At 36.3% G+C, this 72,089-nt stretch overlaps 1 protein-coding gene across 1 annotated transcript; it reads right to left on the bottom strand.

Annotated features, from left to right (window-relative positions):
• Positions 1 to 32,145: 32,145 nt before the first annotated feature.
• LOC149529622 (actin-depolymerizing factor-like) lies at positions 32,146 to 52,854 on the bottom strand. The gene is made up of 3 exons (XM_089811293.1): positions 52,745 to 52,854; positions 52,406 to 52,671; positions 32,146 to 32,672 (listed from the first exon to the last, which is right to left on the bottom strand). Exons 1-3 carry the CDS (start codon positions 52,757 to 52,759, stop codon positions 32,522 to 32,524), a joined length of 432 nt encoding a protein of 143 aa, XP_089667419.1. The 5' UTR covers positions 52,760 to 52,854; the 3' UTR covers positions 32,146 to 32,521.
• Between the last annotated feature and the right edge of the window lie 19,235 nt (positions 52,855 to 72,089).

Consider the following 72,089-nt stretch of genomic DNA (forward strand, 5'->3'; position numbering starts at 1 on the left):
GCACAAATCGACGTCTCTGCTTGTCACCTGTGTTCTGTGCTACAAATCTGTTTTGTCCTCTTCATATTTTGGCATCTCTGTATTTCAGCGTCTTCGTATTTTGACAGACTGTCTTCTCTGCTTGCTTATGTTCCATTTCTGCTTTATTATTTCTGCACTTTGTAGCTATAAAAAAAAAAAAAAAAAAAAAAAGAGTATAAATCAAAATTTGACTTTTAGTGGTTCCATAGGATTTAGACCATTTTAAGCATTTTTACGCATAGAAAAAACAACAAAAAAAGTTTTAAAAAAATTTCCCATAGTTAAGCTCTCATTTTTGAAGATTTTGGCTAACTAACTAAATTGCTTTTTTTTTGTCTCATTGCAGGTTGGAGCACATATGGAACCACTAACCATGTTTCTTGCAGGTTTTCATGTTGCTAAAAAATGAACTTGAATGTATAACCATTTGTCTTTGAATGCATGTTGCTAAAAAAAATGAACTTGAATGGTTAAACACATTTTCCATTGAATGAATGTTGCTCAAAACACACTCTTGAATGTCATGGATTAAAATCAACTTTCTTTGGAATGCATGCTTAAAATAAAAAAAAATCCAATCTTGAATGCCAAGGATCAATTAACCATTACAATATCAAACACTTCATTTGGAGCTTCTAAAATTGAACAAAACAAATCTCTTTTTCACATGCAATCTAGGTAAAGTTTGATTTTTGGACATTTAAGAAACTTTGTTAAGTTAAAATACATACTTACAAAAATCAATTTGAGTAGTTCCTTGGACTCACCTCTTTTCTAATCACCCATCAAATATTAACCATTGGTTGCAATCTCAGCGCCATTTATGGGGATTGGTCTACTTGAAAAAGGTGTTAAATGTTCCACAATCTAACTCACTCACTTGGTCTTTGAACGTTTGCTTTAACTTTATCAAAATTCTTAAATGGCCAAAACTCTAGATTAAATCGATCACACTTCAAGTTTGGGCACTAAAATTGAACAACAACTGACGTGGAGAGCCTCCGGGCACGCGCTTGAAATTGAATCTCACACACTTTTGTTTTGGGCTTAAAACAAACTCACACTCAATCTTGAATGCCTTAAAGAAAATTAATTGATACTTGACGTGGAGGGCCTCCAGATGCGCGAGTTTGCTTTTGTTGACCCTAACTCTTCTTATTGTTTGCATTCTTTGATCGATTTACTTTTTTTGGTGCTTCAAGTTGGAATTGAACATTTTCTCTTAAACATGAGTGCTTGCAAAGTCTAGATTAGCACACATAAGAGTCAGTTGGTAAAAGAACAAGCGTGTTTTTTAGCCCAAGGTCATCCGAGTCTTCTCTCCCCTTGTCGTATTTCGAGGCCATCTTGGGTGCATAAGATTAGGATCCAAAACCTTGTTTCTTTTTAGAAGGCCTGCTTGGGGATTTCATCACCCCTTGGACGACCTCAACTCCAGCACTCCGGCGGAGTATAAGAATCGGGAGGTGAATCGAAAGACACCTCTCTTGGCATCAAGATTTTTTCATTCGGGCTAAGCCTCAAGGAACTTTATACCCTTGAGAAGTGAAAGAGGAGAAGTGGGTTACCACTCCTCTCGGCTATGTGACATCCTTTTGGTCTCATCTACGGATTTGGGCCTCACGTACCTTGCGTATATCGAGGACTCCCTAGCTAAACCAATTGTCAGCCTTGAAGAAAACCATCTAGGATGTTAATGTGTTTGGAGTGACTGATTGAAACATTTGTAGAACATACACACTCTTTGGCACAAGTATCACATTCTGAGAACCACAAACTTCTATCTGGGTGTTCCTATCTATTGCTTGTTTTTATTTTACTTGTTGAATGAATGTTTGCCAAACTTGGTCAATCCTAGCTTAGGGCACACTTAGCGTAGTCACTACCTATTTTGGAAGTTGAACAAGTTGAATCAAAACAACTGAGATTTTTCCCAAAACCAAGCAAATTCAGGAATTTATGTCGGAACAACCCAAACCCAAACAGAAGTTTCACAAGGTCAAACTCAAGCCATCTCTAGCATACCAAGAACTTTCAGCCAAGAGAAAAGAAATAACACCAAGCCCACGAATTTCCAAACTCCACAAAGTAGAGGACAAAGCTACCGACGAAGCACTTCAAGAGGCCTGCTTAGAGTGCACCATCAAATTTAGCCAACATCCAGGAGTTAATCCTGCTTATGCCTTACCAACTAGGCATGATTTCTATGATTAGACACCCTTGTTTCTCCACATCTTCTTGGATAAGCTTCACTCTAGAGTCATCTTTGTAGAAAATCCAGCCATCTTAGCTTATCCCCTTAAGTATTATTAGCTCATCCATCTCATTTAGAATCATACCATCTAGCTAGTAATCAAAAATCTGCACATCTAAGCTTTCAAAATTGTTGTCACCTTGCTAAAAGTTTGCCATTCCTAAAATCTTCCAAATCCACCAATCTCACCAAGGTTATCCCTTTGACAGAGCTTTGTCTAGGGTAATCTAGCTTTGTCACTTGTTATCCCTCATCACCTTGAGCTAAAGGTTGTGATTCGCAAGTGGTCAATCTCGTGTTCTTCCTAAAGGATCATCAGTCTATCCTTAAGTTGACACAATCACCACCAAGCTTGCACATAGGAAAGCAAACCTTTTGTGCTTTGACAACATATCTTTGAAGTTAGAATCCCCAACCTGATCCTCCTTAGGTTTTGTCATATAGCTTTGCCTCAACCTAGGAAATCATTTGCATAGAAAAGCCTTCCCCCTTTTGCATCCATCAGCATTATTGCATCTCATCCCTAGGAGCATTTTTCATGCCACCCGTCACTCGCTTAGCCAAGAAGAAAGAAACAATAGAGCCCTATCATTTGGATCGAACAACCTCACCCCCCTTGAGCACTCAGCCATCCTTCAGCCCAGAGCAAGCTATGCCATCACCTACTGACATTGAAGCTTTCATGAACCAACCAGGAAATGCAGTATTGGTAAATGCCATTATAGACAAAAACAAAGAGACAATCATGGCTAATTTTCGAAGGCACAATGTAGGAACCTTTGACTTTGGAAGACCCCCTCCATTATCAGATCCATCTCACCCATTGTTTGGGTAGCTACCACCACCCATAGGCTCTTATGATCCAAATTATCCTCAATATATTCCAAAAGAAGAGCCTCCAGCCAATCCATATGACCCAACAGACCCAAACATACCATCATCCACCCAAGTTGAAATCTCCATGCCGCAAGCCAACCCAGCCACCACCACTCCATCCTTGGTTCATACCTCTCCGCTCCAAACCCCCTTTACTCAAAACACCTCACTGTTCACCCCCTTCACTATTGCTGCTGCTCCCCAACCCAGCCTTCCAAATCCACCCATCTCTCAAATCAGTGCTAGCATCTTTGGCCAACCTCAACAATATACAACAGGGTTGCCACCCATGGGGCCAAGTAATCAACCTTTCATCGCCCCTAGCTTGTTCACCATAGCCCAAAGTACAATCCCATCATTTCCATTAAGTAAAGGGAGCTCAATACCACCAGCCACAAATCCACAAGCTACTACCTTCACTCCACAAAGCTATCAAAACCCACAAGCTACTGCCAATCTTCTACCAAGCTCCCAAGTGACTCCAACTCCCACCACCACTCTACCAAGCTTCCAAATCCAGCCACAAAGCTATCAAACTCCATCAGTTCCATTCCCAAGCTTTCAATTCCCACCACCTCCACCACCAACTAATCCATTACCTCCAATTACCAACTACTTTTCAATGCCACTTCTAGGAGGTAATCCACCACCCCAGCCAACCACCAATTATTTGCAGATACCATCCCAAATGGGGTCACAACCCACATATATTGGTCAAACCCCACAAACCCTCCGATCCTTTCCCCAAGCCTCACAACCATCTTATACCTTACCTCCACAAAGCAATCCATTTATCCCACAGCCAGCTTATGTTCCTCAATCCCAACCTCAAATCCCATATCAACAGCAAGCCTCGCAGCACATGCAGCAATATCTGCCGCCTCCCCCTCAACAACCCATCATCCACCATGCAGCTGCCCAAACAATGTACAATCCCTATCAGAAAATCCCTCACAGCCATCCATATTCAGTGGCCCCATCCAGCACATACCTACCTCAAGGCACTCCTACATTGGGGGCACCCCAACCATCACCTATCAATTCAGAGTGGGAGCAAATGAAGACAGCTCTGAAAGCCATCCAAGAAGGGAATGATCCAAAGACATTCAAGTTTGAGAATGTGTGTCCTTACCCATTTGACAGAGCCATTACCACGACACCATTTCCCAAACACTTTGAGGTACCTAAATTTGACAAATTCAGAGGAAAAGGAGACCCTGTCACACATATCAAAGAATTTTACATGCATTGCCAGGACGTGGCATACAATGATGTCTTCCTCTTGCACCTTTTTCCCAAGAGGTTGGCTGGACCAGCTCTTGAATGGTTTTATAGAATCCCCTATGGCACAATTAAAAACTTTGCTGAATTATCTGAGGCATTTGTAGCCCAATATGCCCATCTTGTTGAAACAGAGCTATCAATAGTTGATCTTGTCCACACCAAGCAAAAAGGTGGAGAAAGCCTTACCGAATACCTACAAAGATGGCAAACCCTTACCACCCGCATATCCTGCACCTTGCCAGAACGCCATGTGGTGAAAATGTTTATTGATAATGCACATCCCAGCTTGGCTCACCACATGACCATGAACTGTTTACAGACCTATAAGGATATCAAAGAGAAAGGAATGATCCTTGAGCAAGGACTCATCAAAGATGGTGTGGTAAAGATTTACAAAGAGGCCAACCAAAATCAATCACATTCCAATGACAAGTCTAGGTATTGGAACAAAAACAAGCATGTTGTAACAGATGGGGTTACTGACACCAGACATGTGAATATCGTTGGTCCTTCTCAAAACCAGTCTAACCCACCATATCAAACAAACAACCAACAAGCTATCAATTACCAACAACAAAATAACCAAAGCTATCAAAACCACAATACAAGACCCAACTTTCAAGGGTCTAACAATCAAGCTAATGCCATCAATGTAGTTGCAGGGCAAAAGCCCAGATTCCAACCTGCACCTAGAAACTATACACCCCTTGGTGAGCCATTGGATGTTATTTTTGAGAAATTGGCTAAAGAAAACCTCATCAAATTTCCTCCTACCTAGCAAATTGATCCAAGCCAATCCAAAGCTGCATGGTACAAGGACAATGAGTATTGCAAGTTTCATAGGGTAAGCGGTCACACCACCCTCAGATGCATGAAATTGAAAGACTATGTGCAAGACCTCATTGATCGGAAGGAAATCACTGTTGGTGCCCAAACCTCTCCCAATGCAGGCTTACAGATTTATCAAAATGTTTTTCCTCCACACAACAACCAAAATCCTAGAAAAGCACCTATCCAAAACAACACCAACAACCGCCAGCCAAACCAACAGCATGGGAAGAACAATGACCACACTTCATCCTATATAGACTATGGTAGCCTTATAGGTTGTATATCTGAGAAAGAGCCTTCTGTCAATGTTATCAATATCCGAGGACCAGACAATGAGTGTGCAGTCACCACTCGAAGAGCACGATTTAACATCGCAGGCCCACCAGTTTCATCAACACCATCAGCTCCATCAAAAAGTTGGTACAATATCTTGGAACACCTTGGGAACATGCCAGCCCAAATATCCATTTTAGACCTTCTCCGCACTAGTCCTATGTACAAAGACATCCTTGACAGTGCTCTCATAGAATCACGTGTCCCTTCTGATATCAATGCTACTGATTTTTGTAATCTTGTTGGACACCTTTCATCCTCATGTGCCCTATCTTTCAAACCCACCGACATACCCGCGGTTGAGCCAGATCACACCCTTCCACTTTGCATAGCCATCATGGTATCCAATTTTGCCGTGAAAAGAGTAATGATAGATAATGGATCAGCCTTGAACATTTGCACCCTCAAATTCATAAAACAAGCTGGGTATACTGAGGCAGATATGATCAGTGAGGTTATCACCATCAAAGCTTATGACAACTTGGAAAGGACCACAGAAGGGACTATTTTGCTACCAATCAAGGTTGGGCCAGTCATTCAAGAGACAGTTTTACATGTTGTTAATCTAAACCTACCATTTAACATCCTCCTCGGTCGCCCATGGATTCATGATATGAAGGTCGTTCCATCCACCTACCATCAGTGCATCAAATTTCTGCATCAGGGCACTGAGGTAACCATCCATGCCGATCCAGAACCCTTTGCTTACTGCAATGCGGTTGAAGCTTCATATACAAACCATTGCCCTAGAATAGACATCGGCACAGCCATCGCCAGCTCATCCCACACTTGTAATGACGCAGAAACCATCCTTGCCTCCACCCTATCTACTATAAAGATCAACAACAAAGGTTGTGGAGAATATAGTCTATCAGATGCATTTGTTGTCGGAACAATCCCACTTGATCCACATACCCATGGACGGCCAACATATCACAAAGCTAAGGAGATTCCACCTCCTCGATACAAACAGTTTGGCCCAACCACCTTTGTGTCCTCAAAAACCCCTCTTCATGAGGAGCTCACTCCAGATATCAACAATTGGCTACATAAGGATGCACCTCCAAGAAATCAAGCATGCCTTGATCACTTCAGCCAGAAGTATCCCCAACAACATAAGCTCATCACTGAAAAATGGAACTATCAAGGAGGTGGACTAGGACCAGAAGAAAGGGGCATGCAATGTCCCATCGAAGCACATAATTGGGAAATAAAGTCAGGTCTTGGCTTTGGCATACCCACAACTAGGGGCACCAATGAGAACGGTCACGCTTTTTCGAACATCCACCGCGACCTTGTCGAAATTGAAGACATTCCTGAGGCAGTTGAAAAGAGAGCCTACGACGATATCCCAGACCAAATCTTCCTAGGAGACTCTGTTCTTCGAGAACTATCCATCCATCTTATTGACCTACCACTTGCTCATCCACAACTCATAGATTGGGACCAACCAAGTGTCATACATATTGATGAGTTTGCATCAGAGGAAGCACTTCTAAGATTCATGGGAGCCGAAACTCCTCATAAGAAGACAAAGCCAGATTCTGCCTACATCTACAAGCTAGATCCCAAGGGGTATTTTGGAGAAAATCCCCAACCTAGTTTCGATACACCCAAAACTGGAACTAAGGTAAATCTGGGACTAGCTAAGGCAGCGAAGAGAACCCCTCAGCAAGAAAATCCAGAGCCACAAGCAAAACATGAGGACTTAGTATTGCCTCCTCAAGATAATCGACAAAAGGTGTCTTCTATTCTAATAGAGGATACTAGAGAAGTCAACATTGGTTCTTCAGAGATCCCTAGAATTGTTCACATTGTTGCATCCCTATCACAAGACCAAGCTGACCTCCTCTTTGAGGTTTTACGAGAGAACATTGGCCGATTTGCATGGTCATATCAAGACATGCCAGGACTTGATCCAAAGCTTATAGTTCATCATCTTGCAGTCGATCCAAAGATCAAGCCCATCAGACAAAAGCTTAGAAAAATGCACCCCAAGGTGGCATTACTAGTCAAAGCTGAACTAGAAAGAATGTTAGCTGCTAAGGTTATCCGACCTATCGACTACTCAGAATGGATCTCCAACATGGTCCCTGTCACTAAGCCTTCCGGTGACATCAGAATCTACACTAATTTTAGAGATCTTAACAAAGCTTGTCCAAAGGATGATTTTCCCTTGCCCAACATAGATATGATTGTAGATCTTACAGCTGGACATGAAATTCTGTCCCTTATGGATGGATTTTCTGGGTATAATCAGATCAAGATTGCAGAAGAGGACCAGCATAAGATAGCATTCACTACCCCTTGGGGAACCTTTTGCTACACCATGATGCCTTTTGGCCTAAAGAATGTTGGGGCTACCTATCAAAGAGCTATGACAGCCATTTTCCATGATCTTATCCATAGCATTTTAGAGGATTATGTGGACGATATCCTAGTCAAATCTCACACCTTCATGGATCATCTTGCTTACCTAGAGAAAGTCTTTGATAGGTTGGCCCAATATCATCTCATGCTAAATCCCAAGAAGTGTGTCTTTGGGGTCACATCTGGCAAGCTTCTAGGCTTCATAGTTTCTAAACGAGGTATAGAGATCGACCCCAAAAAGGTCAAGGCTATCTTAAACATGCCTCCTCCCCAGACACTGCGAAAGCTTCGCTCTCTTTAGGGAAAACTTCAATCTGTCTGGCGCTTCATCTCCCAACTTGCAGATAAGTGTACACCGTTTTCACACTTGCTAAAGAAGAATGAAAACTTCAAGTGGGATCTTTTATGTCAACGTAGCTTCGATCAGCTCAAGCAGTATCTCACCAATCCCCCTATCTTGGTTCCACGAGTTCCTGTTCGTCCCTTGATCTTGTATATATCAGCAACACCTACTGCTCTAGGGGCACTTCTAGCACAACATGATGATTATAGCAGAGAGAGAGAGCCATCTACTATATCAGTAGAACCCTAGTTGGTTATGAACTCAATTACACTCCTATGGAAAAAGCTTGTTTGGCAGTTGTTTTCTCAACTCAAAAGCTTCGCCACTACATGCTAAGTCATACCATCCAACTAGTCTCCAAGATTGACCCTCTCAAGTATATGCTCTCCAGAACAGCACTTACAGGCCGTTTGGCCAAATGGGTTATGCTACTAAGTGAGTTTGACATCCAGTATGTGGACAGAAAGGCAATCAAAGGGCAAGCTATAGCAGATCACCTAGCTGATGCACCTCTAGTAGATGCATATCCTTTGCTCACAGAATTTCCAGATGAGCATATCTGCCTAATTGAAGAACAGCCCCCATGGAAGCTTTATTTTGATGGCTCATACACCTCTCATGGATCAGGGGCAGGAATATTATTAGTTACACCTCAAGGAGATTACATTCCAAAAGCCTTCAAGCTACAATTCCCTAGCACCAACAATATAGCAGAATATGAAGCTCTTGTAGCAGGATTAAAGATAGCTGCAGAATGGAATATCACTGAGTTACAAGTCTTTGGTGATTCCTAACTCATCATCAAACAAGTCTTAAATGAATATCAAACCAAAGATGAAAAGCTATTACCCTACAAAGAGCTAGTTGATCAGCTGACCCAACATTTTACAAAGCTTCAGTTTACACAAGTGCCTCGAATGCAGAACAAGGCAGCAGATGCCATGGCCACTATCAGCTCACTCTTGGAAATTCCCCAAGATGCTACGCAGTATAAATTTTTAGTTGAGCAGCTCCTCACACCCGCTTATGCGAATGAGGATTCAAACCGTGTTTGTATCTTGGTTGGTCCCCAATCCCCTTGGTACCATGAAATTCATGCTTACCTTAACGATGGTATCATATCCCCTCACCTCACACGCACCCAACGCCAGAACCTCATCCAAAAATCATCCTGCTATGTTATCATAGCCAATACCCTATATCGTCGGGGTTATCACGATACTCTCTCTCGATGTTTAGATGAAAATGAGGTTGTGATGGCATTAAAAGAAGTACATTCTGGACTTTGTGGTGCCCACACGAGTGGTATTGTCCTAGCATGACAAATCCTTAGAGAAGGCTACTATTGGCCTACCATTGAAGAAGACTCTTGTGACTTTGTCAGAAAGTGTCTCCCATGTCAGCTACATGCAAATCTTGTGCACGCTCCAGCACAGGATCTACAGCCTATTGCACAACCTTGGCCTTTTGTTTGTTGGGGCCTTGATCTAGTTGGAACTATCACACCTCTCTCATCTGATGGACATAAATGGATAATAACAGCTACAGACTATTTCACTAAGTGGGTGGAAGCAGTCCCCCTAGTCTCAGCTACAGGAGTTCAAGTCTCCAAGTTCATCTTGTACCACATTGTTTGCCGCTTCGGCATCCCATCCACCATCTTCACTGACCAAGGAGGTAACTTTGAAAATCTCAACATGGAAGAATTATGCACTTCCCTCCACATCCATCACCGCTTTTCTAGCCCATATTTCCCACAAGGTAACGGCCAGGCAGAGGCAACTAATAAAACCCTCCTTAAAATCCTAAAGAAAGTTGTCAATGATTCCGGCCGTGATTGGCACCTTCAAATAAATCCAGCTCTATGGGCCTATCGAACTTCCTTCCTTACATCCACAGGCACAACTCCATACTCCCTAGTCTATGGTGCCGAAGCGGTATTACCTATAGAAGTTGAACTTCCCTCACTACGCATATCTTTGCGAGCGAAAATCTCAGATGAAGAATACAGAGTAGCTCGACTCACCCAGCTAGATCTCTTAGACGAGAAGAGACAACAAGCCTATGACCATCTCACAGTCTATCAAACTTGTCTCAAAAAGAATTTCAACAAGAAGGTGCTCCCACGACACTTTCAGCCAGGTGACATGGTCCTCAAAGAAAATATGAAAGTCCAAGCAGATCGAGAAAAGAAAGGCAAGTTTGAACCTACATGGCTTGGTCCCTATGTGGTTACTACCTCCTTTGGCTCCGGAGCCTATCAATTATCTACACCAGAAGGAGAACTCTTGAATGATCCCACTAACATCATTCATCTCAAGAAGTTCTATGCTTGAAGATCCTTGGTATACCCAGCTTTTGAAAAATAAAAATAAAAAATAGTAAAGAGAAATAAGCGTCTAATGGTGAAAACTTGGCAATTCAAGTGCCTTGGATAGGTACCTTGGTGAAAACCTGGTAATTCAGGCACCTTGTGTGCTAAAGACTAATCCATTATCTATCACTATCCTATCCCTCATCCATCCACCCACCATCCCATAAAACACCTGCTTGTTCCCTTGGTGTTCCAATCAAATATCCAAAATCTGATGGAGCTTGTCAATACCTCCTGTACAGCTTGTAAATCTTGTACCAAAGCTTGTATTATACCTTGTAAATCTTGTACCATACCTTGTATATATCCAAATCTTGTCCAAAGCTTGTACCATATTCCAGCTTGTAAATAATCTTGTATCCTAGCCTGTATCCTATCACATGCACACACAAAATCCCATTTTCCTTAAGCTTTTCACAAACCATCTACCTATCCACCTATCAACTATTATAGACATCCCATCCTTCACAAACATTTCCATCTCACAAAAAAAACAAAACATGAACAAACTTGTACATTTGTAACATATCTTGGTCTGTCAGCTTGTATATCCTCTTTAGCTTAGTATCATTGTATCTATCCAGCGTTCGTGTCAGTTTGTCCTTGATCAACATCTTGCACACATCGCACACCTTGGTTAGCTATTCCAATGCATCCTTTAGCTATATCTCATGTCACCAAAGTGTTATCCTTCTTAGTTCAGCTTGCCAAATGCATTACTCATCCCGATCCATCAGCTTAGGTGCTCTCCGATAGGTCCTTGTAGGATATAGCTTTCCTCATGTCTAATCTTGGTCCGTTAGTACCTCGTCCTACCCATCTCGTTGGAAAACAATTCTCTTTTGGATTTTCGCTTTCTTTTGGTTTGGGATCTTCCCTTTTGGGTCTTGAAATATCTTTTCCAAGCAATCTCCTTGTTCCCTCCTCAAGGTTGCCACAATCTTCCATATCATGGTATGCTGCGAATGGGGCAATTAGAGCGTAAGGTCTTGATCAGGTCTTTTGCTTGTTTTCTTTTTCTTCTTTTGGGTTACCTAGTGTTGTTTCTATGCTGCTTCCTCTGGGATTCATGTGTGATACTGGGGCAATCCTTGCGTGTTTGTTTCGAGTCAGTTCGTCAGTCCTTTGGACGGTTGGTGAAAAGGCCTTGATGTTCTTGGTAACCTTGGCAATTAACCAATAGTCCTATAGCAAATCTAGTGCTCAACTACATGGTGGTACTTCTCTTTGAAGTATCCCCCCGCTCAAAAAGCTTCAATGGATTCCCTTCATCTCCATTATCCCCCATCCATATCCTACATCTGTCGCTCCTACCCCAGCTTATGCATCAATATCTCTTTGAATCACTCCTCACGCTTAGCTTTAGGGATCCACAATCCTAGTCTTAGGGATCCACCAATCAAATCAATCCACCAAGCCTCATCTTTCGAGATCCACAATCCTAGTCCTAGGGATCTACGAAACCCATCTTCCGCCAATCTGACTCTTTGAAATCTTGTTGCATCAGCTTTATCATTCTATCATCCATCTCCCTACCATGGATTCCTTTTATAGCACTCCGCTCCTCCTCCCCCCCCCCCCCCCCCCCCCAATCCTGGAAAGTCTTAAGCTTGCTTTACTGTTGTGCCCTTGATTTCCCTTCATCATTCTCCCATAGTGAGAGTTTGAGCTCATTCAGCCCCTTCTCTTCGCCAACCTGCATCTCAGCTCATCTCAATTTCTTGTACTTTTCAAGAAGTCATCGAGCCTCATTTCTCTCCCCGCCGCCTTCTTGAGGGGGCATCATCTAAGTCTAGTCTCTCCTCTTCTTATCCGAGACTGGGGCAACCTTGTTGCTAAAACATCTTCCTCGTGTCATCCTCATTCAAACTTCTTTGAAATAGTGTTGTCTTAACACTATGTCAAAGAGGGGCAAAATGTAGACACCTAAATTTGATTACACTATTTTAGTAATCCTATTTAGTTATCTAAAAAGGGCATTATTAATTAAATTTCTATTTAATTAATCCTTTGTCATCCCCTAGTTGATTAATTTAATTAATCATCTATAGTCCTAATTGATAAATCAAATAATCTATTATTTATCAATTAAATCCTTTTCTCCTATCTAATTCCAAAAATCCCCATTTATTAAATAAATCTATTTGATAAATGAAATCGTCAAATTCAAAAACCCCTAACCTATCTCTAATCCTCCATTTAGCTTAATCCACCCCATCCACCCATACTAACCAAGCTTAGCCACTAACTCACCCACCCTCATTAATGTCATCCACTTGCACATCTCTAACACTCCTAATCTAATCCTAAACCCAAGCCTAATCCACCCCCTAATGTTGTCACATTCCTTAAACAAGTTTAAGACTTTCCTAATCCAAACCAAAGTCTCCCCTCAAAAAACCCAACCACTAAGTCATGAGTGCTCTTACAAAACATAAAAGACTCTTACAAGCCCACTCATGACTCTTACACCCATCTTCCACACTCTTCCCTCTTCCACACTCATTCCTCTTACATCCCTCTTACATACTCAACCCCACTCATCATGCCTTTAACCAACCCTTTACCCTACCCTCTCACACTCATCCTCCTTGTGACAAGTGTCACCTTCCCATTGGTGCTAAACAAGAACAATCCATGTGCTCTCCTTTGAGTGCATCCTAGCCCTCCTTAAGCCTTCATCCATCCTTGCATCTAAGCCCTCCATCCCTCTACCCCTTAGCCTATAAATTGAATCCCATCCCAAGCCATTTCATCAACAATCTTTGAGCTAAAGTTACCATGCTATTTTGAGAACCAAAGCCATCAACCATACCCTTATAATGCCAAATTGAGAGCTCACAAAGCTACCAATTTGCCATTACCCATCTCCATTGAAGCAGCTTTTGAGCATCTTGAGCATACATCCACACCAAAAGGACACATCTACAGAATCAAGAAAGCATGGAGTGCTTTTTCTTGTGAGGTTTGCACTTCTTGTTTTCTTCCTTTGTCTAAGCATATATGTGAATTTAGTTTTTGGTTTGTGAATGTTTACTTTATTTGTTAATGTTCTTTGCATACTGATTCTGGTTCTACAGATAGAACATTGATGGGATGTAGAGCTAGAAAGATAGACATGACTAGGGGATATATGAAGGATGACATCGGATATGCCATTGTACTTTTGAGAATAATCATGGGTCTATCGGCTGCCAGTCATCTTCATATTTGGATGGTCCATTTCATAGAGACCATTAGAATAGCCAAAATATCAATTGATTGGGCCACGATGTTGAGTGAAAACCTAGATGAATAGCTGGTAGGAGTTAAAGCCATCCTTGAGTTTTATATGACATCATATTTGGTGTATTTACTGGCAGCCAGAATGACAGATTACCCAAGTCTTTATAAGAAGGAGAGCATGGAAGATGCTAATGAATGGAAAAGTATAACCCCAATTGGTGAAGAAAAATATCTTAGATTAGAAAAAGAAATATCAGATAGTGAATAATGCTTTCATATTTGCAATCATCTAATTCATGGAGGGTGATTATTCTAAGAGGATGTCAATAGAGGTAGCAGCAAGTATCACAGAGATCGGTGCCTATTACATCTACTTTAAAAAATTCACTTATCTAAGGGTAGTCAGCACACAAGCCAACCCAAAGAATCTCCTGAGATATCTTTCAGATAGACTCATTATGTTGGAGATTGCTAGACAACTCACATCTGCATATGATAAAGTGAGGAAACAACATAAGAAGATAGGTATGGAAAATCACAATAAGTGCATTATATTTCAAACAAAAATAGGATACCATGACCTTTAATTCATAATGGGATGAACATCCCTTAGAGGATTACAACTCCCCTTGTCCTTATTTTGACAACATTGGCAGAGTTCAGCATTTGGTAGGGAAGTAGTTTGTGCACAAAGATTCTATAGAAGACCATTGGATGAATGCAATCGATGACCATGATATTTGAATAAAGGATTATTGTAGAATGACTCTATATTTGGAAAGAAGCACCTTAAAAATAAGGGTCTCACTCAAGCTTGTTTAGAAAGACACTCGAGATTTCTTGGATCCCTTGTATAACTATGATAAGATATATGATAGCCCAATTATGAATGCAGAGATTGATAGGGATGATAATGTGGATATAACTCATAGGGAAAGGCACATAATTCAGTTAACAAGAGAATTGATCAAGAAGGCTTTTAACCTTGACCCAATTCCACAGGTTGTTACCTTTCAAGCCATAGGACATCCAGTTAAGGGTAAAGGTGCAAAATTTATAGTACCAACTTTCCCTGCTCAATCCTCAATCAAGCTAGAAATGGTATATCAACATGAGATGGATGTTGGGCACTTTCGTGAAGATAAAGGGAAGAATAAGAGGAAAAGGATTTCCTAAAATAAGCTGAGCCTAAAACTGAAGAGCCTCAAGATGAAGAGGTGGCTCAAGCCCAAGATACTGCACAAGTGCCCCTGCCTGAATAGGAACAGGAACTGGAGCAAGAAGCACAAGAAGTGTCACCACCTAGTCAAGAGGAAGAAGACACTCCTTTAGCTACTAAGAAGGATAAGGTTGGGCCTACTATGAAAAGGACATGAAGGGGGAGATTACAGAAGAAATTTATTCTCGTTCCTTTAATTACAGACACAATCCTTGAAGCTAACAATGAAGATGATGAAGAAGAAGAGGATAATCTTCCCTTAACTTAGACGACTTGCTTGGTTAGGGCTTCTCAAGAAATAAGAAGAAGGAGCTCCACTATAACACCACCATTTATTTCTAAGCGGCCTATTTAGGTTACCATTTCTAAAGATGAGCAGCAGTAGTGGATTGATGATCAAGAAGGGCAAGAAATAGATGTCTTCAACATTTTTGAATTCAATTTTATGCCTGTAGGCACTGAAATGGTGGGTGATAAGGTACGAGATACACCTACGAACCAACCTTTGGGAGAGGATTGGAACCAAATGCCACCTCTACCACAAGGGTCTCTAGGTACACCACCACCACCATTTTAGGACTTTTCTTTCGTAGATAAAGGCTTGGTCACTCCTCTCCCTCCTATCACTAAAGAACAAGAGAAAGAAGTGCATGATGAAGAGCCCAAACAGATGCTAGCTAATGAAGTGTCAAAGGAGGGATAGGTACCTGAAGAACCTTAGCAAAATTCTTAGGATACAAAGGCAAGGACTTTAGCTACAACAGATACAAGGACTCCCAATGTAGATCTCTCTAAGAAGGAGAAGACTCCAGAAAAGAATGATAAGGGAAAAGGGCCAGCAATGCAATTCAGCCAAATACATGTCTCCCATGGCCACTACACTAGCATGGCTAAAGAGGGAGGTTATGGTTCGGTAAAAGAGGTAGTTGGACATGACTATCAATGAGAGTATGGATGAGCTAGTAAAAATGATCAAGAAGCCTAAGCCACCTATGGGTGATGCACAAAAATTGGCCTTCATAATGAAGAATAAAGGTTGGGACTTACTTTCCCATATAGCCATCCCTCCACATGCTGATACTGAAGATTTGACTCCTAAGGACTATCAAATTAAAGAATTCCTATTAGGAAATCCCACGGTAGACACAACTAAAGTAATGATGACTATGGTGTCAAGGAGGTGTTTTGGCATTTGGATGAAAATGAGTCTCAATTGGTGATGTTATGCAAATAGAATGAGCTTCTAAGAGGCTATCTACATGAAATTGTATGCACTTTGGACCAAGATCACCCAAAATGAACTTACTCTCTCTATGGCATTGGAGAAGAAAGATAAAGGGAATGTACAAGTTGATTCATTTTTGGGACCATGTCAGCAATGGTGTGACAATTTTGAGTAGAACGGTGTATAGATAATACAAAGTAATCTGAACTTGTTACATTACATTCAGTCTAGTGTGGAGAAACTGGTATCTATAGCAAACCAGGATTTTGGTTTGATGGATGAAGTGCAGACCTGGGCTTAAGACCTTAAAGTTTTGACAACAATAAAGGGTCAAAGATATCGCACTCTCATGGATGTATATATAGCAGAAGATCTAGATAAATTGGAAGATTGGATTGAGAAGATAGATGCAGGGAATAAGGTCATGGAAGGACTTCATGAAAATATTTAGAAGTTAAAAGACCAAACTCAAGAGAAAATTTTGGAAGTAGAGAGGTATTATGATGCTATTTCCCTTGAGATTCTTGAAGATGAGTCAAAAATAAAGCTCAAGTCAGTGGAATCAGTAGTTGAACAATCCTGAAGATCTTTCAAGGATGCTTCATCTGATGAAGATATTAGGCAAGCATTTAAGACTAAAGAGGTATTGTTGAAACTAGACACTAGACTTGACAATTTTGCAGAGACTCAAATGGATGTCAATAATTATTTGCAAATAGTCAAGCATAAATATGAGGCTTTAGATTTTCTAGAAGCTTCCCAAGTATTTGAGATTATATAGAAATTCAAAAGCAAGCATCCAAACATAGCTCTAGCATAAAGGGGAAGAAAACCCAAAAGTTAGAATTTCAATTTTGACACTTGGAAAAAATTTGGGATTTTTGAACCTACAACCAAGGTGCACACCTTATTTTTGTTATTCCAAAGGTACACTAACAATTTTGAAGAAGTGACAGTGTGCCAACAGTTAACTGCCAGTTGCTAATTTAGAGCTTCCCATGCACCAGAAACACATTCTAATGGCAGTTTTAGTCCTACAAATGCTTAGAGAAGTTTGAGCTTCCATTTTTAGAGTTCTAGTGACTCTCAAATCCTCTTACATATTCCTTCTTCTTATTTACTTTTTTTCAAATTTTTTTAAGTCATGTAAAGGCTCATGTACCCATTAATTGATATAAACAAGGGTGGAGTCCTTCTTAGCACCATTTAGAGAGTCAATATGTATATAATTAGATTTTTTTATTAGTTTAGAAGAATATGTTGCATTAACAAATCTCTCACTCTCAACAAAAATTAAGGAGATGATTTCTTATAAATTCAAGAATGTAACATGTATTCTAGCCCATTATTTTGATGCAATAATATATGTTATTGGTGGTCTCATTCTAAGTGTAGTTATTCTTGTCGGAGTGTGTTATTTTTGTGAATTCTTGTTCATGAATAATAATGGAGCCAGTGGTTGTGTTGTGTTAATTTGATTATGCGATCTATTAGTTCTAGTTTTTTTTGCATGTTGATGAATTCTACTGACATATCCAACTGGAGAAGAGATCACCTTATTGTTCCTACATAGCTTCTTGTCTTGCATGAACACACTTTCCATGGCCTTGCAATTCGATGAGAAGTGAAATATCTTTCAGTTTTTACTAAGTTTCCATAGACAATTGCATTAGTGGATTTAACTCGCAGACATGTTATTACCATAGTTTATGTTCGTTAGGAATTTCCCTTTCAAGTTATTTTCTTTCATCTCTCATTACCTTATCTTTGTTATTTTCTTTGCTAACACTTGGTTAAATTAGGAATTCATATAGTTGCATTGTTAGATTGCATTCATCATAAACCAAGAAATACCAAAAACATATCTCTTTTGTGGTTACTTTTTGAAACAACAAGCAAATTGAACATCTTATTTGAAATCGGTCAGAACCAGCAAACACCTCCCTATGAACAAACACATTTATCCTCAACTGAGAAGATTTTAGCAGGTCACAAGATCACTTAGAACCTTGGAGTTGATCCTAGATTATCTTTTCAAGAGAGGAGTTTGAAAGGATTCCTGTAGTAAGCATCTTGCAAAATGATAGCTCAACAGTAACCAAAACCTTTCTAAGTTTTATAATTCTTGTCAACATCTGCCAATTGTCTACATATCTCGATCAACACAAAATGATCTAGGCAATGATGGGGTAACCTTAGAGGCTTTCCTTCATATTTGTCAATCCTAAGGTAGGTAATCTTAGGGAATTGAGTAAAGAAACTACCATAAATATCAATCAATTGAGTAGCTTCCTCTGTCATCCTCACACTCTCTTTCCCTTGCAATTTAAACACCAATTTAGCCAGGAAAGTATCTTGAACTATTTTGAAACCCTCAAGATTTTTATTCTTCTCCAAGAAAGGATAGTACTTGTAAATAGGCATGGTTGGATTCCAGTCTGAGTGTGGTAAGCCCTTCCACTCTCTATCACAAGCCAAGATATAAAACAAGTAGGAAATCATATAAAATCTAGAAATTTTAGAAGCCTGGGAGAGCTCTTCTTGCAATCTAGTAGCTATGATATCTACCCAATCGATGAATTTATCTTCTTCCAAGATTGTTGGGATAAAAAAGTACATCTAGTTCTCCCAATGAAAATCATGTGGGTTACCCTTCACTCTATTCAGCAGAGTAATGGCATCCTTAATCTTGGGGATCATGTGTTCTCTGGTCAATAGACACGGAAGGAGAGAACCCCCTCTCTCGGACTTGAAAAGCTAGCCTTTTGCAATGGTATTGTTGAATTCAATGACATCCATGGAGAATTGGTTGTAGGAAGAACTAATAGTCTAGTCCTCATAGATTTTGCATAGAGGAATTCTTAGTGTACCCATGACAACAACTCGGCTAACATACACCAAGGCTTTGCCATTAAAGGCGCGAATAACTTCTCAGCTACATCATACCTATCCCTGCATGCTAGGACTAATTCATGATAGGGGAAAGTTTTGAAGAAAGCAAACACTTGCAACATACCACTATCTAAGACTCTCTAGGATATGGAACTAGGTTTTGGGTTTAAAAATCTAGCCAACAATTTACACATATCTTCTTTCTCTAGGAAAGTACCTTCGATGTTAGGAAGGACACTACTTATAATAGACTCCTTGATCTTATCAAGTAACTTAGGATGGAAACCAGTAGCCATGGTAGGAAAGTTAACTAGAATGAAACAAAATAAAAAGAATACACATCCCTTAAGATAATCCAGAAAGAAATGATACCTAAAATATGAAGGGCTAGAGACTCACTGTATTGAGTGCATTTAAGCTTGCAGAAATAGAAAGCTTAAGCTACCACCGCATACATCCAGATGAGACAAAACAATCTTTTCCAAAAGCAAAAATGGCAAGGGAATGAAAACAAGGTCACTTCCTTTTAAAACATAAAACCCAGACTTAAAGTGTGTGGATGGCTAACAAGACTAATGATGGGACAAGTATTTTCAATCATTAAAATCGCACCCAAGTTTCGCATATGTTGCGGCATACCTTACCATCATTACCTTTAACTCCCAATTAATACATATCTTTTCCATAGATTTGGTAAAAAATTGTGCTTCCACTGAGCTATTAGCCTGGACACGTGGCATTGAAGGCATAAGTCTTTATGACCAAGTGAACATGAACAATTGAACTACAAAATAGTTCAATGTTCAAGTTCAGTAGTCACAATATATCGAAAACTATGCTCTTTGACAAAAAACTAGACCTAAAGGTGAACTCATGAACCTTGAACCTTGAACAAAATGTTCAACTTCAACTTCAATGATGAGAAAAAGCATCCTTGGGATGATTGACCTTCCTAACTCGACCAAGAAAACCAATGAACTTATGAACCTTGAAAATTGAACAAAGTGTTCAATATTCAAGTTCAGAGACTTGTTTGACCAAGAGACTTAAAAATAAAGAACATCAAACTAGCTAATATTCACAATGGGACTTTCAAAGGAGACCACCTTTATAGTGACTTAGAAATATTATGATCATGCACAAGAAACAAATGTGGACCAGTCATGCGTAAAAAGTCGATAAAAATGATAAATATAAGCTTTTGTGTCATTCTAAACAAATATGTTAAATTGTGTTACTCAGTACTTGCATCACTCTAATGCTTGGCAAAATATTTTTCTTCACGTTGTCCCTCAGCCTTAACTATGCTTGGCATGAATTGAAAAAATTGGCTTCTATACCACTCGGAAACCACTAATATCTCTGATAGACTTGGCATATACTATTATCTCTTATAAACTTGGTGATCACTTGAGTATTCAATGACCATTAGCTTACTCGACAGTAACTACTACTCGGCACATGAATTTGTATATTTACAAGTATTCACTCCTTAGCTTGGCCTATATAGGATGACTCGGTCATAGTGATAATTGAATAATCCTACCTTGTGAAATCCTACCTTGTGAATGACTAATGTTTGACACTAATAGACAATGTGGCATAGGGATCAACAACTAGCCTATCATAGTATTTTTTTCATCTGCATGATAGACTCTCCATTGGCATTCTAGGTTGATGCATTATGAATTCAGACCTTATTGAATAGGGATTCACTATTACTGATTCATGATGCACTCTAAGTCATGTTGATTTTAGCACTTATAATGATAATGATGTGCTACACTATTTCATATATTAGAATTGTTCTTTTTTATACATGTGATGGAGTATTAGGTTTATAATGAATTTAGTTTTTCTAGTTGCTATAGAATGGATTTTTCCTATGCTCATATCTATATGTGTTTCATATTGAATTTTTTTGTAAGTATTGTTTAGAGTTGTGCAATGGTGAGTTGTGAATTGTTTTAAGTATAATTTAAAGGTTATATATAGGTGGTTTCATTAAAATTGTGATAATTGGCTCTATGAGGTGATATATAAGTTGATTGTGCAAAATCATTCATCAAATGTTACATGACTAAATGATGAATACTTGCATATACTTATATCTAATTAGTATACTATTTTGATACATTAGGTCCTTATGGGTAGTGATATTTTGATCATTCAGACTATGCGGTGATTCCACGTGATGTTATTAATCATGTTAGGACATGCCTACATAATTTGGCTTATGATTTATATGTTATGATTATTAATGAAAAGAAAATAGAATTTTGTGTTTTTTTTTTAACTCTGATATCAGTGTATGTCAGTTGACTCTATGAATTGGGATAAGTAAAATTGATCATGACATGTTATGTTTTCCATTATAGATTATAGTATATTAAGGAATGTGAGATAAGTAGATGTTAAGTTATATGATTTGATTATATGATGTTGCAAATATAGGTTTACATGTTGATTTCTTATCATGGATATTGGGATTTATGAGTAGGATGTTTATGTTATTATTGATATTTTGCATGTGTGCAGATAGTATAACCATGGACACTATGGAGAACCTTTGCTATTTTGTGATATCCTCGTAAAGTCAAGGTCAACCCTAAGGAGGGACATAACCTAATTGTAATTGTATTTTTATTAGTGAGATCTTGTTGAAGTGAATTATGTAATTTGTTAAATGTATTTTTGATTATCCATGTTGGCATGCCTAGTGTTTGTAAAGTGGTGTGTTTAGTGTGGTGTCAATTAACACATTTATTGTGATGTGGCATGACAAGTGAGTTGGATAGGTAGTAGAGTGACCCTAGGAGCCCTAGGTAATATTTTTTGGTTAGAGAGCTAATAAGAATTGTCCCATGACCCAATTTCGCAGGTTATCGCATGGTGCACTTTTAGAGGGTAAAATGTGACTCTAGGGGTAGTTTAGGCTTAAAATGACTTGTCCCATAGGTGTAGTATGGTTTAGGGGATATTTCTAGTCCATTTGAGCTTCCCAAAGTCCAATTATGACCTGTCAAAACTGCGTTAGAAGAGAGTGACAAATCTTGGGGGAGAAAAGGGGTTTTTACCAAAAGCCAAAAAAATATACTTTGATGATGAGTGGTAGGTGAGAGTGGTTGGGAGACTTCTTAGAGGGCTTTTGGAGAAAATGGTAGGCTAGTGCCCACTCTCCAATTTTTCAGAGACAACTAGTGGAGTCAATAGATTTTAGGAAATTCTTGAGGATTTAACTATGGAAGGAGGAAGCTTGAGGAAGGAAAGGGAGCTTGGGTAGGAGAAAGGGAGCTCAAACTAGTTTTGTGTAAGCTTAGAGATAAGGTTGGTACCCAAACCTTGTGGATTCATGTCATGTAAAATGGTGTTCATGGTGTTTCATTCTTTGAATAGTGCCAAAAACATTATGCCTTGTGAATGTGCTTTGAAAGGTGTTTGGGTGTGTGTAAGTGTCTTGGTGTTCATTTGAGATATTTGTGGTTTTCTTTATTTTTCTTTTGTTTATGGGTGTTTCAAGGTGAGCCTTTCCCTTGGGAAGGAAGAGAACCTTGTTGGGTGAAGGGTTTATGGGGAATACAATTGGGTGGAGAATCTCTCATTGTGAAGGAGAGAGATGTCGTATAGGTGTTATGGGGCCCATATGCCACATTTTCTTGGGGGTCACAAGGGTTTTTGCTTGGGGGCCATAAGAGTTGTAGAGGAGAGCTTTCTGAAGGCATGTCGAAGTGTATGTGTAGCCTTGTGAAGGCATGTGTTATATTTGCAATGTGGATTCTCCCCGTAAGTTCATTTCCACCTTCACCCTTTGAAGGGATCAATAGTGATCCTAAGTGTAAGTCTTGGTTGGGAGTATTGTATTGAAATGTGGCCTTGTAAATATATTGTAAAAATTTGTTGTATAAATGTAGTGTGTGAATAACTACAACATATGTGTTTCCCCATCTAGTAAAGGTTCTCCTAGCTCAAGGATGGCCTTGAAAAGGCTTATGGCTAGGAGGTGAGCTTCCATGGGTATATGTTGGTATTTTATATTGCAAGTTCCTATGGGATTCTTGAAGTTGGAAGTGAAGGCTATTGTTGTTACTTTTGGTTTTATGCAAAAAGGTCAGTCATTGGTGTGTAATGTAAATGGGAGAGGCACAGCATTAAGTGTACCCTCTTGGTGATTTGTTGACTAGAATTAAAAGGAGTCTAGTTGCATATTTATGTTAAAAGAAAAGAGATGAAATGATGTATTTTCTATTCTATTTTATTGAAGTGCATAGCTGCAAATTTATCCTTAGGAATGTTGCTAGTTTTATTGTAACAATTATTTGCAAGATAAGTTATTTTGAAATATATAGTGCAATGTCAAAAAAACAAATGCTAGTGTACTCTTGTTGAAATAAAAGTGTTTGTATTGTAATTTTTTATGGAAAGGAAATGATTGAGATAAAGTGAATGCAGGTTATAATTATATTGTGTGCTAAATAATAGTTAGGAAGGGAAGAGAAAGATATATTTATCAATATTGCATTCTTTTCAAATAAGATAATTTGGAAATTTCTAAATGCATAGAAAATTAATTAGTTGTTTGTGTCTTTGTTTTTTACATTGAATTGTATAGATGGAAAAAAAAAATAGTATTTTTTAGAGAATACAATAATGAATTTAAGTTATAGATTTAGGGCACAACATTAAATATAAACTTAAATTTGTAACCAAAAAACAATCTGGGTGTGTTTCAGTCCTGGAAACCTAGGCATGATATATTGAAACTATTCAAAGGTGATCAACATCATTTTTATCTTGAACAATATTTCTAAGTGATCAGTTGTTTTGAAGATGTTGATATAGGTGCTTGGTCATGGGCCCAACTTTTTCTTTTGTATTACTTTTTACACAAGAATTAAATCTTATCAAAAGTCTTTAGAATTTTGATGTTGGGTTATATGTTCATTAGGGTTTTCAATGAATCATTTTCTTGTTTTGTAAAATTGGTTGTTTGGATCTTCAACCCGAGATGAGCTCAAAATAGTGATAATGACATTGGTGTTTGCTTTCTTTTGTGTTAGAAATACAAATACTGTTGAGACCGTGGTAGTTATTTGGAAACATGTTTTTGGTTCTTCTCTTTGAACAATTGCCAAGAATTATTGTAATGTTTGTTCTTTTTGAAAATATAACTAATGCAATTTGTGTAAAAACTCGGTCTTGGAATTGGCTATAGATGATAATTTTTCTTCAATTGAACTAGTAGTTTGTAAAATAGTTATTTTATTTAGTTTTGCATTGAGTTTCATTGAAAAAAAAATTGTTTCAAATGAGTTAACTTAATTTATTTTATGGATATATAGATACGGGCTTCTATTTTTAGAGTCTATAAAGTACAAAGAGTGAAAACAAATAAAACTTATTTGTACATATAGAAAAGTGTTTGTGTCTAATTCTCTTATGTAAAGACTGAAGGGGTTGTTTAGGGTTTCTTGGAGAATATTTTTTATGGGTATTTATATATGATACTACAACTTGGTTATATTGTTTTGTAACTATAAAAAATACACATAATATGATCATTTTTTATGAGTAGAATTGTGAACAGGTTTGGAGATACACCTTTGTTTTTGGATCTCAAGGGATGAGATATTTAGCACATGCTAAGATGCAAACAAAGATGAAACTCTATATCTGTATAAATTCAACTATATGATGATTTGTGACAAGTTGTAGTTAGTGATGTGTTACATGTAGTCAATGAGACATTGCTAGTGATATGTCTTTTGTATTAATCTAGTGAGACACTTTACGAGTGGTTTTTCATCATAGTAAGTGAAAATCCATGTGTCATGATTTTACTATGAGCATTGTGATTTTCATTTGGTGTGCTATTTGATTTCATCATTCTTGATTGAAGTTAAAATTTTATAATCGATTATTTCATGAAAAATTAAAGTAAAACTTTTAAATCTTCTTTGAATCATTGATTCACCCCCTTCTACTTGATTCTTATACTTAACCATAAATTTCCTTTGAGAAACTAATAAATCAACATAATAAAGGTGATGAATTACAAGAGGTTGAAATGCACAAAGTATCCAACTACAAATGGGAAAGAAGACATGAGGTTAGATTATTTAAAAGAACTACTTATTGAAATATTTATGAAAGAAATGCAACACGATAGAACCTTATATACATTTATGTATTTTTTAATAAGTGGCACGGATAAAAGCTTAAGTTACTAGGAGATACTTTCCCTACAAAAATTGTTATCAATAATTGACCTAACAAATAAATAACAAATATTCAAATGTAATATTATTACTCAAAGTAGGCGACTATTGTGTTGATTGTGTGTTCTTGATATGCATTGGATGGTGATGAGAGTACCTATCCACCAGTAGTCAAAAAATAGCATCACTCCTATATTATCAATAATAAAGTAAATGTTATAGATCTTATGACTATTTTATTTTGTAACTTTTAGAGATATTGTTTAGAAGAGTAAAATTTGAGCAATATTTTGTATGATATATGGGTGCATCTTGCAATTCATATCATAAATTCTCTGTATACCTCTCATTTGGAAACTTTTTAAGAGTGTCATAGAAATAATAAACATCATGATGCAAAAACTCACATCAAATGTGCTCCAAGAAAACTTCAAATAAATTATGATAGAGATTCTATAAAAGATGCAAGCATCATTGTTTAATATTGTGAGACTCATTTCATATGTGAGGTGAACATATTTTAAAAGATGAACTTGTTTTCATTATAAAAATTTTGGTTGGTCCAATGGATGAATAGGGTTTGATATTTATGATGGAGGGTTGAGATTGATTATTGTATTGGGAAATATAAGAAGGCGCAAGTGCATCATGTGACCAAAAAAAGGACGAGGGCGTTGAATTTAGACTTCATTATTACAATCAAGATTTGGTGATTCAAAAAACTTTATATACTTATTCAGCTAATGGTTAGAGTGATTTCACACAAATCAAATAAATATTGTGTATTTAGTTTACTTTTGGAAATGTTGAAGACAATTATTTAATTTTATCAATTATGATTTATTCAATTAAACAAAGAACATTAGGAGAAATGGATGAATTAGTTAAGTTTACCTGATTAAATAAAATTAATCCATCAATAAAGAGTTAGAGGAATGATTAGATACATAAGAAAAATTAATAATAGAACAACTAGACAAGTGTGTAGGATGAATTCAATGTTGAAAATAGTAATGCTATATATTTATTAGGGTATGGCTCAAGTGGTCTCTCAAAAGGAGAACAAAATTTGATAGAACTCAAGTGGTCTCTCAAAAGAAGTACAAAATATAAAGGAATGATGAATCAATAAGAGATTTTTGTTACATGTACAAATATCGAAATGGGATGAAATGAAATAAAGAAAAAGGAATATAATTAGGATGAGAAGAATGATACAAGAGACAATAAGGATGATAGATTTTTAGGATGAATGGGTGTAATGAAAATTTGGATATGAGTATGTTAAACTTATGATGAGCAAGAAGTATTTTCTGTAATACTTGATATTATGCACTTGGGTATACTAAGGAACAAGGTGGCAATGTGTTAACTAAAGGAGGGACTAACATACATGGAGATGTATAACTTGATGTACCATAATATGGAAGATCATGGTGTTCCCCATGGATTGCTTCACAAACAAACAACAAAAGAAGCATAAGTAAGCATGTCCAACATTTGATAAAGGAAACAAGCAAATAAGATTCTTGTCCCTAATTTAAAAATAAAAGTAAATAGTTAATTGATTTGATGATGATGATTATGTTGTTTATGTAGGAATAATGCATTTAAATATCATAGAGATTGAGAATGATATATCTTGAGGTTTGGATGCCTTAGTTGAGACTTAACAAGATTGGGATTTGAACTAGAGTAAGGACAGAACTTACATATGCTTTTTGAGAAGTGACCAATTGCTTAGCTAGATTTGGCTAGTATGATTAGATTACCAAGCTCTTTGATAATGGATTGGATGCATGGGTTAGATTTGCATACTAGGCAAGGGATTGCCAACATGGAGGCTTGACTATTTGGGATTCAAAATTCTAGATTGTTTTTTAAACATCCCAAGGGTACCCTATTACACTTAGCACAATTGCAATTCAACCTAGCGATTCTACCCATACCTTATCTCAAGCTGACTTTTTGCTAAGTTGGAATACAAGAGGGCAAGTTCAAGTGAAATTAGTTTGTTGGAGGTTGTCGATGAGGCTTGTACCCACCAAAAAGTTGGGTTAATCAAGGAAGAGAAAATCAACCTTATGATTGATATGGGAAGAACACAAAGCCCTTACTCAACCATGTCACCTCTCGAGATGAATTGTAGACTTTATATTAGGTATGTGTAGTATGCTTAAGCTTCAATTGCATTTAGATTGTTTAGGGAGAAAAATAGTTGTGGCCCCAAGGATGAGGGGCTTGGATGGAAGTAAATAATGGATTATAGATGGTGATGAGTGATTAGATTTGAGATTGAGATGGAGATGGAGATGGAGAAGGGAGAAATTGTGTGAACGTATGTACATGTATAGGTGTGTGTGTGTGTGTGTGTGTATATATATATATATATATATATATATATATATATATATATATATATATATATATATATATATAAAAGCATACATACATGCATAATTTGGCTTCTACCTAATTGCCCAGAGATTTTTAGCTTGTCTTGTTTGAACCTTATGCATGTGAACTATTTAAGGTCACTACACATTTTATTGAAGATTGGTATGGGGCTCTAATTGTATACTCTAATAGACATGTTTTTGTTATATAACTAAGATTTTTTATCTTTTATTGCACATATGTTAGATGGTTACGTAAGGATATGAGAAGCTTGAGACTTGAATATCTAGCCATACTTGTGCTTCTTTAGTGAATTGAAGAAAAATGAGATCAATCATTCGAGTTGTTTATTGTCATAGAGTTCTTAGATATAGACATGTAGAGAGAGATGGAGGGAAAGAAAAGAGGGATGTATTAAAGATAAAGGAGGATAGAGAAAAAGAGAGAGAGGGGGAAATGGATAGAAACAGAGATTGATAAATAGAGAGATAGAGAAGGGGAAGGTGGGGGAGCCGAGGGCAGAGAAAGACAAGCTCAAAGAGAGTGGGGGAGATACAATGAGATAATATACACAGAGACATGACCAAAGATGGAAAGAGGGAGTGCAAGGTAGACATAGAGGGGATAGAATTTGAAGAAAGAGATAGGTAGTGACATGGGCAGAGATGGATAGAGAGAGCAAACGTAGATATAGAATGGATAGAATTAATGAGAGATGGATCGAAATAAAAATATAGATAAAAAGAGCTCCCCACATAACTATCTTCTAGAGATTGATTCCCACATAAAATATAGCTGATAAGAGTGCTCCTAAATACTGATTTTATACCATAAATTTTGACATAAAGAAATTGATAGAGACATGGGTAGAGATGGATAGAGAGAATGCAGGGTAGACAAAGAGGATAGAATTAAGGAGAGATGGATAGGAATAAAAATACAAACAAAGAGAGATCCCCACATAATTCTCTTCTAGGGACTGATCCCCACATAAAATATGGCCGATAAAAGTGCTCCTATATATTGGTTTTCTACCATAAAAATTGACATCCACAAACACAAATTCCAAATACTGGTACTAATTTTTAATACTTCCTACAACACTATACTCTAATTCCAACCCTGTGAGGGAATAATATAAAAGAGGGCAAATAGTTGCTAGGAAATAAGATCAACCTTTTTCTAACAAGAGGATAATTTTCAACAAATAAGTTTATTAACAGTGTAACCTGGGTGTGCGCACCCAGTGCGCGTCAGCACCCAATGCGAGTGTGTCACGCACCCAAGTACCCCCACCGGGAGTTTTCCCGCCGCCACAACTGTCAAGCACCCGGGGGGGACGAGGTGCTTGGGTGCGCGAGTGCTTCCTGGGTGCTTGCGAGGTGCTTCCTGGGTGCTTCTCGAGTGCTCGCATGGTGCTTCCTGGGTGCTTGCGGGGTGCTTCCTAGGTGCTTCCTGGGTGTTTGCGGGGTGCTTTTTGGGTACTCACTTTGATATGGCTATGATACATTATTATTATTTCACTGTTTCATGCTATTCGGCTCATTGTCATCATGAGCATCTTTATGATATACGATATTCATAGAATCATATTTGAAGAATGAATTTTGAATCTTGCATCTTGAACTAAGTTAATTTGTTAAATGGTCATTAGTAATGGTTATGAGGTTTCAAATTTCAAGTTTGAACTTATGGTTTGTGAATCACATTTCAATTTTCATATTCATGTATTCAACTATATTTGGTATGTTAATGTTATATAATATTTTGAAGTATCATTTCATAATTAGCATTTTCAATCATATATATTATATATATACTATGCAACCCCCTCCCTCCACTCCCCCTCCTCCCCTACCCCCGCCACCCCCCCTCCACTCCCCCACCGCCGCACCCCCGCCGTCCCCTCACCGTCCCCAAATTGAGGCTTTTTTTTCGCACCCGAAACTCGTCCCGACATCCCCTCGCACCGCCGCACCCCCGCGCTGGGGTAACACTGTTTATTAATATTATCAAATTTTCACAATTCATTTGAAATGAGTGAATTTATTTCTAGATTCGATTGTGCAAGTTTTTTTTAGCATCAACATTTGATCCATCATTAGGATGAGAGAATGCAAGAATGGAAATAAGTTTGATTAACATTTCATCAGAACTCAGGGAAACATAGGTAACACGTGTACTCAAACAACATTCACAGTACTTCTATCTATTGTATTATCCATGGCAGCATATGATAAAACTAAGACAAATGTATGAACAAATTAATAATAAGAACATTATCAAAGTTCAAATAACTATTTGCTCATCACTAAATTTATATGAAGTATATAGTTGAGAAAAAGGCCAAATCTGAGAAAATTAGATGCAAAGTCATCCATCTTGTTAATGGAATGCTGCTATGAGTCCTGTGATTGTATGTTAGGCCAGGATACGACTTTTCCCATCTCCGGCAGCTGTCACCGTCCCCATGCCATTTTCGTATTCAGGTACCACTTCTATGACTTTGAAGGTAATTCTGATCATCCTCTTTTAACAATCATATGTTTCTTTATCCATTTTTTGCAATCCCATGTTCCCTTGTGCCTCCAGTAAAGGAACTCATGAAACACACATGCACACCCATTAATCTATGAAGTAAATGTCCCTTTTTGGTCACAGCCAAGCTCAACTACATGTTTAATTATGAGAATCCCTTGTGGAAGCCAACAAGCTGATTCATTTTCCTATGTCTTATATGTTGTTCAAACTTTGTACCCATCAGTTTTGACTTCACAACAATGCTTACAAGTAGACATAACTTTACTAACCCACATGAACTTCAATCTCTCCATTTACTAGAAACCATCAGTAATGGGGGATGAAGTTTTGAGGATTTCTAACAGCCATCAGTCACTGGTAAACTGGTCCAGAAAATCTGTTGCAGGACTCTAGTCCTGGAGGCACTGCATAACAATAATATTTATCTAGTGTATATCTTTTTACACTGGGAACACTTCGTCTAGAATCCACAAAGATTCAAGTTTAACTGTTGTAATCTGTTTGAAGCGATTATGAATATTTAGATTTGGATTTTGATGTGTTGTGGTTATCAGCTTATTCAAGATGGCTGAAACTCCAACAGATATTGGGTAGAAGCTCAGAAAAGATCGCTGCTGAGCTCTACTAGAGATGACATATAGCACTTGTAACTTTTTGTGTTTGCAAGTAAAAAAATCATGGTTCCAAGGTACTAAGTCGTACTAGTTTAGATTCTTGAAAGACTGAAAAATGAACTTGACAAATGACCTCAATGGATTTTGTTACGATAAGAAAGAACTATAGAGGTATGGAAGTTCAACTCATTTGCCATGAGACATACAGATCAACAGAAGTCTGTGGCTTTATCTTTTATGTCGATTCACAACTTGCAGAATAAATCATATACAACTTTTCATTGAAGACATTCCATTACCTGCCAGCCCAGAAGCTCTCTTGAAATATAGCAAAACAATTGTTCAACACCTCTGAAAAAGCAAATTATCAAAGCAGGAGATTGCTGCTTGTTCTGTGATTGAAAAAAGAGTTTTTATTTTGTCAAACCTGTTAAGTCTTTGATGCGTCTCAAGGTGTTCAGTAATCTCCTCTAAACTACCCTTGCAAAATTCATTTAATAAAATCAAATAACATGATAGGAATCAACAACCAAGCAATGATCTATATTTGAAGGGCATCTTGGTAGAACCACATTTGATACGACATCTAATTTCTTCTTGCAGCACAAATTTGCCACAAAGATTGTGCAGTTTTGTTTAGAGGTAGTCTGACCATCAAATTCTGAACTTTTGTTTACAATTAATCTGACAATCAACACTAAACTCGTGACCAGTTTGGATGTCCCATTTGCTGAGAACAATATTTAGTGTCTACATTCTCAAAATAAGTAGTTAATAATATAATAATATAAATGAGAAAGGGGATAAGAGTTTAACCATCAAAGAAGTAATTTCAGAACAATCTTAAATAGACACATACTTAGGATCATGCAATATTGTTAAGTAAAATCATTTACTCAGAAAAAAGACAGCTGACATACAATGTAAAGATGTCGAAAAAATAATTGTAATAACAGGATAAACCAATGAGCTTCAAAAGCAGAAAAATGGTCTTTGCTGATTCATCTAAACCTTCATTAAGCAGTAGTTCAATCAAAATTCTGAAAAATCACACTTAACACAGTAGAAAATCTGGTCAAGGGATCTTTCTCCTAGCAGTGCACAGCATTATCAGTCTAACTAGCAATGACCTTTAATAAGAAAATATACTATAATATCCAATAAAAAACACAGTAACCCTTACAACAAGATTAAGACTCTGGGCTCAGATCTTTGCTTCTGAATTACATTAGATATTTGGATTTCCTATTCTTTGCAAATTCCAGACATTCATTTAAAGGATAATATTGAGAACCAAATTTGATCCAACATTTTCAGCTATTTCCAAAACAAGAATACTGCAATTCTAAGTGGTTACTTTCCAACTTATAAGAAGTCACACAGTCTAAAAAATGCAAATTGCAGATAATACTCTGGTCAAATACTGCAAACAGAGGACACTGCACTAGACAGCAGTCATAATCTTCACACCTGTTGCTATCTTAAGGTATAAATAGATGATTCCAATCTAATTTGCACGGTCTTTGATTACATCAATATCAATTTCAGAAGCATCAGTGGCCTGAACCTCGTAATGAACACCGTCAAGCTCCCTCCGCAACCTGTCTTTAGTCGTAGCATAAAGCATCTTTGCTCTGATTCGAGATACATCAGGCGACCTAAACCCACAATAAAATTGTCATTATGATAACAATATTTTTCTGTGCATTCAAAGTTGAGAAACCAAATTTTTGGCAAGCAGAGAAGTGCAATCACAAAGATATATAACTATGCATGGAAAAATGAAAATCTGTGTCCAAACCATTTTACTAAAGCCAAAAACAAAAATATATATTATTTCAATAACAAATTATAATAAAGTTCACCAATGGCAAAAATATCATGTGCATTTATGTATATATGTATGACATCTTTGAAGTTTGAACAAAGAAAATTATTCAGTCCCAAGAACATTGCTCCCATGTTTATGTCATCCTTGAGCTGAGGAAACTATTTTCAGTCCTGAAATCATTTTTCCCCTGTTTGCACCTAATCTTCCTTGCCATCCTCCAAGAAACTTGTGTGTGTAGTTTTCTCAGTTCTTCCCATATTTCAGGAATGGTGAATTCGATGACGATGATGACAATTTTGACAGATTCTATACCAAATTGATATAATGAACTTGAAATGCATAATTTTAATTGGACAATTTCATTTAAATTTTAACTTCATTGTACAATGTATAATTTGAGGTCTTCTGGTCACATAGGTGGAAGTATTCTCTTTGTAATTGGTTTTTGATATTGCAATTATCTCTCTGCTTGCAGCTTCATGTACTCATTTGTCTAGAAAATTCCTAAAAAGAAAGAAGGGATAAAATAGTTGCATCCATATTCAAACTGGAAAAAAAACTTCATTATTTCACTTCTACGTATAAATATGGTGGGAATCAATGCCCATCTCATTTTGATTCTTCCAAGCAAATTCTTCAATATTATATGATTTACTAAATTAGATGAATTTGCTTCTCACATTCTTAAGAATAGGACAAGTAAGAAGAAAATAGTGTTATCTTCCCTTTTCTTTGTCTCACAGATTTTACAAAGTTGCTCTCCCCAACATGATTTTGGGTCAATCCTGTTACCAGTTTCACCATATACATTGTGATTATTAGTCTTTGAGTTAGCTATATTCTTTATTTTCAAGACTGTGATGTGAGACTGAAGTTTTGATCGCTCAAAATATGATTAAGAACTTGGTTTTCATTTCATGTTGTTGGTTTAAACTTTATTGGGATGTAAGAATCAATTTCAACATAGTTGAATAGATTGTTATGTATTCCAGAATCTATATGAAACCTTAACATCTCTAACCTAATCTAATATTAGGCTATGGCAGCTAGTACTCATATCACAAAGATAACAAGGAGCCTAGTGATAATTAGTAGTGTATTTATGTTCTAGAAGCTAATCATGGTGGATTCCATGGAAGTACAGCCCAATTCAATCAAAAGCGCCAAAGACTGTAATATGATTTATTACATTTTGTCTCCCTAGACTTTCAACGACACTGAATAAATGGGATGGCTATAGTGTTAAGAACAAATTATTCCATATTAATCCCGTAGCTTAGCATTTCTATATGCATTTTCAAGACCAAAACCAGCATTCCAGCCAGTAATTATTATTTAATATAAATTGGTGTTTCAAAAAAAAGGTAGCTGAAATCAATACAGTGTTTAAGATTGGACATCATTGTCATAAAATAGTAGAGGATAAGAACTTTAAATTTTAGATTTAAATATTTACTAACTTGGTTTTGTCAACATTAATGGTAAGCCTGTAACTCTTAGGAAAAAGAAGTCAAAGAACATTGAGCTATTTATGGATATCCTCAAATGTTTAGGCAAAAGCAATATCAGCATAAAGTAGAAGGATGGCAATGAGCCTAACTGTGTTATTACAAATGCCCTCCTCTTCCATTTTGCCTATATAGATGCCAAAAAGAGTGGGAGAAAGATGCATCCTTGTTTCACACTAACATTACCATTTATATCTCTTAAACCATTGATTGTTGAATTCCATTTCCACAATAACCTTTTTCATAAACCCTAATCACAGCACTATGAAGCTCAAGAGGGATTATCAATTTCCAATTATTATTTTTCAATGGTTGGATCTTGGATTAGTACCACAGGCTTTTCTAAAATCACTAAAATGGCAAAGGAGGTCATCTTTTTCATCTCTACAATCATCGGTGATGTCTCTGAAGGTGAAAAGCTAATCTGTAGCAGCACACTAGTTACCAAAATTGAATTATCCCTTAGCCCTATTTTATTCTTGTCCTCAAAGTCTAAGCTAAATTTATGTTCAACATAGACATCATGAGATTTGTATCCCACTGTACTCATCTCGCATATTGCAAACATTCTACTATCTATAAGGCCTATATGGGGATATCTCCCAACTTTAGGAATGGACTTCTAGTATGATTATGCATTGAAAATAGTCATCTCCAAGGAACCACAAATCATGTTTCTAAATCAATGGCATTCCCTTCCCAATCTTTGAATGTCATTTCTAGGTGATTGTGGTTACAACTTAATGTATAGTATCATAGCACTGATTAAAGATATCAATATAATTATATTTTCTTTTGTTGGCAACTTGGCATATACTTTAATAATTCAAAATGTTAAGTTTTAATTTTCAAGCATTTTACATTGAAAGTTGCAAATCCATTGTATGATTATTTTTTTCCTAAATTTAAATTATGCTTTTTCTTTTTGTTTTTGCAGCTCAAAGTAAAGATCTCTGTTGTTTCATGAAAATGGCATACGATTACCTGTCTTTGTCTCAAGTACCAATCAATACCAATCCCCATCTCCTACTAACTATAATGTTCATTAATCAAATCATGTAACTTTGCCCAAAGAGGGCCAATCTTGATAGTTTAGAAATTGGTTGGCTCTTTGCTTTCCAGGTTTCAAAAATATAATCATCCAATCTATTGTTTGGGAAGCCCTTCCTAACAGCTTTGTTGATGCTGGTCGAGGCAAAATGTAAGGATCAGGCTGCCAAGTTTCGACTTCGACTCCATATTTTTCAATGTTCTTGGCTTTACCTTTTGCAATGCACTTACTATCAAACTTTGTGTATGTATGTGTACATTGTATATGCATATGTACATGTATGATATTGGTTATACACATCTTTTTAGAAGACATTTATAACAATTGGTATTCAGTATTTAATATAAAATAACACTAGCTGTATTGCTCTGGCACAAGCATTAAGAGATATATACAGAAAGTAAATAAAAGAGACTATATGAGTTGATATGAGAAAAGAAGTATTAAATTTTTCATTAAAAAATCACCATTCTCCATTCCGCCTAGAATTTTATGGGCCCCTACAATTTTATGGGACAATTAATTAGAATAGCTCAGTGAGCCCGTGGGTAGTAGGCAGTAAGCAGCGGGTCTCTGCCCGAGACCATTCCCATTCATTCGGTGCGGCCTAATCCGGTGGAACAGCAGAGTGTCTTTAGCCCCTATAAACATCTTTATCATCTGCATTCCCTTTGAGAACAAAGAGATTGTATCTCTAAGGGTTAGGTGTAATGCCTACCCCTAGTTTACTTTTCATGTTGTATTGCCAAATTCTTTTAAGCCAGCTTTATGGTTATGATTTATGATTTAGTGGTACTTAGTTGCCTAATTTGATTGGATGTTATTTCATACTCAATTTATATATTTGATGAGCTACTTGATACTCGGTTATTTTATGTGTTCATGTTATTCTTTCGATGATGATGCTTTGTATGTTCATATAGTGATTTCAGTTGTTTCATGATGATAGTTAGATGGATGATTTATATACGGTTTTCATGGTTAGTTACCCCATACTTGCATGTGTATGGTGTACATGTATGTTTGGCATTGTTGATGTGGCTAAGGGAGGGAGTCCTAGTCACCTAGTAGTTGAGATCTACACAATGCACCACTCCCCGCCACCTGTTTAGTTTAGATTTATATGTATATGGACATGTTCGGTTTTTATGAAGATTACAGGTACTGGGCATCGACTTCTCTAAATTGCCAAGATGAGTGTGCCCTATACCAATATCTCAATGGTAAAGAGGGGAGATAATCCTTGAGTCCAAATCCTAAGCCAATTGTCCTAAAAAATAGGACAAGTATATGAGTTATTTACCCTTCCGAATTCATCAAGTGACATGAATTTGAAATTTTGACCCCTTGAGTTTGATTTGGTACTTTGTCTTTCAAATGGGTTTCTTTTTAGTTTTGTGGATTTGTTGTGATTTTCAGTTATAATTAAATCAAATTAAGAGAACATTAACTGATTTAATTTAATGAAAATTTTATAAAGAAAAATCAATTTTTAATTTTATTTAATTAATTGAGAAATGAATTAAATAGAAGAATTAAAGTTAAAAAGATTTAATTAAAGTTCCAAATTTGGCGTAATAATATTTATTTAATTCAATAATAATTAATTTAGGAGTTTCATTTTAATTAATGAAATCTAAATATTATTATTATTTAAATTAATAAATATACTATTAAATACGTCTTGGGATTTGATAAAAGAGAGAATAAATTTAATAAAGTTTATTTTAATTAAAATGCAAAAAATTTGCACATAAAATTAAAACAAATTAAAATAATAAAGAAGAAGGGTTCACGTGCTTGTAAAACTGAAACCCTAAAAGAGAAAGCTCTTTGTTAAGAAATTAGAGCTCATTTCTCCACACACCAGTTTGGAGGAGCAAATTTTGAGAAGACAGGAATTCTTAAAACTTTTGAGCATTTGTCTGGTTAGCATCAGATCGAGGTAGGATCTTGTTGAGATTTTCAAAGTAATTTCCCTTCGAATTTCCTCTATCTTCTCTGTGGTGGTTATGGATTTGTTTTCGGAAATAAATCTGGTTGAAGCCTTTGTTAAAAGTATTGTTCTTCATTATTGAAAACGTCTTTGAATGAAATCAATGTGAAACCCTTGTTTGAGAAACTCTTTTGGAAAATTGGATTGTTTTAGGAAATTATGAATCAAAATAGGGTTTGGAAAAGAAAACCAGATTTGATTTATTAATTTTGTTGCTTTAGTTATTTTGCCCCATTAGATCTATATTGAAATATATATATATATACCACAATAATCTGTAATTACTGTGGTAATAATGGTAATAATATTGAGAAAGAAAATATTTTATTGAGCGTTTTATTGAAGAAAACAAGACTGATTTTACTTTTATAAAAAAAATTAACAAAATATTTTTGGGTGGGCAGGGTCCACCACCTCACCACCCCCCCACTCCCCCTTCTCCTTTCTTTTTGGCTACGGTCGTGGGCTGTGCTCTGCAGGCAGCCCATGCGGCTGCCTAGCAGCCCTCCTTTAAAAGGGGTAAAGACTTTTACAGTCTTTTTAATAAAAAATGGGATTTGTTAATTAGTTTTTTTAAATTTTATTTATTATATTTTAGATTAAAATTTATGTTAATCCATTATTAGTTTAATGATTACTAATTAATGTTATATATTATTTAATTAAGAAACTTTGTAATATAGTTAAGTTTAGTATATTAAAATGTGTTTTAAATTTAATTTAATTTATTGGAATTTTGATTTCTATTTGATAATATCGGATTTTGTTTGAATATAGGAAAATAATTTTATAATTTATACTAAGAAAACTTGATTACTTTTGTGAACTTGAAAACTTTACCAAATATGATACTTTGAATAACGAAAACTTGAACCCTGTTTGTGAAAGTCGAACTTTTATGTCTTCAAACAATGAACTATGAAAACACTTATTAAATTATTGGATGTGATATATGGTTTATTTTACTGGGGATTGGATTTGACTTAGTACGTTGACCAGTTTTGGATGTTTACCAGAGGCCTAGGAGTTATTGTTTTATACTGTTGTATGAGATGTCGTGGTTGTGTGATTTGATCTTTGAGATATGGATCAGTGTTTATTATTTGGTCACGATCTTTTATTCCCAACCATTGTGATGCATTCACGTAATTTTGTGATGAGTTTTCATCAGTTATTTGCTAATACTTTCCAATTGCTTCTATAAGACTAAGGTGAATATTGTATTTTTCTTGGTGTAACCTTTGAGTTTCGATCAGTTTCTTTTGTTGCTTTCCAATTGCTTGTATAGGACTGAGGCGAATAATGTGATTTTCTTGTTGTAACCTTTGCATTTCGATCGGTTATCTTTTGGTGCTTTTCAGTTGCTTGTATAGGACTAAGGTGAATATGGTGATTTTATGAATTGTACTTTTTATGCGCTTAGGGTAGGTTATCTATGTGTATGTTGAGAAGTGGCTTGCAATGGAGGCTAGAGCCCTAAAGAAGCTGCTTGGGTAACCCATTGTAAGTTGTATTAATAAGAGATAACATTTCATTAAATGGGTTTAAAATGAATTAACAAGAGTCAATGTTTTACCTCTCCCATGCCTCAAGTGCTAGCATAGGCTAGGATGGGAGTAGAGAGGATGCTTGGTTGCAACCTTGCCTTGTTGGTATGCCTTGTCTGTACGAAAGAATACTGATGCCGCATAGTCACTAGGTGGCCGGAGTCCAGAGAGGCTGCCAGGGTAACCTTAGAGTTGACTCATGCAATGACACTTGCCCACTTACATGATAGATTTCCTACGTGTCTTTGTTGCCTCTGGGATTAGATGTTATTTGTGTCTCGGTACCTTTGAGATAGATTGCTGTCAAGTTTTCCTTGACCTAGATCTTGGTTATGATTGTTGGATTTGTTATCCGTTTGGGACTTGAGATTATCTCCTCAGCATGGTGGGAGTGGGCCATTTAGGGTCCACGAGGTCGAGCGGTAGTGTTTCTTATACCATTGAGATCCAACAGCTGGATGTCGTTGCTGGATGTACTTATGCAATTGTTCCTGTTTTTTTGGATTTTGCGTTTATGTTCGGTGGTTATTTTTTGATGTATTGTACTTGATTATCTAGAGACCTTATGATATGTTGTATTTATTCATGATGTATATTCTTTGAGCTTTTCATACCCTATGACTTGTACAGCTAATGATTATGCATTCTGGTTATGCCATATGGCATATTAGGTAATTGTATATTATTTCATTGGATTTGTACTTGTGGTTATTCTATGATGTGGATTATGTTATGTATCCTGTTCAATATTAATAAAACTTATGTATGTGATTCAACGTCATAGAACACTTAAAGGATGTAATTTGTTTATGGATCAGTTGTATGTATGTGAGTTATTGCTTCCGCTATGTTATCTCTTGTTTGTTTTTAATCTTTAAAAAAAATGATTGGCAAACTTAGTGACATAATAGATTAATTTATTTTGGGTTCCCTCGCGGGGCGTTACATTAGGCAAGCATGTAGGTATTGGCATTTGAAATGAACATACATTGTTTCAATCTACAGTAGTGACTCTTCCTTCATAACTTCTTGTCTCTCATTCAGCTATGTGTGTGTGTGCGCGCATTATATATACTTAAAAAAGAGAAATATACATAATTTCAAAACTAAATCATTTCATAGTATGGATCTATGATTCTAGCATGGATATATGAATCTAATATACATGATAATTGATCTATTTTCACAATTATAAAGAAAATCAAGACATTCACATTCACGATTTTGTTTTGTGGCTTGTATTACAGCTGATCCACGCTAGATCCTCAAATTGTAGCTTGGATCCTTGAGGATCCGGGCAGGATCCTTGATTCTGCCTGTGGATTCATGAAGATCCATGGGCCGCAGACCCTGATGGATCCATAGGCAAAATCAAGGATCCTGCTTGGATCCTCACCAATCCAAACCACAATCTGGATCCAGATCAGATCCAGTCTGTCTATGACGAATCTGGCAACTAAGTCCAAACCTAGCTAGAAAGACATTAACCTTGGAGAAAGCAATATTACTGAAGGCTATTTTCGCTGAAATTTATTTATTGTATTGGATGAAATACGCCAATCATTTTCTTGCCTTGTCAGTAATGAGCAGTTGTTTTCTTGTTTCAGTTATACTCTAAAGGCTTTGAAAGTTTTACCTCAAAGTGAAGGTGTTTTACTTGTTTCTTTAGGTAATTGTAAGGTTATACTGCCCATCATTTTAGTACTGGGAATGGGTAACAAAATGATTAATATTTTTCTTCTAAATTTTTTAGTATTCCCCATTTACTTCTATCACACATATGAATCCCTAAAGATGTCATTTATGTTTCCCAAGGCAAAATGTACTAAGAATTCCTTGTTTTGAGGCAAATCGGCCAATATGGGGAAGGATGGGTCGATTGTGTAGCATTGCTGTTTTCAATGCTATACTTGTCTGATAAAAGATGGCGGCATGGTAGCTCTTTGTAGGAGCTTCTATATGAAATAAGTCTGTAATGCTGAGAGAAAGCATTGGGATCAGACTTTTGCAATGATTATAAGACTTACTCTGCAGGATATAACTTCAAAAAGATTTGGAACTCAGATGACCTTTGGGCTGGTCAGAATAGATAGAAAGTTCTATAACTCAAAAGTAAGGCCTAAGTGGTTGCTGCAGCCATATTGTTGCCCTGTATGATTGCACTGAACATCTTCCTCGAGATTAATGATCTGATTAGTGATTATTTAGACTACTTCAGAGTCATTGCTTGCTGTTGTCTTTTATGAGCACTTACATAAAGACATTTACATTTACAATAGATTATGTCACTTTTAATAGATCTAGAAGTACATATGGTATTTCTTCAAGTGTTCATAGTTATAGTGATTTGAGTACTAAGAACGAAGTGACCTTTGCAACTCTCATTTAGGACATTGGTATAAGCATAAGCAATGATTCAGGTAGCTCTTTGTGGGAGGTTCTATATGAAATAAGTCTGTAATGGTGAGAAAAAGCATTGGGAACAGACTTTTGCAATGATTATAGGACTTAGTCTCCTGGATATAACTTCGGAAAGATTTGGAACTCATGACCTTTGGACTGGTCAGAAAAGATAGAAAGTTCTATAACTCAAAAGTAAGGCCCAAGTGGTTGCTGCAGCCATATTTCCGCCTTGTATGATTGCATTAACCACCTTTCTCAAGATTAATGATCTGATTAGTAATTATTCAGAGTACTTCAGAGTCATTGCTCTCTGTGGTCTTTTATGAGCACTTACATAGAGACATTTACATTTAAAATAGATTATGTCAGTTTTAATAGATCTAGAAACACATATGGTATTTATTCTAGTGTTCATAGTTATAGTGATTTGAGTACCTAGAATGAAGTGACCTTCTCAACTCTCATTCAGCACACCAATATAACCATAAGCAATGATTCAGGTGGCTCTTTGCAGGAGGTTCCATATGACATAAGTCTGTAATAGTGAGAGAAAGCATTGGCCTTAGTCTCCAGGATGTACCTCGGAAAGATTTGGAAGTCAGGTAACCTTTGGCCTGGTCAGAATAGATAGAAAGTTCTATAACTCAAAAATATGGCCTAAGTGGTTGCTGCACCCATATTTTTGCCCTATATGATTGCATTGACCATCTTCTTTAAGATTAATGATCTGATTAGTAATAATTTAGACTACCTCAGAGTTGTTGTTTGCTGTTGTCTTCTACGAGCACTTACATAGAGACATTTACATTTACAATAGATTATTTCGCGTTTAATAGATCTAGAAATACATATGGTATTTCTTCTAGTGTTCATAGTTATAGTGATTTGAGTACTCAGAATGAAGTGACCTTTTCAACTCTCATTAGGACACCAGTATAAGCATAAGCAATGATTCAAGGACGTTAGAATGGAATTAATGTAAAGAACATTCTCCTCTGATTTATTCTATTTTAGGTCCTAATTGGAGTGAGTGCTAAAGGCGCAACCTTGATTATTTATGCTCGTCTTGTTGGATGATATAGATAAGAATATCATCTTTATTATTGTTAATACAAGCCTAGTGGCTTTTATGTCAGTCTAACGTCAGTAGCTTTGGTATGGTTTTACCATTATTTGCTTAGATATATGAACCCATTTGGATTTTGTGAGAGTAATAGACAATTAATGTCCTTATAACTGATTCTAAGAGCACTGTGTTGTATTTATTAATAGAAAATAGTTTTACCAAGTGGATGGCATACATGGTTGGAATAGCCACTGGTATTCAAACCAATATGCTATGTAAAAGGGTAAAATCAAATGTCCGGTGATGCAAAATTATTTGCTTATCACAAATCTTTTATGGCATTGGAAATGGGCTTCTCAATATCTGAGAACCCCACGTGAGACATGCTAATGTGATTTTCATTAGCCGAAAACACATAGATTTAATCTAACATCAACTTTCAGAAGGTTAGGTTATTGTTTTTCCTTCTAAAACCCCTGTTTTTGTATGTATCTTTGCATGTCTCTTCATACCCTCAAACACAGGTCTCTTCATATTTCCAAACGAGTCTATGAAAGAGCACCATCGCAGGTAATCAGGATATCTTCTGCAGCTACAAAAAACATCAACACTCCCACTTAGCAAAGGAAATATCATTTACAAATTTTCATGTCATGGAATCTCTCAACATGGCAAACAAGCTGCTACACCCACATGTGTTAAAAGCAACACTTCGTCATGGATTCTCTCAACGTCATATTGTCAACTCAACATGACATTCACCACAGCTACTCCCAGATGGTGAATAAGACAAAAGATAAATCATGAAGTCTCTCACATGACTACTCGCAGAGGTAGGATCCACCATGACTGATCCCACAGGGTAGAACAAGAGATTTCATCTCAAACTGTTCTCTCACGGAGAAGAATGCATTAACAAGGGCTTGCACCTCAAACTTCTCTCACAAAGAAGAATGCATTAACAAGGATTTGCACCTCAAACTTCTCTCACAAAGAAGAATGCATTGAAAAAGGGCTTGCACCTCAAACTTCCCTCACAGAGAAGAATACATTAACAAGGGTTTGCTCCCCAAATTTCTGTGTCTTAAAAAAAAATGCATTAAGCTCATAATAAGAACAACTAAATGACGAGACTCCCTCTCAGTAAAGATTCCCTCTCAGTAGGGGTGGAATTCTCACAACTTGATTATCACATAAATTATAGATGACTTCAATGTTTGACAAATGAAGCCGCACAGCTTCACGAGCTTGTTGATCCTCTGAAAAGGACTAAATCTGAAGCTTTCAACTCATGTCTTGAATTCTAGGAATGTAACTCCCTCTGAATGCAATCTCTCATCATCCTGATGGTTCTTAATCCGTCCTAGAAGCATTCTAGAGAGATTAGTAATAGACTCAACCTATGTCCCGAAAAGAAAGATACAGACTAATGCTAGAAGCATACATGATTCAATATTCCCTATGTTATTGCACGAATTATATATGATCATACCAACTTAAAATACTTATCTTTGCATAGTTCACAGTGGTTTTGACAGTGTCCTCTATTGATTCCTCTTGAATGGACTTATTGTTCTGCTACCCATTAAAATTCATAATATAGTTGTTTGTAACTTTGTATATTGATCCTACACTTCTCCAGATTCCAAGCAGGGCCACAAATGTTAGAAACTCATTCAACAAGAGTCAATGATGACTCCAGGATCAGGGTAGAAAACAACTATATGCAATACTGTTGTAGCTGTCAGGAGAGATTGAAATTGAGGAAGCAGATACAATCTTGTAGATGCCGTTCGAGACCCAACTGTATAGGCAACTAGATTAGATAAAATGCCCACACCCAAACTCTACGCTCTGTCAATACTACTCTGAGCAATATTGTGTGATATTGCTCCGCAATACTGGTAAATATAGGCCTTTACAGTGCAGTATATAATATTTATTCACCAACATAAGTTTCCATCGGTGCCCAGACTCAGCCCTGACTTCTGAGATGCGGCAATACCAATATATCTCACCGTAAAAGCACGTAGTTCCAACTCTCATTGCAAACTATGTTGAAGATGGAATACAATCACTCTTAACTGCCATTTCCTCATAGAGATATGAACAATCTTTAATCTGATTCTCCAGTTGAATCCAGACATGAGAGAATACATCAAGCAACATCCTCCTTTGCGGCTTCTTCAAACACAGCCACCACAAGATGTTTCAATGGTGAAGGCTCACCCAATAAGAATGCTCCATTTAAAAATAATTGCCCAAAACTTCAGTCTTGGCCAATTCAGTTTACTCAGTGCAGAATATATGTCCCATGGCAAAACGCCAAATAAACTCCACACATGATATGACATATTATCCAAACATTAATTATATTAATGCTCCTTATTTACCACCGGCTTCATTTCCGACTTGGATAACAAATATTTCAATTACTCCTCAGAAGATGCCAATGAAAAATTTACTCATAATCTTCAATGACAGCAACTTAAAAAATTCCTGAAGAGCCCATTTTAATATTATTTGCCAAGATAGATAATGGAAGACCAATAAAAAACTCCCCAATGTTTAATCACCAACTCCCAATTTAACATTCACAATTTCTCCATCGATGCCTATAGACTTAAGGGCAATTATTAAACCTTTGAATCAGATTGAATATTACAGCATCAAAATATTAATTTTATTATTGTTGTCAATATTCAGATATATAATATTCTGCACAATACAAAATGATATTTACTTTGCTGCTAAGTTACCATATTCGCTCAAAAACCAGGAAATTTGAAATTCGATTCGTGCAAATTCAAAGTCGGTTCAAAATCATTACAAATTCTTCTGTTACCATCAGAATTCCCTGTAAATTTGTAGTTTTGAACCCTGGTCGAATTTGGAGGAATTTTGAGCGAATTTGGTTGCCATCAGCGGAGCCTGGGAGGAATGTGCAACGAATTTGGGCAAATTTTGAGGCCATGTCATCTTATTTACTTGTCAACTTAGTTTTAAGCGATTTACATATTAAAACCCGAAACGACGCCATTTGGGATTTTTCCATATTGCAACTCGCATTTGGCAGCAACACTTTGGGATTTTTGGCAGTGGCAGTCTAGATGCATATGTTTGTTGTTGGCTTGGTCTGGTCCCTGTTGGAAGGAGCTCATCCCCATTTATTGGCTTGGTTTGGATATTATTTGATGATTTTTGATGATATACTGATATTGATCACATATGAGTCTATGACTAATGACTGATTAGTATTGTTGACATTGGTGTTTTAAAGTTTTTGAACCGAAACATTCATATGATGGTGTATTTTTACATTTTATCATGCCATTCGAACAAAATCGTTAATATATGTGGTGTTGTATTTTGCTAAATTGCTCTATATTAGCATAGTGGCGTATGAACTTATTTGTTGCAGCATATTTTTACATATAAAAAAAAGAATTTAAAAATTTAAATAATCTTGTACAAACGAACCCAAAACGATCCCAAACCCAGGCCAAATTTTTTTAGAGCAAATTCCAAACCCGAATGTCAAACCCGCATCCGAACCAAAATCCGAACCGGCAACTTAGCTTTGCCATGATCAGAAAGAGTCCAGAATCTGTAAATACTAATAACTTATTTGATGAATTGTGTCTTGAATCTGCCACCAAGTAGAAGAACTGGGTTTCCATTCAGCTCTCTTGTCAAAATCTTTAAATAATCTTATTCGATGTTATCCAACCCACTCTGATACAATATTAATGTTTTGACCAAAAATCTTGATAAACAACAATAATCAAAATAATGAACACTAAAGCACAGAACAATATAACAATTTACCCTAGGAAAACCCTCTAACTTGAGGGGAAAAATCCAGCCACACCAAAAAAATCTCTTTAATTAAATTATAGATGTTCAAGAACAAGGCTTTCAATTGAATCCTCGACTCGTCACAAAAAGCAATGATATATATCTCAAATTAAGAGACTTGTCATATTATAAATAGAAGTCTCTTCATTTTCTAGATGTGGGTCTCTTCATATTTCCAAATGCATGTCTCATCCCATGCCTCATCATACCCTCAAACACATGTCTCTTCATATTTCCGAACACAAGTATATGAAAGAGAACCTTCACATGTAATCAGGATATCTCCTCAAACTACAAACATCACCACTTTTCTTTCTCCTCCATATTCATATGCAAATGTTGTTACAAGATTCAAGAATTGGCAGATTAATGGATTTCCAGATGATTGATTGATTAACAAAGGAACAAATGTGTTCCTTATAAAGAATTACAAGGACGTTGTTTCTAAAAGAAACAATGTAGACTGAAGACGAAATTAGAAACAAAACTGAAGACGGGATAGGAAACATTCCTATCTGGACTGAAGACAAAAGAGACAGGATAGGAAACATTCCTATCTAGACTAAAAGACGGACTACAGACAAGTAGTTGACCATTATAGAAAGTATTTAACTAAGGAGATAATATCTTAATAAAGATATTAAAATATTATCTTAATAAAGATATTAAAATATTATCTTAATAAAGATATTAAAATATTATCTTAATACCCTCCCTTAATGGTCAACATACGGATATCGAAACATTTTGTGATAACTGAGACCCTCCCTAGATCTACAGAATGCTAAAACCAAGAAGCTTTGCTAGAAGAGTGCGATGACTCAAAACAAACTGCAATTACAAAACTTCGTTTTTGTGGAAAAAAAGGTAAAATCCAGAATCTCACACAACCTTGTGGATTATAGACAACATGAAATGTTTTTTGAGGAGAAAATCAATGAACTCAAAAAAAAGGGAAACAAATTTAGAAGGCGAAAAATGCAGCTTCGCCTTGATCAAGAAGCTCGACAACTTGTGTTGTTGGCTGGGAAGCAATTTGCCTTGCTTGGGCAGCCAAACATTTTCGGCACTCAAACTTCATATGGTCAAACTTGTGACAGTAATTACACTGTACATTTTGCTTCGTAGAGCCATCCAGGGATTGAGCAGAAGGTTGATGCTGGAAAGGCTGAGAAGACTAATGGTTGTCAATGTTCTATTGAAAGGATTTTGCAGTAAATGCCTACTCTGAGGAGGCTATAGAAGCACTGCTGCCAAACTGTTGTTTCCAATGATCCTGCTGCAAAAGTTTGGTGCATAATTCTGGAAACTTCAGATCAACATTAGTTGATGTAATGTTGAGTGTTTCTATGAAGTGCTCATAGGACGATGGTAGACTTTTCAGAGTGATGACTACCATATCCTCTTCCTCCATTTTCCGACCAATAGCTTCGAGTTGATCGCAGATGTCCTTAATCTTTGTCAGATGCTCTTGCAAGGACATATGTTCATCCATCATAATGGAGAACAGTTGATTCTTCAAAAGGAATGCCCGACTTTTGTCAGATGTTTCATGCAACTCCTTCAGATATTTCTAGATTTCTGCAGCTGAATTGCCGAAAGGAATCTATGGTAGCTAATCATCGATAAGAGAGAGCTTGAGAAGCATAACAACCTCTCAATTGTGATCATCAAACTTGTCCTATTCTACTTGGTCGGAGGTCGAACAAGTCTTTATGCCTAGAACAAGCTCATCCAAACGACAATACTCGAAGATGGTTAACATGCACTACTTCTAGTGGTTATAATTGTGGCCATTGAATCGTAGACTGCCCTCCAACATCAAATTAGTCAAAGATGCCATTTGCACAAAGTTTGAGGCATTATTGAGGTTAACCCACAAAAAAATGACAAGTACCCAAAAGAGTAGACAGATAACCCAGAAGGAATTTGAAGTTGGATTTCAAATCCGTCAACTCAAAAATCAAGGTATGGAAAACAAAGCACCCACAAAAATTTGATGAAGACCCATTTGAGATCTCGAAAAACCCACCATAAATGTGAAACTAAAAAAAATGGACCCTGAAAATTAGGGTTTCGAGCAGAATAACAGTCGGTGGCCAATGAAGGTTTTGAGGGCAAAAAAAATGGTGGATACAGGCGGATACAGGTGGATTTGAGAAGCAAATTTGAGACAAGCAGATACAGGCGGATTGAACATGTTTTCATTGTGTTTGGAGGAAAAAATCTGCAAAAAACAGTCGAATTTCGTTTGGAATAGAAGCGTTTGTGATTGGAACAGCATAAACAACGAGTTTGTGGCAAAACGAACTCGGTTTGCTCCCAAAAACGCTGGTCGTGACCTCTGAGAAGAAAAACGTGAGCCGTTTTTAACTGAGCAGAGGTAAAAACGAATGCCAAACACCAGAAAGCCGACATCTTTTGCAGGCCGCGAATCTCCCACTGTGGCCGCAATTTTGCAAAGAGAAAAACCCATGTTTTTCCAAAGAAGAAATACATAGATATGCAGGCCGCAGGTTCCCAGAAATCGGATGCTAAACAAACCCGCAACACAATTTGTAGAAAACGTGCAGTAGAAGTCGCGGTTAGGGCACAGATCCAAAATACCACGATTTTTCCCACACCAAATACCACCAAAAACGTGATTAGAAACCCTAGCCAGGTTGTTTCAGAAATAATTTCGAAAAATCTTAACAAATAATTTCAATAGAAATTATAAATTTTTTGAAAAAATTTGAAGTACATGCTCTAATACCATGTTACAAGATTCAAGAATTGGCAGATTAACGGATTTTCGGATGATTGATTGATTAGCAGAGGAACAAATGTGTTCCTTATAAAGAATTACAAGAACGTTGTTTCTAAAAGAAACAACGTAGACTGAAGACGAAATTAGAAACAAAACTAAAGACAGGATAGGAAACATTCCTATCTAGACTGAAGACAAAAGAGACAGGATAGGAAACATTCCTATCTAGACTGAAAGACAGACTACAGACAAGTAGTTGACCATTATAGAAAGTATTTAACTAAGGAGATAATATCTTAATAAATATATTAAGATATTATCTTAATAAATGTTACCTTGTAGGTATAACTTGCATATGCAAATGTGTACCTTGCAGGTGTAACTTGCATATGCAAATGTGTACCTGATTGGGAGGTGTAGAAATAGCAGCAATGTTTCCACCTTTTTCAACAAGTCCATTCAAATGAAGTATTCTACATTACAAAGATACTTTTCTTGGTGTCTTTTGACACCACCACATATTGGTGTTCTCTTTGTAGGCTTTTTTATTTGTTCAATTGGATTTGTGTCATAAATATCATATTTATCCCTGGACTTTTATACTATGTGAAATTAATGAAAAGTGTCCATAATCAAATGACAAACAAAACTCAACATAAAATAGAAAAGAAGACCATTGGGATATACTATTGAAAAGCACCAAAAGAACAATTTCATTATTAATATAGAACAAATATGATGTTGCTGGATATGGTTTGTGTTCAGTTCATGGATTCAACAAAACAAAATACTGTTGGATTCTCCATACAAAAAAATGAAAATTTCACTTTACTTTCTTCTCCATACTCCTACGATATATTTAAAGCTTCTATATTTATATATTAAATATGTTTAAATATAGACACTTTAAATATATATAAATATTTTCTCTAAATAATTATGAAAAAAGCTTAAGTAATATTGGAAGTCTAAATTCCCACAATATAGATGGTAAATGTCTTAGTAAATGATAGGCTTTCCAACCAAACTAATTGAAATAATAAAAATGTGGCACTAGGCATTTAATCCATGGAGAGAACTAGAATGATCCACTACGCTGGCTGAAGTTTTACATTGACAAATATTAGTCATCCCCCATTGTTCTTTTAATCATATTTCTCCATAGGCATTTATAACATGTTAAAGCAGATTTATTAGACTTCTAGAAAACCAGAACCAATCGATCAGTTGATTGCAGTGGTGTTTTTCTACCATGTCAATAGAAACCTCAAGGTAGAGAAGATGGAACTTGATGTGTTTCCAGGGAGTGCAAGCATTTAAAAGGCTTTGTCACTATCTGCAATTGCAGAGAATGCCAGAAATTATTAGAAAAGGGCAAAAAGAAAATGAAAAAAGGTTCAATGCCACATGTTCTAACTGAGTTTGGTTAAAACTACTTGAGCCAATTGCTGATTCATTTGGAACAAACCAACAACCTCAAGACACCCCCTTGCACAAATCCTTGGCCGCATCAAACCAGATCCTAGACCAGATTTGAATTGGACCTAGATCCAGAGCCTCTGTTGGACAAACTAGCAACATCAAGTGAATAAATTGGAAATAGTTGGAGCATTGCCTCTATTTATACACCATTTAAAAATTTACAAGAGTAGTCTAGCCCATTAACGATTTAACCTTACTGTAATTATAAGTGCAAGTTGCATATGCAAAGAACAAATTCACATATTAAAGTTACTAGGTATAAATAACCCAGTGATAGGGCACAAGTATTAATGTCTCAAAGGGTTCCTGCAAGATCACATTACAGTAAAGCAACAAAGACGACCTCAGCAGATTTTGGGTGTCAGAACAACATTAAGACAACCCCGAGTAATCTCCCTGAAATAGGCCTCATACCTGGAATTTCAAAAAAGAGTCTGAAATATCCCAAGAAAACAAGAGAAAAGACAGATGAAAAAGGGTGCACTATCAGCCGAGGGGGTAGGGAAGAGCCTGTCCCTGAAATGTCTGGGATCAACCCAGAGAGAAGAGGATGCATCAGTGAGGAGCAGTGGCATATTAATATCAGGAAAAAAATTACATTTTGGCAATTCTTCAATACAGGTTTTCACCAATTCCAAAATATAAAGTAGGCTATATCATCTCAAGATAATTTTGCATTAATGACTACCTGTGAGAGAATATCCATCAAAAATATTTTCTTCTTGCTTATACAAATATGATAATATGAACTATACAAGCATAAGAAAATTGCAATAGACAACAAATGAGCTATAGGTAAGCAAAGGAGTAAAGGATTTCTTGCCCAATAAAAATAATAATTTTTAAGCTGGGAAAAGCTTCTTTAAACTTATGCCTTCTTAAATACAGCTGCAGGCTAATTGAATAGGATTTAGATAATACTATGACCTTCAAACACAAAATAATTTTAAGCATATATAATTTCTGCAAGGTGGTCACTATGTACTCAAGGCCAGGGCATGATAAGGTTAAGGCATAGCAATAGATACGATAAAAAAGCTTATAATCCATAGATTTCGCGATTTAGAAGGCAAATTAATGGCAGGGTTCAGAAACCATCAGTTTGGGTACCTTGATCAAATGGCGCTGGTTTGTCTCAGACACGCAATAAATGAATATTTGCAACTGACACACCAACCGAAAATTCAACAGACGCTAGAAAAGTTAATACTTAAAGAAGAGCTCTTTAAACCATCTCATTAAAGGATTACCTTACGAAATTCAGATTTAAATTTTAGAATAATCAGGGCCTTGGTTCATTGTTCAGTTCAACAGATTCCCGGGCATCCACCAAGATTCTGTCCTAATGGTCCATCCAACCTGAAGAACATGTGAATCAAAGGGCAAAGCCGAGTTGAAATCCTAGAAATGGATAGTCTGAACATGGAATCCGGATCCAAGGATACCCATAATAAGCACTGTGACGGTTTAGTTGTGTATGTCTTGAAGCATCCATGACAAGACAAATTAAATGTTCTATCATTTCTCCCAATCCCAATTGCAAACACACATGAAGATCATAAACTATCCATACAAAAAACACAGGGATGTGACATAAGATAGCAAACCTTCTAATGGGTGTTTGATGATATATGTCGAAATCAACAATGAAACTGAAATTGTTAAATACAGATGAAGATCATAAACTATCCACCAAAAAAACCTGGCGATATGTCTTGTACGGCCAAATTTCTAATGGGCTTATACTGATATACATAAAATCAACAATGAAATTAAAGTCGTTAATAACAGATGAGGATCATAAACTATCCATACAAAAACATTGGAAATGGCATAGAACAAGTAATTCAAAAGATATCTAAAACTACAAATCGAATTCAGATGAAGGAAGGTAACTTGCCATGCAATGAAGAAGATCTTGCTCTTCTGACAATTCTCATTGGTGACGTAGTCAAAGTCATAGACAGCGTAGCGGCAATCATTATCAGGCAGAGCAGCAGTGAAATCGTCATAGCTCTCAGCAGGGCCACCAGTTTTCTCCACCATCACCTGCTTCGATTTCTCATCGATCTTGAAAACCACATATCGGTGAACCTTCTTCCTCTGGAGCTCCAGGAATGCATGTTTACATTCATCCGCCACACCCATTCCGGATGACGCGCTCGACTGCCACACAACCCGCCATTAACAGACCTCCAAGAAAATACAAAACAAAGGCAAAGATCGCCTTTTCACTTACCATTCGGAACGACATGGTTCTAGCAGCTGTTCACAAAAGAGATCCGATGCCACCCACACAACCCCAACTCGATATAAATTACCTCTGCTCTCAATCAATCCGCTGCGGATATCTTACAACGCTCCGTGTTCTCTAAAATAGGCGTAAAACTAAAAAAATCAAAAGAGAAAGTAAAAAGACAGGCAAGGAAGGCTCTTTTGGGTCCCCTTAAGATTCCTTCATAAACCTTTAGTTAAGGCCGAAAGTAACAACAATCATCTTCTGGTTGTCAAAAAGATTCCAAATTCTAATTCTTTTCCAATTTTAACCCTTACCTTCTGTTACCAAACAAACAGCTTGGTGTTTGCGGTTGCTGTTTTTCAAAGCAATTGTTTCAGGGATAAGTATGAACTGTTGTCCGTTTCAGGACCCGATCCCTGGACCTCGTCAAAACCGTGTAATTTGGGATGTCAATTTTATGTTAAATTATTGCACTTTGTTGAAACCATTGGTATTATTCTCTACTTTAAGCCTATAAGTAAGCATGGAACACCTATTTGGTTGGTATAAATTGTGGGGTCAGGGGGAAATGTGTAATTTTAGAAATTTGTTATTATTATTTAAAATATATTCTAAAATGGTGCATTTTAGTGGAGGGGTAAATATTTGTATTCAAAGTTATCATTTGGTGACATTAAGAATGGAGATCTTATCTCTAATCTAAATATTTAGGATTTGGATCTAGGTGTCATGAACTTCAATGTCGATATTAATTTAATTTTTATATGTGAATGTTATTGTTCTTTTCAATATGGTTCAATCTTCCATGAAATTTTATTGTTCAATTTTTGAATTGGGATAAGGTCTCCTATTGCAACCTCGTCAATTCGTAGCTCCCAAAGTTAAGTGTTCAGTTTTGAAATGTGTTAATCAAAAATTTAAGTGTGATCTTATTTGATCAATTAAGCATCTAAGACCATTACATTAGCAAATGTTTCATAAGAATATATACATGCATTTACATTTATGTTTGGTGCATCTTTAACTTGTTCCAAATTGTTGAGTTAATCAAAGGATGTTATTTTTGTTGAATTATTTTATGGATGTGATTAAAACAAGGTATTTATTTTCCTATCACAACACAACACTTCTTATCAATGACTTTGAGTATCATCATTTTTGGCCTAAGTGGCAAGATTCTGAAGATCAAGAATGTAGAGATTAAGGTCACATTCTAAGATCAATGCTAGAAAAATATGGTCAAAAAATTGTTTGAAGTTCAAATCCACAAGTGCAAGTTGAATATAAATAAGGAGTAGACCATTCATTACTCCATGTTCAATTTGTTAAGCCTAATTATAGAGATCATAATTGAATAATTGAGTAAAATTTATGAGATAAATATCATAATTAAACCATTGAGTACAAATTAAGACATTATATCCTCTTATTTCATATAAAGCCAAATACTCTTATCCTCTTTATCAATTTTCATTATATAAATGTGTACGATTATGAGGATCAACTATTGAAATTATAGTAGACTCATTTTTTTTGCTAATTGTATTTATTTACCTAGGTTAAATTCAAAGAATTTGATTAAAAAAATCATAGGAGTTTTAAGTTGGACAAATATTAGAAATATTCAAATTGTTAATGTACTATACAAATTAAGGAAATAGACCACATATTTTAAGAAAGTTGTGGAGGGTATGGCATACAATTATTATATTTCTTATAAGGGGTAAAACTACACATCTTATACCTTTGTTCTATTATTTAAAATTTGGAAATATTTTAAACATGTTTACATAGAAAATGATACCCTACTTGAAAGGACAATGAACTTCAATAATTGCCACATGAACCAATATGCAAGTAAAGAATATAACCAACAACACAAAAATACCAAGACTTATATGTGGAAAACTCAAACTCAGAAAAACCACAATGAGTATTTTCCCAAAAAGACAATTCACAAACGTATATAATCTAATTAAAAAATTATTAGGAACTCACTACATCAAACTAGAAACCAAAGGCTCAATCCAATACTCCAATAAATATAGATAAGAAGGCATGTTGTCTTATAGTGCAAATAGGAGTTCTTTGCTTCAAGCTTGTGCACAAAGGCTCATTGCCAAAGTAGTTGGACACAGCAACAGACTCAAGTGCCCAAAACTCATTGTCTTATTGTACTTGCAATTATTCAAAGTAGGTAAAGGTAAACTCTCATAATACTACAAAATGATTTCCACTCTAGTAGACAACTATTACTATATTTCCCTCTTTGTCACTACTGTTGAACTTTGGTTTGTTAATTGTTGAACTAGCTCATGTGCACCACTTGCTTCACACCATACATTTACATTTTTCCAAAGTACTAGAAATCCTTGTATACATGATAGATTATTCAAGATTTCAACAAGGTGAACCAAGCCAAACTATATTATAAATAAATTTCATGCCAACCAAGGCAATGGAAATCTAAAAATAAGTCATATGCCAAATGTAGTGTCTCCCATGTTTGCATCCTATTTTATTGCTTATTTTGATTCAAGAGACACTTTGATAATTTCATGTATATTTGCATTTGAGATGCTTTGATGACTTTATGATTATTTTGGTTGCTAGTATCATAATTGATTAATGCAAGTAGGGATGAGATACTAGGGCCAAAGGCACACCCAACTATCCAAACTACCTACGAGAGTAAACATGACAAAAAACCATACTATAACAGCAAAACAGAGGAGATAGAGGAGCAAAATGCCTTATAGATTCATTAAAATGGCAAATACATGCCCGGTTATAAGGCCTTCTAGGTTACGACCAACATTACAATTCAAATTCAATCCACAATGATCAAACTTTGCATTTCAACTTTGCTTCTGCTCCTTTTACGTTGCTTCCCTCTAACCCTTTTTTGTTTAAAAACTCTACTCAAGACCCCTTTAAATACATGCACAACCACAAGTCAGCCTATTGCAAATACCAACTAATTAAACCCTTATATTAAATGCCAAAAAAAGCCATAAATCAGCTCTCGAAAAATGCCTAACACCAAATTAAATACAAAGGTCGGCGCTAACAAGAAATTGCACATAGACAACTCGGCAAATGAAGGACCAAGAAAAATGTTGCAACTTGGCGAACTCAACAATCAAATGAACTCGGCAACCAAAGAAACTCAGCAACCAAATGAGCTCGACAACCTAAGGAACTTGAAAACCTAAGGAACTTGGCAACCAAAGAGAACTCGACAACCAATGGAACTCAGCATCAACTGTGAACTCGACAATAAAGAAACTCAGCAGTGCAAGGCATTGCAACTCGACAACAACTAAGAAACTTAGCAAACATGCAGGATAGCAATGCAACCAAGAATGCTCCTACATCAGACAACCAAGGTTGAAAGAAATGATTCTCCTAAATCATTGATCCATCGCAACCTAAGCTAAATCCAAATCAGATTAGGAAATTCATGTAGCATCTTCCACTAGCCTATTCTTCCACTTTACCAAATACTCATATTAATATTTTCCTCTTGTGCTCTTACCAACTTTCTGATCCAACATATTTTCAACCTCTTTAATTTGCATCTTAGTAATTATATTATACAATAGCTTCATCATTTGACTCGTGATATTTATACAAATTAGTAACATTGAATATAGGAGATATATCCATGTCATCATGTAACTCAACTTCATAAGCATTACCACTGGCAAACTTTCTCAAGATCTTACAAGGTCCAAACTTCTTCATCTTCAACTTATTGTATGTTCCAACAATAAATTTTTCTTTCTTCAAATGAACCATTACTTCATCACCAACTTCAAAAACATGATCTCTTCTAAACTATTAGCATTCTACTTGTATTTCGGATTACTTTGTTCCAATCTCAACTTTACTTCCTCATGCAAAGACTTCATAAAATTAGCAAATTCTTCTCCTATAGCACTTCTCTTCTCTTCACCAAAAATATCCCTTAAATATGATATCCCTTTAGGTTGCATCCTAGTAACAATCACAAAAGGTGTTTTCCTTGTACTCCTATTCACAGAACTATTATATGCAAACTCAACTTGTGCTAATACTAGCTCCCAATTACTTGGCTTATCTCCAACTAAACATCTCAGCAAATTACCCAAGCTTCTATTCACATCTATTTGTGGATGGAATATAGAACTAAACTTCAACTTAGTACCCATCTTCTTCCACAAAGTCCCAAACTTACTATATCTGTCAGAAATATTACTTCTTAGTAATCCATGTAATCTAACAATCTCTTTGAAGAAAATTTCAACAACAAGCTTGGCATCTGATGTCTTCTTACAGGATACGAAATGAGCCATCTTAGAAAATCTATCCACAACAACAAATATAGAATCACACCCCTTCACTGTCGTAGGCAATCCAAGAACAAAATCCATACTAATGTCACTCCAAGGTTTCTCAGGAACAAAAATAGGTGTATACAAACTAGTATTTTGACTTACTCCTTTTGCAACTTGACAAACTCCACAACTCTTTACAAATTCTAAACATCCTTGTACATTTGAGGCCAATAATACTTATCCTTCATCATACTCAATGTCTTATCAATTCCATAATGTCTAGCCAATCCTCCACTATGCTTTTCCTTAATCAAATTCAACCTCATAGAAATCTTATGAATACGTAATTGAATACCCTTAAACAACATACCTTCTTGAATAAAATATTCATCAAATTTACTTGGTTGTTCTATCAAACTAGGTGTTTTGCACTCTCTCCACATCTTAGAAAAATCAAGATCGGTATCATATGACTCCTTCATCTCATCAAAACCAAGAACTTCAACCTTCATCTCGGTCAGCAAAGACCATCTTCTACTCAATGCATTAACAACTAGGTTAGTTATTCTACTCTTATGCTTAATCACAAATGTGAAACTCTACAAGTACTCAACCCACTTCGTATGTCTCTAATTCAGCTTATGTTGACTTCCCAAGTACTATAAGGCTTTATGATCAATATACAACACAAACTCCTTAGGAATTAGATAATGTCTCCACTTCTTCAATGCTTGAATAATAGCATAAAACTCTTGATCATACACAAAATACTTCCTTTTATCATCATTCAACTTCTCACTAAAGAAAGCAACAGGTTTACCTTCTTGACTTAATATAACTCCTATTGCACTACCACTTGCATCAAATTCAACTAGAAATACCTTATTGAAATTAGGCAAAGACAATACAGGCAAATCAACAACATTTTGTTTCAAAGTCTCAAAATTGTTATCAGCTCCATGTGTCCACTTGAATTCCTTTTTATCTCCTCTCATTGTCTTAGTCATAGCATTACAAACAAAACTAAAATTCCTTATAAACTTCCTATAAAAACTAGCCAAACCATGAAATGATCATAGCTCACCCACATTCTCTAGTGTAGGCCACTCCAAAATTATTTTAACCTTCTCAAGATCCATCTTCAAACCATCAACTAAAATCACAAATCCCAAATACACAATCTCTTCTTGCATAAAAGAACACTTCTTTAGATTAATCATCAATTTTTTGTCTTTCAATCTCTACAATACTTGTCTAACATGCTCAAGATGTTTTTCCTTACTCTTATTGAATATCATAATATCATCCAAATAAACAATCACAAACTTACCCAAAAAAATTTTAAGAACTTCATTTATTAAGCTCATAAAAGTACTAGGTGCATTAGTCAAACCAAAAGGCATAACCAACCATTCATACAAACCATCTTCTGTCTTGAAAGCAATCTTCCATTCATCACCTTCTTTGATTCTAATTTTATGATAGCTACTCTTCAAATCAATCTTGGTAAAATATTTTTCTCAACTCAAAAACAATCCATTATGTCATCCATCCTCGGCATAAGAAACCTATATTTCATTGTGATCTTGTTAATAGCTCTAGAATCAGTACACATTCTCCATTCTTCATTCTTCTTAGGTGTTATACAATAGGTACATCACACGGACTCAAACTTTCTCTGATCAAACCTTTTTGCAACAACTCATGCACTTGTTTGTTAAACTCTTCATTTTTAGTAGGTGTCAATCTATATGGTGCTTTATTCGGAAAACTAACTCCAAGAATAAGATCCATGCAATGACTTATACTTCTCATTGGAGGCAAACCATTAGGTATATCCTCTACAACAATATCTTTATACTCATTCAACAATTTTGTAATTTTTATTGCTACTCGGTCAATACTACTAGTTTTTGTTATCACTCAGTTACTACTACCTTCGATCACTCAGTCCCTATTGACTAGCACTCAGTTAGCACTATTTTCTGATACTTGGTTGCTACTAGCATAACTTGGTCTCCTAGAAATTATGGCAAAAAATATTTGTTTCTTCTTCATTTCCTTTTCAAATTGCTTTCCATTAACCATGCAAATTTTCATAGTAGTACAATTAACCTCATATGGACTTTCAATCAAAGGCCACAATACTTTCTTTTTCCCATTCACCCAAATAGTGTATTGATTCAATCTTCCATCATGTATAGCATATCTATCATATTGCCAAAGTCTACCCAACATAATATGACAACAATGCATAGGCATAATATCACACTAAACTTCATCAAAGTAATGTCCAATCTTGAATGTCATAATGCATTGTTCACTTACCAATATCATATGTTCATCTTTGATCCATGAAACATGATAAGGTTTAGGATGCTCCAACCCCTGCAACTACAACTTTGTAACCAATTCTTCTAAGGCCAAATTTGTAGAACTTTCATTCTCAATGATCACCTTGCAACATTTTCCAGCTATCTAACATCTGGTCTTGAAAGGACTTCTTCTTAGGACAGGTTCCTCATCACTTCCCTTGTTACATAAGGTTCTTGTTGACACAAAAGCTTTCACCCTGGCCTAAGGGAATACTTCTCAAGCAACCTTTTGTAACATGGAAACAATCTTAAAAGTGTGGGACTTTGCAATCAGAGATTGAATCTTTGAAGAAGGTCGACTTCCTCACAATCTGGTTGCACCTAACTAAGACTTAGAAGGAAAAGGGAGAAGGAAATATAAATTTAAAATGATGAAGGGAAATGCGATGATGCACCAAATAGATTTTTGATCTAATTCTTTCCAAAAACTACACTAAAATCCAATAGACTTCACAAGACATACCATTATCTATATTCTTTCAATCTTTATACCATAGAAAAGCCAAGAAATAACATAACCATGCAAGGAATACACAGATTCACTTAACATATTAGTTAATTATAATGAACATATACATAAGGTGCTACAATCATCAAAATACATCCAAGAAAATGAGGCATAATAGGTTGCACAAATTTAATTGGCTGAAATTGGATGAGACAGTAACAATTTCTATTGAATAAAAGGCAAAAGCATTTATAGAGGATAAATCTGCAAAAGTTCAAAAAAAAAGAGATCCCGAGAACAACAACAAAACTTGCCTTTATAGGGTGCAAGCATAACCCAGATACAACCTTGAGTTCAAACTCCAACCACAATAGAGTTGAGGTTACAAAATACAATAAAGAATATCATAATGAAATATGATCTTGAAATCAACTTGCTATACTAAAGTGACAGGAAGGGACAAAGAAAGGATTTATCGGCTAAAAAGATCATCATTATTACAAAACCATTAAATAGGCATGAAGGAGAATCATCATTGGCATTACAAATCCCAAAGATTCGCTTTGCATTAAATGGATAGTCTTAGTAATGTACTATGGCTGCAACAAATCCATTTGTATTGCTATCAAAAAATGCAGGATGGGATAACACACAATGTTAACCTATAGCAAAAATCACAGAGTTGACCCATGGGGGATAAATTAGATCTGGCCAAAAAATGATGACCATAGATGTAGATCTCTTTTTGAATTGGATGGCTCAGACGCTGCAAGGAAATCCACAATGCATGATTAAAACAAAGCCCTTGATCCAGATTTTCTTTATATCAAATGGATGGCTGGGATGAAGCAAGGAATCTCCCAAAGATGCATTTAAATGTGACTGCCATCGCATCTTCATAAAAGGCCCAAGAAATAGTGCAAAAATATGAGTGCCATTAGATCAAAAGCATCCCAGTAAGAGAAGACCCACCACTTGGCACTAATTCATTTATCGACACATTTCCCAATACACAGTTGAAGAGGTAGCATACAATTTTGCAATTTTGTGAAAGCAAGAAAAATCACTCCTCAAAATAGAAAAAATAGTTAACATGAAATGTTAACCCCTGCAGATATGCATATTAACCCACAACTCAACACATGAAGAAACCGAGCTCACTCGGCCAAAGAACAAACTGAGTCAACTCAGCCAATGAAGGAACCGAGCCAACTCGACTTATGAAGAGATTGAGTTAACATGAAAGTTAACACCAACCAAATCACATGTTAACCCATATCAAAGAAACTAGCCCATTGAAGATCTCTCAGATCGGTTATTAATGATGGGCTGAATGGGGGGTAGAAATGGCCAACATTTTTGGCAACTCAATGGGATGCTTTCTTGCTAAGCATTGACTAGTGGCCTTAAGCAATCCATTGGGTATAGATTCATTAGCAAGAAATGTTGCATTATCCAACCTGAAACTTCACAAAAATCTATAACCAACAAAAAGAAAAACTTGGGGAACCCTAAAAAGCTTGGAACAACTCCAAGCGAGAAAACTATGCTTGTGCACTTATTAGAAAGCAAGGAAACTATACTAGTATGTACAAGAAATCTTTAACCTCCTCTAAAAGTAAGGTTTAAGGAAAATCCCATTGACTAGGATTGGGAGAACCATCAGGCTTGGATAGCTAAAAAGTATTGGCCTCTTTGCAGTTGGTGATAACATATGGGCCACTCTACATAGCATCAAATTTGGAGTGCCTACTTGGCTTGGCTCTATCAGCATCCCACTTAAAGACAAGGTCTCCTTCCTTGAATATTCTAGCCATAGTCTTCTTGTCAAAGCTTATTTTGGCCTACTGCTGATGTACCTCAAGTGTATGCATAGCTTGCTATCTTTTTTCCTCCAATTCCATTATTTCAACCAACCTGACTATCATAGCATCATCCTCGGTTAGCTCCAATTGATGAGCTAGTTCAAGAGAGGGAAACTTAAGTGAAATAGGAAGCCTTTCTTCCCTTCCATATACTATCATGAAGGGTGAGTTCCCAATTGTTGTCTTGGGTATGATTCTATCAGCCCAAAGGGCAGTCTTCAACTCAGTATGCCAACACCTCTGATTGTCCTCAATTGTCCTCTTCATTATTTTGATGAGGTTCTTATTAGAGGATTCTACTAAGCCATTCCCTTGGGGATAATAATTTGAGGAAGTGCTCAAATATATCCCATGCTCCAGAGCCCAAGAGCATATATGAGTTCCAATAATAGATTTGGCATTATTTGATATGATAGTTGAAGGAACACCAAATCTGGTCACTATCCCATCAAGGAACTCAACCACCGAAGCCTCTATTGCATCTTTCAAAGCTACTGCCTTTGTCCATCTCATGAAATAATCTATGGCTACCAAGATCCATTTGTGACCAGCACTAGAGGTTGGTTTATTGGACCAATAAAATCTAAGCCCCATTGAGCAAAGGGTTAGTCAACTTGGATGGGATGGAGAGGAAGGACAACCAATCTTTGCTTTCTTGAGAAGAAAGCACACTTCTCACATTTCCTCACCCACTTATGGCAATCATTGAAAGAGTTGACCAATATAACCAGCCGTTATTATCTTCATTATTGTAACCCTAGTGAGAAATGACCACCAACAGGCCCATCATGGAACTCTTTTAATAGTCTGTTGATCTTATCTATTTTGATACACCTCTATAGGACTCCATTAGAATCTTTCCTGAATGGTATTCCATCTACAAAGACATAAGGGATAGACTACAATCTGAATTGTCTTCTCTTAGCTCTATTCAGGCCATGTGGATATCTTCCCTCTACCAAGAAAGTAGTCATATCATGCAACCAATCATTCTAATTTTCATTCTCTATTGGTTGCTCATCTTGTATTAAGAGGGCAGCCTCCTCGGGTGTCTCAAAAAAGAAGACCACTTGCTCATAGAGTCCTTTGCCTCTCACAAGTTTGGTGATCTTAATATCAATGTCATACTCCATGACTCTTGTGATCCATCTAGCTCTCTTTTCATTAATGTCTTTGTTCAGTATGAACTCCTTTACACTTGCATGTGGAACCAAGAGCTGGACCTTGTTATGGGACAAAAGTTGTCTGAATTTTTTGAGAGCCCTTACAATGGCAAAGACCTACTTCTCTATATATTTGTATCTACATTCATAATCTTTAAGCCCCTCACTAAAGAAAGCAATAGGTTGCTCCAAGTTCTCATCATTCAACTATGTTAGAATATTTTATATACTTGATTCTCCTCCAAGGGAGTAAAGGATGAAGTCTCTATCAAACTTGGGGTTGACAAGAGTGGGAGCTGATGTATTTGATTTCTTGATCTCTTCAAAACTATCCTTCCCTTCTTTGGTCCAAGTGAACACCAAGTTCTTCTTCAACATAGTTCTGAGAGGCTTCACCATGGCGGCAAGATCAAGGATGAACCTTCTTACAAAGTTGATCCTACCAAGAAATCTTTGCAACACTTTCTTATGAATAGGAAGTGGGAGAGAGAGAATCACTTCTACTCTCTCTAGATATATTGTTAGCCCATTTTTTGACACAAATGTCCTAGGAGCTTTCCTTGGTCAATGGAAAACACACACTTCTTGGGATTTAGGGACACACCATACTCTCTGCATCTTTCAAATACCTATCTCAAATGATCAAAATGATCTGCTGCATGTTTTGAGAAGACAGTTATATCATCAAGATAGACTAGCACACCCTTGAAGGCCATCTTTGTTGCCTTCTAAAATGTGGCACCTGCATTGGTTAGTCCAAATGGCATCTTACAATAAGTATAGGTACCCCATTTGGTAGTGAATGTTGTCTTATATCTATCTGACTCTTGGACTAACACCTGATTATAACCTAAAAAACCATCTAAGAAAGAAAATCTTTCTGAGCCACTAACCTTGGGCAAAATTTGTTCCATAGAAGGAAGGGGATGGTGATCTTTAAGAGAAGCCTTATTAAGGTCCCTAAAATCTACACACAAATTGATTTCTCCATTTTTCTTTCTGATAGGAACAAGATTGACTACCCATGAAGAGTGCTTAATAGGAAAAATGATATTGGCTTCTATAAGTTTGGATAACTCTTTTCTCATTAAGGGTTCAATCTTAGGGTTAATTGGCCTCTGTTTCTACTTGACACACTTAGCATCATGTTTTAAATCTATGGTATGCTGAAATAAACTTGGGTCAAAACCCTTTAAGTCTTCATATGTCCAAGCAATAACATCATTGAATTCTTGACATAATTTAATGAAAATTTCTTGTTCAGCATCAGTGCATACCTTTTCACAAGTTAAGAGTATTTCCATCAGCAACAGTGATAGGTGTGTAGCCATCCCTCTTTGTGGTCAGGTTTGAACCTTTGCCTCTTGCTTGATCATCAGAGTTGAAAAATGCCTTCTAAGGTGATTAGACCTTTAGGCAATTTGTTGGAGTTCAGGTTCATAATCTAGTCCCCATACTAACTTTGCAGCTTGGACTGATTTCTAGTAGAGAACTCTACTTCATTTTGCAAGAAATTGACAATTTACACATCAGAATCAAACACTTGCCAATTTGTGCAATTGTTTGGGACAACAGGCCTTACAACAATTCTGATTTGCTGCTTCTTTCCATTAGCAACATGCTCTAGTATATCATAATGAGCACCAATGGTTGCAAGCCTGTCAGCATGTTTGTTTTATTTCTTGGGACACTCTGAATATTGACGGCTTGAAAGCCTTCAAGTAGATCCCAAACTCTATGTTTGTATGATTTAAGAAGGTTGTTCTTCATGACATTCGAATTTATGATTTGATTAACAACCAACTCACTGTCCCCAAATACCTTTAAGAGCTTGATGCCTCTCCTTTGTGCCAGTTGAAGACCTTGGATTAGAGCTTCATATTCTACCACATTATTAGTGCAACTAAATTGTAGTTTATATGAAAATTAGTATTTCTCCAAGTTTGGTGAAACCAACATTACACCAACACCTAAACCATTTTTGTTTCTTGAGCCATCAAAGAACATTCTCCACAAACCATTTGTACCTTCTTCTATTTTCATGAGATTGGGAATATGGGCATTCTCCTCAAATAAGTAATATGTTCTAAGACCTATCTCCACAACCTTTGCATTGGGTCAAATTGATAAGAAGTACCCCACTTATCCAAAAGGTAATCAGGTACCTCTACTAAGGAAGTATCATGTTCATGAGTTATGCATTCCTCATACTCCTCTTGGATTGTGCAATTCATGTTTATGGGGCTGGGAGTATAAATTTCTATATGATTAAGGGCTAAAGGCTCTAGTCTTAGGTAGGCTTTTATCCTATATCTTGTCCTGAAGAAATATAAGACCAATCTAAGGCAATATAACCACCTATCTGTGCAGTGAAGTCCCTAGAAAGGTAGATGGAAAATATGGATCAACCTCAGCTACTTAAATGTCTAGTGTGATAGTACAACCAGGGTATGCATGTAATGTCATTTCTACATGTTTTAGAATTCTTACAATTTTAACAAAGCTACCATCCAACTAAAGTACTTCCCTAACCATTGGCTCATACTTAATAACAAGGAGGTTAGCTATATATTTAGGCATTTTAGAACTACTAGTTGCAGAATCAATCATGCAACTATGAACTAGTTTGTCCCCTATAATCAAAGAGACATAAAAGGGAGGAGGTTTATTTTTCTTACTTGTATCTCCTTCCTTTGTTGGTTATACCAAAATTTTTGCATCATCCACGGTAGTTGGTTTGGTCTGTACTTTTACAATCTTTAATTCTTGTTCCAAAAATTCTAATTGAGATGGCATTGCAAGATCATCCCACATAGGGACACTGATATTGGTCCTTTTCATTTGATCTACAATGTTGAGAGGGGTGTACATTGACTTGGTTGGAACCCTGGTGACCACAAAATCTGGTATATGAATGAGAGCAAGATGTGGCTCTTTAGTCTTCTTATTGTTTTGATTTTACAATGGAGCAGCTACATTATGTTGTAAATTTGCACTTATGGCATGTGGGATAGCCTTTGCAGCCTGTTTCGATGAAGAGGATGGAGCCTCCTCTACAGCTCTCCTTTTGCTTCTGGTATTATGACCTATGGCATCATAGTTATCATGGTTGGCATGACAATTCTCCTTTGGTTGATTGTTTATGAAAGAACAATCAACCTGCTATTGTAGATGAGAAGCATCAATGGATTGACCAACACTATATTGTTGTCCTATTTTTTGATCTTGTGTAGTTGCTACTAGGAAAGATTCTACCTTTTGGCACATACAAGAACAATATGAATAATTACAAGGACAGAAGTCCTGATCTTGAGCCAAATTGTTCTAAGGGACTAAAGCCCTGTTGAGGTCTGTGTTTGCATTTGCAATAGAGATATTACCAATAGGCTTATTCTTATTATAGGGAGCATAACCCTAATTTTGATTTGGGGGCTTGTGTGCAGGGTTTTGATAATGAGGTTGAGGAGGCCTACTACCCTGAGCTTGTTGTCTCTCCAAAGTCACCAACTTGTTATTCATTTTTTGCACCACTGTAGTATGATCATCAAACCTTTTATCTATAGTTTGCATCATAGGCTACATCATGGCCTTAGTTTCATCAATTCCATTCAAAGATGTAGAAACAACAAGAGCCTAATATGTAATTTTAGTTGGGCTGGGAGCCATTATAGGATGATGTGTAGGCATGCTAGGAAACAGTGGCATTAGAGGGCTTAGAGCTAGATCCCCACTTTGGATCAAAGTATTTTCTGCCATTATGGAAAATTCATATGCAGCTAGTAGAGTATGTCCTCCCAAGGTATGCAATGTGGTAGAAATTCTATGATTGAAAGCTCTAAGATAATGCAAGAAAGCATTACTAGGGAGAGGTTTTGTTGTAGTACAAATTCTATCCCACATTTTCTGAAATCTATAGTTAAAATCAGTCATGTACTCATAGGGTGCTCTTTTAATCGTAGTTAGTTGCTCCAAAAGTGATAAATGATCACTCTTATCTTCAAAATGCTTACACAATCATTCTCCTAGCTCATCCCAATTATTAATGGAGTTATATGGCAACCGTCTATTCCATTGTAAGTCTTTTCTGTGTAACGATGAGGCTAAGAGCCTAACAACAATATCATCCTCAATGATACCATGAATATTACAAACATTTGAAACTTCTTGAATGTGCCCTAAGGGAGAAATGGAAGTTTCACTAGTAAACTCTAGTATACTATTAAGAGAAAACACTAGGATATCATGCCTTTGAGCTAGAATAAGGGGACTCCCACCATTGAAGGTGGCAAAAGCATGCACTCTAGGTTAGGCCATGTGAAAAAGTGATCTATTCAAATGGAAAGATGGTACCCTAGGTTGTGATCTATCAACATGAGGTGTAGAAAAAAATCTTGTTGTTGTATGTATTTCTTCTATACCCCTAACTAGTGATAGAGAAATTCTATTCTTTTTTCTTCTAGGATTTGAAAATGAAATCTCAATATATTGAAACGTACCTCTAGAAGATGCCCTTGTGAGCTTTGGGCACAAATCTTAGCAACCTTGGTATAGAAACTGATATCTACAGATGGAGCTACCAAGTGCTTGAATGTGAGCCTCTTGAAGGCTGAAATGTTGAGAGTAGCACAATTTTCTCAACATAGAAGTTGAAGTCCTTATTTTGACACCAGCAAACCAGTTGACTTCATAGTAAGCTTGAATGTAGTCCCATTGGGCATGCCAAAAATTGTTGACACAAAAGCTTGCACCCTAGCCTTAAGGAATACTTCTCAGGTAGTCTTGTGTAACATGGAAACAATCTCAAAAGTCTGGGACTTTGTAATTGGAGATTGAATCTCCGGAGAAGGTTGGCTTCCTCACAATCTGGGTGCACCTAACTAAGACTTAGAAGGAAAAGGGAGAAGGAAATATAAATTAAAAATGCTAAAGGGAAATGTAGTGATGCACCAAATAGATTGTTGATCTACTTCTTTCTAGAAACTGCACTAAAATCCAATAGACTTCACAAGACATACCATTATTTGTATTCTTTCAATCTTAACACCATAGAAAAGCCAAGAAATAACATAACCATGCAAGGAATACATAGATTCACTTAACAGATTAGTTAATTATAATGAACATATACATAAGGTGTTGCAATCATCAAAATACATCAAAGAAAATGAGGCATGATAGGTTGCACAAATTTAACTAGCTGAAAATGAATGAGACAATAACAATTTCTATTGAATAAAAGGTAAAAGCATTTATAGAGGATAAGTTTGCAAAAGTTCAAAAAAAGAGAGATCCCGAGAACAACAACAAAACTTGCCTTTATAGGGTACATGCATAACCCAGATACATAGTATATTCACGTATTCATGAAACCTTAATGCAGACTGCAGATAAAAATGACAACAAACTAGACTAAACTCAAGAAAACATTGTCAAAATGTAAACTCTACAAACGTCCCATGTTTCCCTAACTATAATCGCTAAGAATGCTCTTAGACTAGCATCTCTGTGATAGTTCTAGAATGAGAGTACACTTAAAATGCAAATCTACTAGTATGTATACAAGATATAAGATGAAAATGAAGATTATATATGAGTAACAACTCTTAGAATACTATCAAAATGTACATGCAATGAGCTAAACATGTGTTAAAATGATACTAAATAACATGAAAACAAAGCTAAAATGCTATCAAAATGACATAAACTTGCTAGAATAACAATGCTAATATGCTTAATATGACAACTCTGAATATGCCTATAATGTAGATGCCTAAAATTTGGGTCCCTTTGCTCTTGAATTCTCCTTTTATTTATAGGATTTCAGAAGGGGTTGGGGTAAGAATTTGGGTTTTTACCTTTGACTGGTGAATGAATGTGAAATTGAAAATATTTTATAAGAGACAAGAGAAAGAGCCTAAAAGTCTTGATTTCGAGGATAGATGAGGATTTTCTTCAATTCTTTTAAAATAAAAGGAGGATTTTCATTTTTGTGAGGATAAATGGATTTATTGATAAAATAAAAGTTCCATTTATTTTCAAAAGTTTGTCTTTTTCCTTCTCCCTTTTGAATTTTATTTTATGATTTTGAATTATTTTTTCTCTCTTTTTGAAGTTGGTTTAGGTCTTATTAATTTGATAGATAATTTAATCGATTAATGACCTGATGTAATCCTTAATTTGAAAGTCTATTGTTTTTCTCTCAACTTGTGTCGTTAGATTGAGATTTGCAGTGTTTTAAGTCTTTTTCAATTTTTGGGTGTCTACAAATGCCCCTCTTTGAGCTAATATGTGAAGCATATTAGTTCAAATGTTGTCTTGATTTTCTAATTTTAGGCCAAATTCTGATGATTCAATGTTTGTTCAATGATATTTTGATGTTTTGCAAGTTGATATGATGTCTGGTTGTCGTTGATGGCTTGTTGTCTGAATGTCGTTGATTTGATCGATGTGCAATGTTTTTGCTTGGATATCCTAGTTTTATTTGATGTTTGAAATTTTGGCTGAGGTAGAACATTTTTTATTTTTAAGAAAATTTTGATGCCCCGATTTGGATGTTGATTTTTTTAGAAATTTTTGGTGCCCCAATTTAATATGGATATACTTTTGATGCCCCGATTTAATATGGATATATTGCCCCTTCAAAAATGAAATTAGAAAAAAATGAATGGACAAAAATTAAGGAGGTTCCAATTTTATTTCTGCAACGTTTAATATGTGGCAGATAAAGAGGATCAAGTTGGTATAAATACAATACCCAATTGGCAAATAATGAACAAAAAGGTTCTAATGTTGGGTAAATAGAGTTAAAAAGTGATATGAATGCCCCTAAGGAGGGTTAAATAGGTCAAAAGGGTATTTACCCTTGTCATTTTCACACTCTCTTTTGACATTTGGCAATTTGGAGCTCTAACCTTGCAAGGATGGTGGTTCCTTTACGAGAGCATAGATTTGAGTGGGGTCATAGGTATGAGTGTCCAACAGATTATGGTGCCCCGATAAGTCCTCGAGATCCTCCATTGTTAAGATTTTTGCATGTGTACCTGAGTTTTTGTGAATTTCGCCTGAATTTTTGTAGTAGATGTGATAGTTTAGGTATTTTAGCGCATTTAGCTTTTCTTTTAGTGCATATGTATTTTTTTAATGCATTCAAACACTCTTTTAGTGAATGCGTGGGCTGAAATAGCACATATAAAACCCTAGGTTTAGAGCAAAATAGCTCATTCATTAGGAAAATAGCATATGTGTAGCTTTAAATAGTGCATCTAAGTGTTTAGGCGCATTTGAATGATCTTGTAGTGTAGATGCACTGTGTTTTAGCACTTTTCTTTATAATAGCACCTATGCACTATTAAAGAGCACATATGATCATTTTGATAGCGCTAATACTTGTTATAGCACAACAGGCATAGGAAATAACACTTTCAAGCATTGTAATAGCGCATAGGTCTATTTTAGTGCATCCAATTAATTTGGTAGCATATATGTCTGAGGAAACATTGTAGATGAACTTTGAAGAGCAAAAATAGAGTGTAAAGCCTTAATTGAGTGTAGGATAATGCAAAAGGCTAGATTCTAGGTCTATCGACTAGGGATGTGTCATAGAGAGTAAACAATAGCAATAAGGTAAGCATGAATTGATGTCATAGGATCAATTTGATGATAGATTGGTAAAGAATGATGCCTCAGCTCAAGATATAGAGTAGGGAAAATAAACAAGTCTGACTCAGGATAGAGAAGGACAAGTAACAGGTCCAAGATAGAACTAGTAGCTGATTAGCTAGCTATAAATAGTAGACTGATGTATGATGGTCACTTGGGATAGAAACTGACATTGTCATGTGTTTGTTTGATGTAAACAGGTAAATGGGTGCAAGCTCATAGTGTGAGGATTGTATCCTTGGCACCTAGAGGTAGTAGGCAGATTGTCGATCATAGATTGCTAGGTGATAGACAGATGTGGGTTCACTTATTTACTACAGATGCCCCAGTTCCAAGTGAATAAAGGGCTATTGATAGCTATGGCCAAGCAATGGCACTCAGACTATGACACCTTTCATTTTCCTATGGGTGAGATGACTATGATGTCAGAGGATGTATATTGATTTTTGTGGATCCCAACAGTGGGAGATTTAGTGTACTATGATTAGACAACAGATGGTATTGCCTTCAAAGATGTGTATGGAGATGACAACGTTAGGGATGACAGTGTATCATGGCTCCAAATGATGCAGTATGAGCCAATGTTTATAGTTTTGGCAAGATTGATAGGAGGGTTTTTATTGCTAGACCAATGAGGGTGAGGATGTCCAGTTGGATGGGGCTAATTGATACAAGATATGATCAATCAACCTTAGAGATTTGCATGAGGCAGCTACATTTTGGTCAACTTATATCATGACTTGCATCAGGTTGTATATTTTGGAGTCATCGCTATTAGCATGTGTGATATTGTTATAGTTATGGACATGGGAGCATCTACCCATTACTTGGTCGATATGTGTGCAATAGCATTTGCAGGATATGCCTTATATATATACTTACTTCGATGTGATCATGCAGCCCCATTTGGGCAAGATAGAGTATTGGCAAAAAAATTTGGATGACATTGATGAGATTGTATGGAGACCGTACAGGTTTACTAAGCCATAGGCTGAGGACGATGAAGAGATGATATATTTCTTTGGTCCAAGATATTTTCTTAGCCGAGTGCCCACAGTGATAGAGAGATTTTGCTTCAGAAGGGTTGTGAGACAGTTTGGTCTGCGGTAGGGCATGCCATAGGGGTCAACACATTATGCTTGGGTTTAGTCAGAGAGGGTAGTGCGGGGGCCATCCTTGGAGTATGAGGTTTTCCTAGAGGCTTTTCTGTAGATGATAGATATGCCATAGCCATGGGAATTGCAAGATGGAGAGGTAGATATAGGGATGGAGGTGGACTATGCATGATGGTTTTGAGAGCATCCATTCCCGAAGTACATGGATCTAGTGGAGCCTATTCTAGGCATTGATGAGCCATCGAGTGGGGGAGAGGATGGAGATGATGAGGGTTTTCCAAGGAGAGGTAGAAGGACAGGACGGGCCAGAGGGAGAGTAGGAGGTATGGTTAGAACATGAGGGAGAGGCCAAGTAGCCATGGTACTACCATAAAGGGATGTGGCATGAGGTCCAGTGTAGA

The sequence above is a fragment of the Cupressus sempervirens genome, chromosome 11 (genome assembly GCF_028749045.1).
Source record: "Cupressus sempervirens isolate cs-2001-9-10 chromosome 11, ASM2874904v1, whole genome shotgun sequence".
Classification (NCBI taxonomy): domain Eukaryota; kingdom Viridiplantae; phylum Streptophyta; class Pinopsida; order Cupressales; family Cupressaceae; genus Cupressus; species Cupressus sempervirens.

Coding starts and splice junctions, on each gene's coding strand:
- LOC149529622 (XM_089811293.1), bottom strand. Junction 32,673..52,405: donor AAGATCTTCTTCATTGCATG/GCAAGTTACCTT, acceptor TTGTGGGTTTAG/GTCGCCTGATGTATCTCGAA.